The sequence below is a fragment of the Aegilops tauschii genome, chromosome 1 (assembly GCF_002575655.3).
Source record: "Aegilops tauschii subsp. strangulata cultivar AL8/78 chromosome 1, Aet v6.0, whole genome shotgun sequence".
NCBI lineage: Eukaryota > Viridiplantae > Streptophyta > Magnoliopsida > Poales > Poaceae > Aegilops > Aegilops tauschii.
Genome location: NC_053035.3, coordinates 312,364,205 through 312,436,293, shown reverse-complemented (window position 1 = coordinate 312,436,293; position 72,089 = coordinate 312,364,205). Strand labels below are relative to the sequence as shown.

The 72,089-nt window shown below is 45.3% G+C and overlaps 1 long non-coding RNA gene across 2 annotated transcripts; it reads right to left on the bottom strand.

Annotated features, from left to right (window-relative positions):
- Window positions 1-53,872: 53,872 nt before the first annotated feature.
- Window positions 53,873-56,250, bottom strand: LOC141021350 (uncharacterized). Of its 2 annotated transcripts, XR_012182328.1 has the most exons (3): window positions 55,885-56,250; window positions 54,701-54,772; window positions 53,873-54,541 (listed from the first exon to the last, which is right to left on the bottom strand). It is a non-coding gene; the product is annotated as an uncharacterized lncRNA (long non-coding RNA). The 2 variants fall into 2 exon arrangements; XR_012182327.1 differs by having other exon boundaries at window positions 53,873-54,772.
- Window positions 56,251-72,089: the final 15,839 nt, after the last annotated feature.

The window sequence follows — 72,089 nt, the reverse complement described above, 5'->3', positions numbered from 1 at the left end:
AAGTTGGTATAGCAAGTGTGGAAAAAGTGGTGGTAGGAGTTGCGAAATTGTCCCTAAGCAATTGACTACGTTACTAGACCGATAGCAAGTTTTATGTGGGAGAGGCCACTGCTAGCATGTCATCCCTGACTTGGAATTCTATGCACTTATGATTGGAAGTATTAGCAAGCATCCGCAACTACTAACGTTCATTAAGGTAAAACCCAACCATAGCATTAAGATATATTGGTCCCCCTTCAATCCTGTATGCATCAATTTCTATGCTAGGTTGAAGCTTCTATCACTCTTGCCCTCCAATACATAGTCCTATAACCATACAACTAACCCTATGGTGTGATCCACGCACGCGCTCATACGATGGGCACCAAAGGACAGAAACATAACCACAAGAAAATTAAACCAATCATAGCAATTCACCAATTACCGATCGGACAACGAAAATCTACTCAGACATCATAGGATGGCAACACATCATTGGATAATAATATGAAGCATAAAGCACCATGTTCAAGTAGAGGGTACAGCGGGTTGCGGGAGAGTGGACCGCTGTAGATAGATGGGGAAGGTGATGAAGATGTTGGTGAAGGTGACGGAGGTGTTGGGGTAGATCGCCGTCACACGATGATGGCCCCGGCGGCGTTCCGGCGCCACTGGGAGAGAGGGGGAGAGGGCCCCACTTCTTCTTCTTCCTTGACCTTCTCCCGAGATGGGAGAAGGGTTTCCCCTCTGGTCCATGGCCTCCATTGCGGCGGAGGGGCGGGAGCCCCTCCTGTTGGAAATATGCCCTAGAGGCAATAATAAAATGGTTATTATTATATTTCCTTGTTCATGATAATTGTCTATTATTCATGCTATAATTGTATTAACTGGAAACCGTAATACATGTGTGAATACATAGACCACAAGATGTCCCTAGTAAGCCTCTAGTTGACTAGCTCGTTGATCAATAGATGGTTATGGTTTCCTGACCATTGACATTGGATGTCATTGATAACGGGATCACATCATTAGGAGAATGATGTGATGGACAAGACCCAATCCTAAGCGTAGCACAAGATCGTGTAGTTCGTTTTGCTAGAGCTTTTCTAATGTCAAGTATCTTTTCCTTAGACCATGAGATTGTGCAACTCCCGGATACCGTAGGAGTGCTTTGGGTGTACGAAACGTCACAACGTAACTGGGTGGCTATAAAGGTGCACTACAGTTATCTCCGAAAGTGTCTGTTGGGTTGGCACAAATCGAGGCTGGGATTTGTCACTCCGTATGACTGAGAGGTATCTCTGGGCCCACTCGGTAATGCATCATCATAATGAGCTCAATGTGACTAATGAGTTAGCCACGGGATCATGCGTTATGGAACGAGTAAAGAGACTTGTCGGTAACGAGATTGAACGAGGTATTGGGATACCGACGACCGAATCTCGGGCAAGTAAGTTACCGATAGACAAAGGGAATTGTATACGGGATTGATTGAATCCCCGACATCGTGGTTCATCCGATGAGATCATCTTGGAACATGTGGGAGCCAATATGGGTATCCAGATCCCGCTATTGGTTATTGGCCGGAGAGGTGTCTCGGTCATGTCTGCATGGTTCCCGAACTCGTAGGGTCTACACACTTAAGGTTCGGTGACGCTAGAGTTGTTATGGGAAATAGTATGTGGTTACCGCAGGTTGTTCGGAGGATGAGATCCTGGACATGAAGAGGAGCTCTGGAATGGTCCGAAGGTGAAGATCGGTATATTGGACGAAGGGTATTGGAGTCGGAATTGTTCCGGGGGTACCAGGCTATGGCCATCATGTCCGAAAGGGGTTTCGGAGGCCCCGGCAAGCGTTGGGGGGCCTTATGGGCCAAGGGGAAGGGGCAAACCAGCCCACTAAGGGCCTGTGCGCCCCTCCCAACCCCTCTCACGTAACGTGGAGAGGTGGGGGCGCCTTCCCTAGGGCAGCCACCCCTCCCGGCTTGGGGGGCAAGTCTCCCAGGTGTGGGGGCGCCCAAACCCATCTAGGGTTTCCCCTGTGGCCGCCGCCCCTCCCCTAGGGCGCCTCCTCCACCCCCCTTCCCCCTATATATAGTGAGGGAGAGAGAGGGCAGCCGCACCCCTGGCCTGGCGCAGCCCTCTCCTCCTCCAACTCCTCCTCCTCCTCCGTAGTGCTTAGCGAAGCTCTGCCGGAGAACCACGAGCTCCATCGCCACCACGCCGTCGTGCTGCTGGAGTTCTCCCTCAACTTCTCCTCTCCCCTTGCTGGATCAAGAAGGAGGAGACGTCCCCGGGCTATACGTCTGTTGAACGCGGAGGCGCCGTCCGTTCGGCGCTAGATCGGATCTTCCGCGATTTGAATCGCCGCGAGTACGACTCCATCAACCGCGTTCTTGTAACGCTTCCGCTTAGCGATCTTCAAGGGTATGAAGATGCACTCCCTCTCTCTCCTTGCTAGCATCTCATAGATTGATCTTGGTGACCCGTAGGAAAATTTTGAATTATTGCTACGTTCCCCAACAGTGGCATCATGAGCTAGGTCTATGCGTAGATTCTATGCATGAGTAGAACACAAAGTAGTTGTGGGTGATGATTTGTTCAATTTGCTTACCGTTACTAGTCTTATCTTGATTCGGTGGCATTGTGGGATGAAGCGGCCCAGACCGACCTTACACGTACTCTTACGTGAGATAGGTTCCACCGAGTGACATGCACTTGATGCATAAGGTGGCTAGCGGGTGTCTGTCTCTCCCACTTTAGTCGGATCAGATTCAATGAAGAGGGTCCTTATGAAGGGTAAATAGCAATTGGCATATCACCGTTGTGGATTTTGCGTAGGTAAGAAACGTTCTTGCTAGAAACCCATAGCAGCCACGTAAAACATGCAACAACAATTAGAGGACGTCTAACTTGTTTTTGCAGGGTATGCTATGTGATGTGATATGGCCAAAAGGATGTGATGAATTATATATATGTGATGTATGAGATTGATCATGTTCTTGTAATAGGAATCACGACTTGCATGTCGATGATTATGACAACCGGCAGGAGCCATAGGAGTTGTCTTAATTTATTGTATGACCTGTGTGTCAATGAAAAACGCCATGTAATTACTTTACTTTATTGCTAATCGTTAGCCATAGTAGTAGAAGTAATAGTTGGCGAGACAACTTCATGAAGACACGATGATGGAGATCATGGTGTCATGCCGGTGACGAAGGTGATCATGCCGCGCCTCGAAGATGGAGATCAAAAGGCGCAAGATGATATTGGCCATATCATGTCACTTTATGATTTGCATGTGATGTTTGTCATGTTTACATCTTATTTGCTTAGAACGACGGTAGCATAAATAAGATGATCCCTCACTAAAATTTCAAGAGATGTGTTCCCCCTAACTGTGCACCGTTGTGAAGGTTCATTGTTTCGAAGCACCACGTGATGATCAGGTGTGATAGATTCTAACGTTCGCATACAACGGGTGTAAGCCAGATTTACACATGTGAAACACTTACATTGACTTGACGAGCCTAGCATGTACAGACATGGCCTCGGAACACAAGAGTCCGAAAGGTCGAACATGAGTCGTATAGTAGATACGATCAACATGGAGATGTTCACCGATGATGACTAGTCCATCTCACGTGATGATCGGACACGGCCTAGTTGACTCGGATCATGTATCACTTAGATGACTAGAGGGATGTCTATCTGAGTGGGAGTTCATTAAATAATTTGATTAGATGAACTTAATTATCATGAACATAGTCAAAAGGTCTTTGCAAATTATGTCGTAGCTTACGCTTTAGTTCTACCAAGATATGTTCCTAGAGAAAAATTTAGTTGAAAGTTGATAGTAGCAATTATGCGGACTGGGTCCGTAAACTGAGGATTGTCCACATTGCTGCACAGAAGGCTTATGTCCTTAATGCACCGCTCGGTGTGCTGAACCTCGAGCGTCGTTTGTGGATGTTGCGAACATCTGACCTACACGTTTTGATGACTACCTGATAGTTCAGTGCGTAATGTTAAACGGTTTAGAAGTGAGGCACCGAAGACAATTTTGAAACGTCGCGGAACATATGAGATGTTCAAAGGGCTGAAATTGGGATTTCACGCTCGTGCCCACGTCAAGAGGTATGAGACCTCTGACGAGTTTCTCAAGCCTGCAAACTAAGGGAGAAAAAGCTCAATCGTTGAGCATGTGCTCAGATTGTCTGAATACTACAATCACTTGAATCGAGTGGAAGTTAATCTTCCTTAAGAGATAGTGATGGTTCTCCAAAAGTCACTGCCACCAAGCTACTAGAACTTCGTGATGAACTATAACATATCAGGGATAGATATGATGATCCTTGAGCTATTCGCGATGTTTGACACCGCGAAAGTAGAAATCAAGTAGGAGCATCAATTGTTGATGGTTAGTAAAACCACTAGTTTCAAGAAGGGCAAGGGCAAGAAGGGATACTTCATGAAACTGCAAATCAGTTGCTGCTCTAGTGAAGAAACCCAAGGTAGAACCCAAACCCGAGACTAAGTGCTTCTGTAATGAGGGGAACGGTCACTGAAGCAGAACTACCCTAGATACTTGGTAGATGAGAAGGCAGGCAAGGTCGACAGAAGTATATTGGATATACATTATATTAATGTGTACTTTACTAGTACTCCTAGTAGCACCAGGGTATTAGATACCGGTTCGGTTGCTAAGTGGTGGTAACTCGAAATAAAAGGCTACGGAATAAACGGAGACTAGCTAAAGGTGAGATGACGATATGTGTTGGAAGTGTTTCCAAGGTTGATGTAATAAAAACCGTACGCTCCCTCTACCTAAATAATTGTTATTTGGTGTTTGCGTTGACGAGGAGCTCCGAAATGGTCCGGAGGTGAAGATCGGTATATTGGACGAAGGGTATTGGAGTCCGGAATTGTTCCGGGGGTACCAGGCTATGGCCAGCATGCCCGAAAGGGGTTTCTGAGGCCCCGGCAAGCGTTGGGGGCCTTATGGGCCAAGGGGAAGGGGCAAACCAGCCCACTAAGGGCCTGTGCGCCCCTCCCAACCCCTCTCACGTAACGTGGAGAGGTGGGGGCGCCTTCCCTAGGGCAGCCACCCCTCCCCGCTTGGGGGGCAAGTTTCCCAGGGGTGGGGGCGCCCAAACCCATCTAGGGTTTCCCCTGTGGCCGCCGCCCCTCCCCTAGGGCGCCTCCTCCACCCCTTCCCCCTATATATAGTGAGGGAGAGAGAGGGCAGCCGCACCCCTGGCCTGGCGCAGCCCTCTCCTCCTCCAACTCCTCCTCCTCCTCCGTAGTGCTTAGCGAAGCTCTGCCGGAGAACCACGAGCTCCAACGCCACCACGCCGTCGTGCTGCTGGAGTTCTCCCTCAACTTCTCCTCTCCCTTGCTGGATCAAGAAGGAGGAGACGTCCCCGGGCAGTATGTGTGTTGAACGCGGAGGCGCCGTCCGTTCGGCGCTAGATCGGATCTTCCGCGATTTGAATCGCCGCGAGTACGACTCCATCAACCGCGTTCTTGTAACGCTTCCGCTTAGCGATCTTCAAGGGTATGAAGATGCACTCCCTCTCTCTCGTTGCTAGCATCTCCTAGATTGATCTTGGTGACACGTAGGAAAATTTTGAATTGTTGCTACGTTCCCCAACACCTCCGAGATTGGATCTGTCTCTCTGTCTCTCTCTCTATTTCTATATTCCCGGAGATCCGTAACTCCGATTGGGCTGAAATTTGGACACGATTTTTATCCGGATATTGGCTTTCTTGCGGTGAAAGAAGGGCACCAACTGCCTTACGGGGTGGCCACAAGGGTCAGGGGCACGCCCACCCCCTGGGGCGCGCCCCCCTGCCTCGTGGCCCCCTCGGGCATCATCTCGCGTTGATTCTTCTTCCCAAAAATCACATATATTCCAAAAAAATCTCCGTCAGTTTTTATCCTGTTTGGACTCCGTTTGATATGGATTTTCTGCGAAACAAAAAACATGCAACAAACAGGAACTGGCACTGGGCACTGGATCAATATGTTAGTCCCAAAAATAGTATAAAAAGTTGCCAAAAGTATATGAAAGTTGTATAATATTTGCATGGAACAATCAAAAATTATGGATACGACGGAGACGTATCAAGATCCTTTGTATGGAAGGATGCATATGAACGAATTTTCTTTAAAGCTCAACTATAAGCAAAGATATAGCATCCGCAGGGCTATTAGTCTTATGGAGAATAGATCCACTCAAAGTGGGGGGTGCACCGGCACAAGTGCCAGTTTGGTCTGCCTGAATAACCCCTTTCCCAATAATAATTCCGCTACCAACGCGAATTTTTTTGCGTGCAAGATAGTAGATTCTTCATGAGGATTAGAATTGGCAAAGGCATCAAGGTTTCCCCAATTGTTACTACTATACTTTTCAACAATAAACTCCCCAGTCTCAGACATGGTGGCAACTAGCAAACGAGCAAGAGAAGAAGACGAACAGAAAAGGGGCGAAGAAAAGGCGAATCTATTCGAAAATCATTTTAGAAGTGGGGGAGAGGAAAACGAGAGGCGGATGGCGAATAATGTAATGCGAGGGATGAGAGTTTATGATGGGTACTTGGTATGTCTCGGCTTGGCGTAGATCTCCCCGGCAACGGCGCCAAAAATTCTTCCTGCTACCTCTTGAGCTTGTGTTGGTTTTTCCCTTGAAGAGGATAGGGTGATGCAACAAACTAGAGTAAGTATTTCCCTCAGCTTTTGAGAACCAAGGTATCAATCCAGTAGGAGACAAGGTGCAAGCCACTGAATACCTGCACAAACAAACACCAACTTGCACCCAACGCAATAAAGGGGTTGTCAATCCCTTCACGGTTATTTGCAACGTGAGGTCTGATAGAGATGGATAAATGGTAAAGTAATGTTTTTGGTATTTTTGGTTTATGGAACGGAAATTAAAAGATTGCAAAGAAAGTAAATAGGAAACTACAATTGTAGATCAGAAACTTATATGATGGAAAATAGACCCGGGGGACATAGGTTTCACTAGAGGCTTCCCTGAAGATAGAAATTATTACGGTGGGTGAACAAATTACTGCCGGGCAATTCATAGAAAAGCGCAAAGTTATGATGATATCTAAGGAAATGATCATGAACATAGGCATCACGTCCGTATCAAGTAGACCGAAACGATTCTGCATCTACTACTATTACTCCACACATCGACCGCTATCCAGCATGCATCTAGAGTATTAAGTTCATAAAGAACGGAGTAACGCCTTAAGAAGGATGACATGATGTAGAGGAATTAAGTCAAGCAATATGATGAAAACCCCATATTTTTATCCTCGATGGAAACAATACAATACGTGCCTTGCTGCCCCTACTGTCACTGGGAAAGGCCACCGCAAGATTGAACCCAAAGCTAAGCACTTCTCCCTTTTTAAGAAAAAACAATCTAGTGGCCAAACCAAATCGATAGTTTGAACGGACTTGCAAAGATATCAAATCATGCATATAAGAATTATGAGAAGATTCAAATAATATTCATAGATAAGTTGATCATAAATCCACAATTCATCGGATCTCGGCAAACACACCGCAAAAGAGTATTACATCGAATAGATCTCCAAGAACATCGAGGAGAACTTTGTATTGAGAATCAAAGAGAGAGAAGAACCATCTAGCTACTGGCTATGGACCCGTAGGTCTGTGGTAAACTACTCACGCTTCATCGGAGAGGCAATGGTGTTGATGTAGAAGCCCTCCGTGATCGAATCCCCCTCTGGCAGGACGCCGAAAAAGGCCCCTAGATGGGTTCTCACGGGTACAAAAGGTTGTGGCAGTGGAAAAGTGGTTTCGTGGTTCCCCTTGAAGTTTTTGGGATATTTGAGAATATATAGGAGGAAGATATAGGTCAGGGGGTCACCAAGGGGCCCACAAGGTCGGGGGGCGCGCCGTACCCCCTGGGCGCGCCCTCCGCCCTTGTGGCTGCCTCGTGGCTCTTCTGACTTGCACTCCAGGTTTCCTGGGTGTCTTCTGGTCCAAGAAAACTCATCGCGAAAGTTTTATTCCGTTTGGACTCCGTTTGGTATTCCTTTTCTGCGAAACTCTAAAACAAGGAAAAAAACAGGAAGTAGCACTGGGCTCTAGGTTAATAGGTTAGTCCCAAAAATCATATAAAATAGCATATTAATGTATATAAAACAATCAAAACAGATAATATAATAGCATGGAACAATAAAAAATTATAGATACGTTGGAGACGTATCAAGGCAGGTCACGGCGCGGTGCAGGGGTAGGTCGCGACGGCGAAGCAACGGGGACGAGTCACCGACTGGATAAGCTGTGGGCGATGGCGCCCCGGCGCTGGCAGGCGCGCTGGGGGATTCCAGCCGGCGACAGGGAGGTGCTGGGCGGTGGAGTAGGGGCTGATACGTCTCCAACGTATCTATAATTTTTGATTGCTCCATGCTATATTATCTTCTGTTTTGGACATTATTGGGCTTTATTATTCACTTTTATATTATTTTTGGAACTAACCTATTAACCGGAGCCCAGCCCAGAATTGCTGTTTTTTTGCCTATTTCAGAGTTTCGCAGAAAAAGAATATCAAACGGAGTCCAAACGGAATGAAACCTTCGGGAACGTGATTTGCGGAACGAACATGATCCAGAGGACTTGGACCCTACGTCAAGAAGCTACGACGAAGCCACAAGGTAGGGGGCGCACCTACCCCCCTGGGCGCGCCCTCCACCCTCATGGGCCCCACGTTGCTCCACCGACGTACTCCTTCCTCCTATATATACCTACGTACCCCCAAACGATCAGAGACGAAGCCAAAAACCTAATTCCACCGCCGCAACCTTCTGTACCCACGAGATCCCATCTTGGGGCCTGTTCCGGAGCTCCGCCGGAGGGGGCATCGATCTTGGAGGGCTTCTACATCAACACCATTGCCTCTCCGATGAAGTGTGAGTAGTTTACCTCAGACCTTCGGGTCCATATTAATTAGCTAGATGGCTTCTTCTCTCTTTTTGGATCTCAATACAATGTTCTCCCCCTCTCTCGTGGAGATCTATTCGATGTAATCTTCTTTTGCGGTGTGTTTGTTGAGACCGATGAATTGTGGGTTTATGATCAAGTTTATCTATGAACAATATTTGAATCTTCTGAATTCTTTTATGTATGATTGGTTATCCTTGCAAGTCTTTTCGAATTATCAGTTTGGTTTGGCCTACTAGATTGATCTTTCTTGCAATGGGAGAAGTGCTTAGCTTTGGGTTCAATCTTGCGGTGTCCTTTCCCAGTGACAGTAGGGGCAGCAAGGCACGTATTGTATTGTTGCCATCGAGGATAACAAGATGGTTTTTTTAATCATATTGCATGAATTTATCCCTCTACATCATGTCATCTTGCTTAAAGCGTTACTCTGTTCTTATGAACTTAATACTCTAGATGCATGCTGGATAGCGGTCGATGTGTGGAGTAATAGTAGTAGATGCAGGCAGGAGTCGGTCTACTTGTCTCGGACGTGATGCCTATATAGATGATCATACCTAGATATTCTCATAACTATGCTCAATTCTGTCAATTGCTCAATAGTAATTTGTTCACCCACCGTAAAATACTTATGCTCTTGAGAGAAGCCACTAGTGAAACCTATGGCCCCCGGGTCTATTTTCCAACATATTAATCTTCCAAAACTTAGTTATTTCCGTTGCTTTTATTTTACTTTGCATCTTTATCATAAAAATACCAAAAATATTATCTTATCATATCTATCAGATCTCACTCTCGTAAGTGACCGTGTAGGGATTGACAACCCCTTATCTCGTTGGTTGCGAGGATTTATTTGTTTGTGTAGGTGCGAGGGACTCGCGCGTAGCCTCCTACTGGATTGATACCTTGGTTCTCAAAAACTGAGGGAAAGACTTGCGCTACTTTGCTACATCACCCTTTCCTCTTCAAGGGAAACCAACGCAGTGCTCAAGAGGTAGCAAGAAGGATTTCTGGCGCCGGGGAGGTCTACGCAAAAGTCAACATACCAAGTACCCATCACAAACCCTTATCTCCCGCATTACATTATTTGCCATTTGCCTCTCATTTTCCTCTCCCCCACTTCACCCTTGCCGTTTTATTCTCCCTCTCTTTTCCGTTCACTTCTTTTCCGTCGCTTGTCGTTATGGCTAGCTCAGTCTTCATCCCTTCGTATCCCGACTTTGAAGTTCTCCACTTCAAGCAAAGACAAGGGGAAAATTTAAAAGATGCTTGGTTTAGGATGCTCGAATCTTATCGTAGTTGCAATTTAGACGGAGATTTTAAAATCTTGCTTCGCAATTTTTATGTTGGGCTAACCTTGCCCCATAGACAACTCCTCGATTTTGCTGCCAAGAGTAGTTTTATTGATATTGATCCTAGCTTCGCTTACGAAATTATAGAGGGGATAGTGGGAGTACTCCCCCTACAAAAAGGATCCTCCCCTACCCAAGAAGAAACTCAAATCCTAGAGAAATTATGTGAATTGCAAAAAATTGTTGAACCCCCTAAAAGTATTGGTGGGAATATCAACCGCATGAATAATTTGATTACGCTTTGCAATAAGCGGATGGATGTTTTGGATCAAAGGATCACCGAGCATAACTCCATTAAGAAATTTCCCACCAAAGATGTCAATACCTAGATCTATCCCTGCTACTATGCCTAGCTAGGGGCGTTAAACGATAGCGCTTGTTGGGAGGCAACCCAATTTTATTTTTAGTTTTTTTTTTGTATTTTGCTTCTGTTTAGGAATAAATTTTTGATCTTGCCTCTGGTTATATGTGTTTTTATGTTTTAATTAGTGTTTGTGCCAAGTTAAACCTATAGGATCTTCTTGGATGATAGTTATTTGATCTTGCTGTAATTTCCAGAAACTTTCTGTTCACGAAAATAATGGTTAAAAATCACAAGAACGTGATAAAATATTTATTCCAATTGCTTCTGATCAATAAAAAAATTGTCTAGGTCTTCCTATTTTGGCTGATTTTTTGGAGTTCCAGAAGTTTGCGTTAGTTACAGATTACTACAGACTGTTCTGTTTTTGACAGATTCTGTTTTTCGTGTGTTGTTTGCTTATTTTGATGAATCTATGGCTAGTAAAAGAGTTTATAAACCATAGAGAAGTTGGAATACAGTAGGTTTAACACCAATATAAATAAAGAATTAGTTCATTACAGTACCTTGAAGTGGTCTTTTGTTTTCTTTCACTAACGGAGCTCACGAGATTTTCTGCTGAGTTTTGTGTTGTGAAGTTTTCAAGTTTTGGGTAAAAGATTTGATTGATTATGGAACAAGGAGTGGCAAGAGCCTAATCTTTGGGATGCCCATGGCACCCCCCAGATAATCTAAGGACACCATAAAGCCAAAGCTTGGGGATGCCCCGGAAGGCATCCCATCTTTCGTCTACTTCCATCGGTAACTTTACTTGGAGCTATATTTTTATTCACCACATGATATGTGTTTTGCTTGGAGCGTCTTGTATGATTTGAGTCCTTGTCTGTTAGTTTACCACAATCATCCTTGCTTTACACACCTTTTGAGAGAGACACGCATGATTCGGAAATTATTAGAAAACTCTATGTGCTTCACTTATATCTTTTGAGCTATATAGTTTTGCTCTAGTGCTTCACTTATATCTTTTAGAGCACGGTGGTGTATTTGTTTTATAGAAACTATTGATCTCTCATGCTTCACTTATATTATTTTGAGAGCCTTAAAATAGCATGGCAATTTGCTTTAATTAATATCATGAGAAATTTGATGCTTGATAATTGTTTTGAGATATAAAGGTGGTAATATCATAGTTGTGCTAGTTGAGTAATTGTGGAATTGAAAAATACATGTGTTGGAGTTTGTGATTCCTGTAGCATGCACGTATGGTGAACCGTTATGTCACGAAGTCGGAGCATGAAGTATTTGTTGATTGTCTTCCTTTGTGTGGCGGTAGGGATCGCGCGATGGTTAACTCCTACCAACCCTTCCCCTAGGAGCATGCGTAGTAGTACTATGCTTCGAGGGCTAATAAATTTTTGCAATAAGTATATGAGTTCTTTATGACTAATGTGAGTCCATGGATTATACGCACACTCACCTTTCCGCAACTTTCTAGCCTCTTCGGTACCGCGCATTGCCCTTTCTCACCTTGAGAGTTGGTGCAAACTTCGCCGGTGCATCCAAACCCCGTGATATGATACGCTCTATCACACATAAGCCTCCTTATATCTTCCTCAAAACAGCCACCATACCTACCTATCATGGCATTTCCATGGCCATTTCGAGATATATTGCCGTGCAACTTTCCACCGCTTCATTTATCATGACATACTCCATCATTGTCATATTGCTTTGCATGATCATGTAGTTGACATTGTATTTGTGGCAAAGCCACCGTTCATAATTCTTTCATACATGTCGCTCTTGATTCATTGCATATCCCGGTACACCGCCGGAGGCATTCATATAGAGTCATATTTTGTTCTAAGTATTGAGTTGTAATTCATGAGTTGTAAGTAAATAAAAGTGTGATGATCATCATTATTAGAGCATTGTCCCAAGTGAGGAAAGGATGATGGAGACTATGATTCCCCCACAAGTCGGAATGAGACTCTGGACTAAATAAAAAAATGAGAGAAAAAGAGAGAAGGGACAATGTTACTATCCTTTTACCACACTTGTGCTTCAAAGTAGTACCGTGATCTTCATAATAGAGAGTATCTCATTTTTTCACTTTCATATACTAGTGGGAAATTTCATTACAGAACATGGATTGTATATTCCAATGATGGGCTTCCTCAAATGCCCGAGGTCTTCGTGAGCAAGCAAGTTGGATGCACACCCACTTAGTTTCTTTTTGAGCTTTCATACACCTATAGCTCTAGTGCATCCGTTGCATGGCAATCCCTACTCCTCGCATTAACATCAATTGATGGGCATCTCCACAGCCCGTTGATTAGCCTCGTTGATGTGAGACTTTCTCCTTTTTTTGTCTTCCCACATAACCCTTACCATTATACCTTATTCCACCATAGTGCTATATCCATGGCTTGCGCTCTTGTATTGCGTAAGAGTTGAAAAGGCTGAAGCGCGTTAAAAGTATGAACCAATTGCTTGGCTAAAACCGAGGTCGTACATGATATGAATATTTTGTGTGGGGAAGATGGAGCATAGCCAGACTATATGATTTTGTAGGGATAACTTGCTTTGGCTATGTTATTTTGATAAGACATAATTGCTTAGTTAGTATGCTTGAAATATTATTGTTTTTATGTCAACATTAAACTTTTATCTTGAATCATACCAAATCTGAACATTCATGCCACAATAAGAAGAATTACGTTGAATTTATGCCAAGTAGCATTCCACATCAAAAATTCTGTTTTTATCATTTACCTACTCGAGGACGAGTAGGAATTAAGCTTGGGGATGCTTAATACGTCTCCAACGTATCTATAATTTTTGATTGCTCCATGCTATATTATCTTCTGTTTTGGACATTATTGGGCTTTATTATTCACTTTTATATTGTTTTTGGGACTAACCTATTAACCGGAGGCCCAGCCCAGAATTGCTGTTTTTGCCTATTTCAGAGTTTCGCAGAAAAAGAATATCAAACGGAGTCCAAACGGAATGAAACCTTCGGGAACGTGATTTTCGGAACGAACATGATCCAGACGACTTGGACCCTACGTCAAGAAAGCTACCAGGAAGCCATGAGGTAGGGGGCGCGCCTACCCCCCTGGGCGCGCCCTCCACCCTCGTGGGCCCCACGTTGCTCCACCGACGTACTCCTTCCTCCTATATATACCTACGTACCCCCAAACGATCAGAGAGGGAGCCAAAAACCTAATTCCACCGCCGCAACCTTCTGTACCCACGAGATCCCATCTTGGGGCCTGTTCCGGAGCTCCGCCGGAGGGGGCATCAATCATGGAGGGCTTCTACATCAACACCATAGACTCTCCGATGAAGTGTGAGTAGTTTACCTCAGACCTTCGGGTCCATAGTAATTAGCTAGATGGCTTCTTCTCTCTTTTTGGATCTCAATACAATGTTCTCCCCCTCTCTCGTGGAGATCTATTCGATGTAATCTTCTTTTGCGGTGTGTTTGTTGAGACCGATGAATTGTGGGTTCATGATCAAGTTTATCTATGAACAATATTTGAGTCTTCTGAATTCTTTTATGTATGATATGTTATCTTTGCAAGTCTCTTCGAATTATCAGTTTGGTTTGGCCTACTAGATTGATCTTTCTTGCAATGGGAGAAGTGCTTAGCTGTGGGTTCAATCTTGCGGTGTCCTTTCCCAGTGACAGTAGGGGCAGCAAGGCACGTATTGTATTGTTGCCACTGAGGATACCAAGATGGGGTTTTTTATCATATTGCATGAATTTATCCCTCTACATCTTGTCATCTTGCTTAAAGCGTTACTCTGTTCTTATGAACTTAATACTCTAGATGCTTGCTGGATAGCGGTCGATGTGTGGAGTAATAGTAGTAGATGCAGGCAGGAGTCGGTCTACTTGTCTCGGACGTGATGCCTATATACATGATCATACCTAGATATTCTCATAACTATGCTCAATTCTGTCAATTGCTCAACAGTAATTTGTTCACCCACCGTAAAATACTTATGCTCTTGAGAGAAGCCACTAGTGAAACCTATGGCCCCCGGGTCTATTTTCCATCTTATTAATCTTCCAACACTTAGTTATTTCCGGTCCTTTTATTTTACTTTGCATCTTTATCATAAAAATACCAAAAATATTATCTTATCATATCTATCAGATCTCACTCTCGTAAGTGACCGTGTAGGGATTGACAACCCCTTATCGCGTTGGTTGCGAGGATTTATTTGTTTGTGTAGGTGCGAGGGACTCGCGCGTAGCCTCCTACTGGATTGATACCTTGGTTCTCAAAAACTGAGGGAAATACTTATGCTACTTTGCTGCATCACCCTTTCCTCTTCAAGGGAAAACCAACGCAGTGCTCAAGAGGTAGCAGGGGCCGGCGACCGAGAGGTGCTGGGTGACGGGGTGGGGGCCGGCGACGGAAGGGGGCGCGTCGGGACGCGGGGGCGGCGGCCCTCCAGGAGGAGGTGGGGGCGGCGGCCTCATGCCAGAAGGTGTGGCGACGGCGGCCTCGCGCCAGAAGGTGCGGCGGCGGCGATGGTTGGGGGTGAGGCGGGGCGTCGCTATTTGGGGCCGGGATGGGGGCGGTGGCGCCAGCTGGGGGCGGGGCGGTGGAAGCCAATGGAGAGGGGGGGCAGTGGGCTGGAAGCAGGTGGTGGGGAACCGGCAGCGATGCACGGGAGGAGAGGAGTCGGGAGGTGAAGGAAGGGGAGAGATCGTGAGTGGTGGCCCATTTTTTTGCCAGCAATTCGTGAGGTCGGGAGGACCTCTGCGCGTCCTATATAGGATGATCGTGATCGAAATAACTATTCTAATCCTGGGATTAGAATAGTGATGTCATATATATATATAGTACTACTATTCATCACCCAGGGTGCAGAATATGTTATTCTTCACCCGAGGTAATCTTACGATCGTTTCATATACAAATTACATTTTGTATACTTTCATATTGATTTTACTACGTAAAATTTGGCATAAGAAAACAAAAATATAGGTTTTAATTGTAGAAAATTTGCATTTTATGTATGTTTTACACTATATTTTTACGTTTGTAATTTTAGATAACATAAAATATTTGTTACGGCAATTATAATTTTTCTTACATTCTCTTTTTACGTATGAAGTAAGAGCAAATTTACGAAACGTAAAAATACGGTGTATTGATGTTAAAATAGAGAAGGGGTGAAGAATAACTATTCCTCACCCAGGGTGACGAATAGCGCAATTATATATATATATAAACTTCCTGATCACGGGATTAGAATATTATTCTGATCACAACATGAACTTCCTGAGTTACACGTCTGAATTATTCTGCTTAGTCATGTTCTATATGATGTAAGTGTAATCTAGAAACAGTTTTTAGCAACTAAATGCCTGCTTTAAATAGGAATCTCGCTCGTTGGCGGATTTTGCTCTCGGGTCGTGATGAACTTGCGTTTTTTTTCAATTTTACTGCCTGAGTTGTTCGACCTGAACTTCCCCCGATTATAGGTCGAACTTCCGCCAAGATTGCCCAAATGGGGCTTGCGATATACCGTTCGAAAGCTATGGACACGAGTATCATGACCCAAGTTAAATTTTTGGCAAAATGTGAGCGGTTTAAGAGCAGATTTGAAAATCGTTTTTCTCACACAAAAAACGTGAATCATATTTTCAATCGCATTTCTAAACCGTTTATCAAAATGAGGTAAATAATATGGCGTTGGAAAGCTACTGCGAAACCGCTCCTTCCACAGGTTGAAAGTTGTCTCTAATACTCTGTGGTTAAAGAGTTATTTGGAAAATTGTAAAATTTCGCAAACCGAACAGCCGAGTTTGTATTTTCGATGCCATTTCTAAACGGCTAATCCAATTGAGGCAAATGATATGGCATTGGAAAGCTTATGAAAATTCGCTACTTTTTCATGTTGAAAGTTTTTTATAATTTTGAACAGTTTAAAAGTAATTTAGAAAACGGTACAAGTTCCACCGAGTTCGTATTTTCGACATAATTTTTTAACTGTATGTCCAAATGCAGCAAATGATATGGCGTTGGAAAGCTTGAGGAAATGCGAAACTTTTTGGTATATATTATTTCTCCTAATTCCTTACTGTTTGAGTCAGTTTTGAAAATGGCTAAAAGTGTATTTTCGCCGTAATTTGTACAAACTTTATTGGAATGGGGCAAATAGTATACCGTTGAAAAGCTACGGAAAATGCAAAACTTTTTCATGTTGATGGTTTTCTCTGATTCTTATCCATTTTCATGTAATTTCGAAAACGGCGAGATCATTTGTTCTGCCTCTATCGCGAAACAGATTCTTCAAAAATGCACTGCGTGAAGAACTTGAACTTCTTGGCATGTCTACTTGAACTTCACACTATTTTTTACGTGCTTTTTTTTCTCGTAGCTCTCCATCCACTGATCGAAATTGATCAAGTGATATGCTGATGGAAAGCTCCTGTACACACGCAACTTTTCTGTGTTGATCATTTTTTTCATACTCGTGATGGTTTTAAAAGCTTTTCATGTGAAATTCATTCAGTGTAGTAGTTGAACTTCCTGCTGTTTTCACGTTGAACTTCTGTGACATATTTTCGTTTGCAATTTTCTCATCCATTTGTCGGTGTCACACAAATGATATTTCTTTTGTACAAACCTCTCTCACAATATTTTTTTAACTTTCTCCGACCGAGGACTTGAACTTATAACAACAAAAAATTTGGACCTTGCCTTTTAATTCATTTTTCTCATATTAAACACACGCCATGTAGTACATGAAATTTTTCCATTTTTATAATTTGAATTTTTTATTTTATTTTTGAAATCAAATTGCTCCCAAATAATAACCGAACTTCTTAGCGTATTGAGAGAATTATTTTAAAATGCAAAAAAACAATTTCTTTTTTGTGTTTTCGAACATGGAAATACAAGGTGAACCTCTCTCGCAAGAATTTTTGAACTTCCCCGAAAAGAGCACTTGAACTTCTTTCAACAAACCTTTTAAGATTTTATATTTCTATACGTTTATTTTCACCTGAAATGCATTCCTTGCAGTACTTGAACTTCTGATTGTTTACACTATGAACTTCTGTCGCATTTTCGTGTATACGTTGCATTTTTTGCCATTTTAAAACATGTAATTAGAGGTCAGACGTCCAGCAATATAAATTCTAAACCGTGCACGGAGGTGCATGTGAACTTCTTGCAACAAATCTAAGTTTTTATAAACGTCGAACTTCTCAGTTATTTTAATTTCAATTTCTTAGTCATATTCATAGAAAGGAAATATGTTTTTAAATAAGCATCAAACATTTTTTTAAATTGAACTTCATAGTTTTATTTTTTCTTAGAAACTGTAATAATTTGAGTTTCCCTTATATTGAACTACTCCTCTAATTTTATTTGAACTTCGTCATTTTTATTCTTTAGTAATAAGGAAAAACTGAGTTTTTTTATAAATATCGAACTTCTCTATTTTGTAATTTCACCTTCTTGGTTTATTTATTTTTACTATCAAACTATCCTAGTTTTGTAATAAATATTGGACCTCCTCCACATTTTTTAAAATATAGATTTATTTGTAAAAACATAGACACAAACGGGAGAGAGAATTATGTGAGCATAAAGTCGGTAGCAATTTCAAACTTTCCCTCGTCGAGCACTTCAAACTTCTAGCAAGAAATGTTTTTCATTTTATGAGTTGGTTTTAAAAAGGCCAAAATGGCATTGGTTTTTGTTTTCCAAACATGTAAATTCTAAGTTTTAATAAACTCCAAACTTTCTTGTTATTTTAATTTGTGCCTCACGTTGGTTTTATTTTCTATTAGCGATTAGAATCCGAGTGTTTAATAAACATTGAACCGCTCCATTACTTTAATTTGAACTTCTAGGTTTCTTTTAGAAACTGGGAAATCCATTTTCTAATTAAATTTTCTAAACTACTTTTGTCATTTTAATTTGAGCTTCAGTTGTGGATATTTTGATGGGGTGTTCCTTTTTTTATTCGAACTTGTTGCAATGAACATTTTTAGGTTTCATTTTATTACTTTTTCGTCATCTGAACTTGTGGTGTTGGCACACACCCACACACAAAACACTTTTTTGACATGCGAATTTTGCATACAAACATTTCTTTTATAAGATATTTTGAATTTCTGTTTTTTGTATGTATGAACTTTCGACTTATTCAAGAAATAAAGGAAAAACATACCCATAGCACGAGCAGACCAAACACACGCACACATGACCACCAGACGCACGCAAACATTCTGGGTTTCCCTAGTTGAACTTATGATTTTTTTAGATTTTTTAAATTTTGCCAAAATAATCATTTTGCTTTTACATTTGTTGCTTTTGTGAGGCATGGGTGCTGCCATTATCGGTGGTTGGGCGCGGGGCAGCGGCGACGGCGATGCCATTAGGCGCGGTGATGCAACATCGTCACAAGTTGGCTGGGGGTGGATAGTGCAGGAGGTGGGGTTCATCGAACTTCCTGGGTTTCCCAGGTTGAATTTACAAAACGTAAATTGAATTTTTAATCCAAACTCACTATTTTGTTTTACAAGTTGTATATTTTTATAGTTGGAAATATATCGAGCAAAGATGAATATTTATGTTCAGAGGGAAGCAAATGTCCCTTAGTATTTGTGCTAGAGGAAATAATTTTCTTTTTCTTTTGGGGCATAAACACAAGCAGCTTTAGAGAGCATACTTTTTTGTTGTTACGGGATAAGATTTTTGAACTTATGCTATTGGCGTATTTTAAAACCCAAGGAGATTGCCCGCGCCCTGGATCCCACAACATAGATCCACCGCACGAGTTGCTCGTCGTCGGCTGGTGAAGGAGATGTGGCTGGTGAGGTGTTAGTTTTCTGAACTCTGTGGTTTTTTATTTCTGGATTTCCAGGGTAGTAATATATGAACTTCTCAAGATGAGAAATTTTTTTGTCAAATATCTAAGGCATAAAACATGCACAAAAAGGTGAAGAGGAGAATTTGTAAAACATGTGTGCAAAAACTGTGGAAATTTGGGAATCGTCTGAGCATAACGATCAGCAACAAAAACAGGGTGCACACTTGACAACAAATATTCTAAAACGACCTAGCCACATCGGGCCCTTTTCTATATAAGAAAAAGCACTAACTAGTGGCCCACACATTTCTCTCACCTTTATCCATTCGGTGTTGGTACTCCTTATCTTCTCGCCACCACTTCACTCATTTCTTTCCCCACTTGCTCGCTCTTTCCTGCAACCAAATCCCTACAGAGCACCATTGTTTTGCTTGAAGATATTATATGGAGCATGGGGTGGTGTCGGGACCCCGATTCTAAGTCACACCGATCTAGCAGGTAACACCTCATATCACTTTGCGGCCTCACGCACGGTATTCCCACGGGTGTCGCCTGACCATGGCCCGTGACCGTTTGCGCCTTTTGGCTCACGTATATGACAACGTCGCTAGCATCCATATGACAAAGAACCCGGGCCGACATGGCTAGTCGTGAACCCAAAGCGGCACTAACGTATGGGGACAGGCATACATGAATCAACATCGAGCGTGTCGGTCAGCAGCGTGTGAATCCGGGCTGTAGCACTGGGCTAACAGGACTCCGGGAACCCGGGCTGTAGCAGGCTAGGCAGGACTCCGGATGTCATCGCGTGACATTTCCCCGAAGGGACAGACACAGGAACGAAATGAAACACATGCCGGCCAGTCAAGTGTCCAGAGCAGTAGTGCTTGGCTAGCAGGACTCCGGTGAACCGGGCTGTAGCGGACTACTATGGCTCAAGGAAGCACAAGACTACATTTCCCCATAAGAGAGGCTACCAAGGTTAAACAACTAGGTTGTCGGATCCCACACATACCAAGCATCTCAATCATACACACAATATGCCCGATATGTGCAAATACAACATGGCATCACAACAAGACTCTACGACTCAGAGTATTTATTCATTAGGCTCCGAAGAGCCAGATATTACAAACATGGGTCTCATGACCCAACATTCAGAGCATACAAGCAACGGAAGCTTTACATGTCTGGGTACAGACAACTACAAAAGAAAAAGGCGAGAAGCCTGACTATCTACAAGACCCTCCCAAGGGTTCAAGATCGTAGCTGAGGTACAAGCTACCCGTCGATGTCCAAGCGGAACTACTAGTAAGACCGAAGTCTCCGCTGCAAAACATAAATAAAGCAACATGAGTACAAAGGTACTCAGCAAGACTTACATCAGATCCTATCATACATGCATTTGTATCAAGAAGGTAGTGTGGGGTTTAGTTGCAGCAAGCCAGCTTTGACTCAGTGGCTATCCTGTTCTACGACTACGAGAAACTTCTTTGAGGTAAGAAGGCGCACACGAGTCCACTAATCACCACCTCAATACACCACTATGGATTCATTCCCGTCTCACTACGAGAAGCCATCCATAGCACTCACACTTATCTTGAGCATTTTAGAGTATCCACTTCAAGTTGTCTATGTACCACGTAAGCATCCAAGAAGTCCATAACCGAGGACACGGCTATTCGAATAGGTCATGATAACCCTGCAGGGGTGTACTGCGTCACACACGCTCTCGCCACTTACCGCCATGTACACGTCATGTACCTCGGCAACCTTCAAGCAGAAGCCTGGCGAGGGTGTCGGCCACGACCTGACTAACCACGCAAGACTCTAGTCCAGGTTTATCGCCTATTCGGGTTCCATCCGCAAGGAGATCCGGCCGGGGTGTCGCTCACGGCCCCAAACGATGTGTGCAGGGTTCCCGAGCCCACCATCCGGGTGCCACTCGGTACACCGGGCCACGTGTGCCTAGTCTGTCCCAAGCCCACCCTGCCGGGTGCCACTCGGTAGAAAAATAGCACTACCTACAAACACCAGAAACTATTTGCAACTCCTGGACAGAGATCAAGGCGGTTAATAAGTCGAGAGAGCTTGGAGCGCCCGGAGCCCAATGTGTGGTAGTAGCTAGTCATTGGACAACTTACACAGAACTCGGTTCTTAAGGACGGTCCCAATGAGACAACCCACCATGTACTCCTACATGGCCTCTCACCGCTACCTTTACCAAATCGTGTTCACACGCTTAACTCTCGGCACCAGAACATATCGTAACACTCCAATTCATTCCCAGTGAATCAGACCTGACACAACTCTAAGCAATAGCAGGCATGGCATGGTAGGAACACAACATGGCTCAATCAACTCCTACACATGCTAGTGGGTTTCAACTATTTACTGTGGCAATGACAGGTCATGCAGAGGAATGGGTTCAACTACCGCAGCATAAAGTAGCAGTTGAATCGTTGTTGTCCTAATGCAGTAAAAGAGAGCAGGAGCGAGAGAGTAGGATTGTATCGGAATGAACAAGGGGGTTTGCTTGCCTGGTAGATCAACAGGGTGGCACTGCTCCTCAGACAGGTACTCTGGAACACTCTCCTGAGCAGGACCTATCGAGAAGGAACGGTGTCGACAATTAAAACACAATCATATGCAACAATATGATGCATGAATACGGCATGAATATGTGATGTATTTTGAGCCAATGCATTTAGCATTCAACTTGGAAGAGATCCATTTGAACCAAAGGTTCAAATGCAACTCTAATTTAAGTCCTTATATATGCCATTTATATGTTTTCACTCATACAGTAGGTATAAGTTGGTTTGTCATGCATGAAACTAGTACAGATGGATAGATTTCATTTTTTTGATAATTTTTCATATATAAATTATCTAAATCTGAGCTACGGTTGAATTTCTATGAATTTTAGAAGTTTTGAACATTTTCTAGAATTTCCTGATTTAATTTAAATCCAGAAAAAGGGTTTATTGCGTCAGCACTGCGTCATCATGACGTCAGCGGGTTAGCGGCGCTGACCAAGTCAAACCTGACGTGTGGGGTCCACACGTCAGTGACTTAGTGTTAACCGGAGGGGTTTTCTAGTTAATCTAAATTATTTAGCGGTGCTGGGGCCCATTGTCAGTGTCAGTGGGGGTAGATTAGAGGGTGATTAGCCTTAAGCTAATCACCTGACAAGTCGGGCCCACATGGCAGGCCGGAGAGGTCGCCGCCGGCGACCTCTGGACGCGGCGGCGTCCGCGATATAGGCCACGGGGGCGGCAGCTGAGGGCACCGGGGCGTATCCCGGGCTCGTCCGCATCTAGGGGAGGCGACGGAAGGACGCGGGGTTGCCGGAGCTCGCCGGAATCAAGCTCGGGGCGGCGACCAGAGCACGGGTTCGAGCGGGATGCGGCTACGAGGCACGGCAGGGGCTGCGGAGGTTCACTACGGCTTCCTGGCGTCACCAGGAGCACGGTGACGCGCTCGGGAGCGGCTAGTTTGGCTTCTGGTCACGGTGGCACCATGGTCGGCGGCGAGGCGCTACGGCCGCAGCAAGGAGCAGTGCTGGAGCACGCAAAAGCAAGGGGGAGAAGAGGGGTTCAAGTCAGTGGCTCACGGTGAGGCCGGCGAGCAGATCAGCAGCTCGGGGGAGGCCCTGCAGGCGACGAGCGGCCGGTGGAGATCCGCGGCGGCCGGAGACGAAGATGGCGATGGCGACGGCTCCACAGGGCGCTCCGGCTTGCGTGGCTCGGCGGAGAGCTTCAGAGCGAGGGGCGGAGCTCCTGGGCGTGCCGGAGAGGCGAGGGGGTGGCGGTGGCTACGGCAACGGTGGCCGGTGGCGACGGCAGCGCTAGGCCGTGAGAGAGAGAGCGAGGGGGAAGAGAGAATGGGCACGGGAGAGAGCGAGAGAGGTGCGGGGCGGCGCGTGGCGTCGTTCGGGCGATCCAGGCGACGAGGGGAGAAGCAGGAGGTGGCGCGCATGCGCGTGCCCCTGTCCTCCTGGCGCGAGGAAGGGGACGACTAGCACGGCCAGCTGGCTGGGCCGGCCTGCTGGCCGCTGGGCCAGGCCAGGTAAGTTTCTCCCTTTTTGTTTATTTTCTATTTTTCTGACATTTGTTCTGATTTAGTAGAATACTAAATCATTTTATTTTCTTATGCCAATTTTTGTAGGGGCTAGTGGTATTATTCCAGAACTCCTCAACAAATGGCATAATTTTTGGACAATATTTTATATATATAACAATATATATCCAAAGCAAATAATTACTGCATTAATTCCAAATGCCCAAAATAAATACTTATGAGCTCCTGAAAATATTGGTTTGATTTTTATCTCTGTCCAATATTTCCAGAGAGTAACATGAACATTTTCTTGGACCTTTTTGGAGCAATTTTTATCTGGGTCATTTCCAGAAATGATTCTGAGGGTTTCACAAATCCCCATTTCAAATTTAAATGAAATTTAGACATGATGCACACATGACTAGCTAGTCTAGGTCATACCAGAACTAGGGACGTGACAACTCGCCCCCACTTGAAAGAATCTCGTCCCGAGATTCAGGGGTCGATGGAAAGAAGGTGGGGTACTCCAGTCGAAGACGATCTTCTCGCTCCCAAGTAGCTTCTCTCTCGGAATGATGAGACCACTGAACCTTGAGAAACTTGATGTTCTGACGTCGGGTGACACGCTCTGCTTGATCAAGAATGCGAATAGGGTACTCTCGATATGTGAGGTTATCTTGGAGGTCAAGCGTTTCGTGGTCCACTCCGCGGATGGGATCGGAGAAGCAACGCCTGAGTTGAGAGACGTGGAAGACGTCATGGACTCGAGAAAGATGTGGGGGTAATTCTAACTGGTAGGCAACCTCTCCTCGTTTAGCGAGAATGCGAAAAGGACCAATGTAACGAGGAGCCAACTTGCCCTTGATACCGAAACGATGGGTACCCTTTAGAGGAGTAACCCGAAGGTAAGCCTTGTCGCCAACTCCATAAGCCACTTCCTTATGACGACGGTCATACTGGCTCTTTTGACGGGACTGGGCTGTTTTCAAATTCTCACGAATGATGCGAACTTGCTCTTCTGCTTCCTGGATCATGTCCGGTCCAAAGAATTGTCTTTCACCGGTTTCTGACCAGTTCAAAGGTGTTCGACATCTTCGTCCATACAGAATCTCGAAAGGAGCTTTCTTAAGACTGGATTGATAGCTATTGTTATAAGCAAACTCGGCGAAAGGTAGGCATTTCTCCCAATCCATACCGAATGAGATAACGCAAGCTCTAAGCATGTCCTCGAGAATTTGGTTGACCCTTTCCACCTGACCACTTGATTGAGGGTGGAAAGCGGTACCGAAGGATAGATGGGTGCCCATGGAAGTTTGGAAACTCTCCCAGAAATGAGAAGTGAAGAGACTACCACGGTCTGAATTGATCTCTAGTGGAACACAATGAAGTGACACTATTCGAGAAATATATAAGTCAGCGAGCTGACTAGCAGTGATACTCTCTCGAACAGGTAGGAAGTGAGCCACTTTGGAAAGACGATCAATGACTACGAAGATAGCGTTATTCCCTTTCTTGGTCCTGGGAAAGCCGGTGATGAAGTCCATACCAACTTTATCCCATTTCCACTCAGGAATGGCTAAAGGTTGAAGGGTGCCAGCAGGCCTTTGATGTTCTGTCTTAACGTGACGACAAACGTCACAGTTAGCAACGAACTGAGCGATTTCTCTCTTCATCCTAGTCCACCAGAACCTCTGACGTAGGTCCTGATACATCTTAGTACTACCGGGATGAATCGTGAGAGGAGATTCATGTGCCTCCTTAAGGGTCAATTGTCGCAGATGTTGATTCTTGGGAACCACCAAGCGATTCTCAAGGAAAACAACACTTTGATCATCTATAGAGAAACTTCCACCAACTCCCTTATTAATGTTTCTCTTGATCCGGGAAATTCCCGTATCCTGCTTCTGAGCAGAGATGATCTGATCCACAAGAGTAGGTTTCGCCACCAAGGTAGAAAGGAATCCGTGAGGAACAATGTGAAGATTAAGCTTACAGAATTCCTCATGGAGAAGTGGTTGGCCCTGCTGCAACATAAGATTGTTGCAATAGAACTTACGACTTAGCGCATCAGCCATGACATTGCCCTTGCCTGGGGTGTAGGTAATCCCTAAGTCGTAATCTGAGATCAACTCCAACCAACGTCTTTGCCTAAGGTTCAAATCTGGTTGGGTGAAAATATACTTGAGACTCTGGTGATCGGTGTAAATCTCGCAACGTTTACCGAGAAGGTAATGTCGCCATGTCTTAAGTGCATAGACTACGGCTGCAAGCTCTAGATCATGTGTAGGATAATTCTCCTCATGTGGATGCAACTGTCGAGATGCATAGGCAATCACATGACGATCCTGCATAAGAATGCAGCCTAGTCCCTGTCGTGAGGCGTCGCAGTAGATAACAAAGTCTTTAGTGAAATCCGGTGGCACAAGTATGGGGGCAGAAGTCAGGCGTCTTTTCAGTTCCTAAAAACTGTATTCACACTGTGGGGACCACTCAAACTTTCTATCTTTCTTGAGAAGTTTCATGAGGGGTTTGGCTACTTTGGAGAAGTTTTCAACAAAGCGGCGACAATAACTGGCTAGACCAAGGAAACTCCTAACTTGTTTAACTGTTTCAGGTGGAGTCCAATCAAGAACGGCCTGAACTCTCTCAGGATTGACAACAATGCCCTTACCAGAGATCACGTGGCCTAGGTAGGTCACTTCTGGCAACCAAAATTCGCACTTGGAGAACTTGGCATAAAGGCGGTGCTCTCTGAGTTTTTCTAACACAAGTCTAAGATGTTCGGCATGCTCTTCCTCGTTCTTTGAGTAGATAAGGATATCATCGAGGTAAACCACGACGAACTTGTCTAAGTACTCCATGAAGATCGAGTTGATCAAGCGGGATAATGTGGCTGGAGCATTGGTTAGACCAAAGGACATGACGGTGTACTCGTACTGGCCATAACGAGTGACAAAAGCCGTCTTAGGAATGTCCCCGTTTCTAATCTTGATTTGGTGGTAGCCTAACCTCAAATCCATCTTGGAAAAGACTGAGGATCCCGCGAGATGATCATACAGGTCGTTGATCCTGGGGAGCGGATACTTGTTCTTTATCGTGACCAAATTAACAGGACGATAATCTACAACCATCCGGTCCGTACCATCCTTCTTCTTGACGAAGAGGACGGGGCAAGCCCAGGGAGAAGAACTAGGACGGATGAAACCCTTTTGCAAGGACTCATCAAGTTGTTTCTTAAGCTCAACTAGTTCTAAAGGTGCCATCTTGTAAGGTCTCCTAGAGATTGGGGCGGTTCCTGGGATAAGATCTATGACAAACTCTACATCTCTGTCAGGTGGAATACCTGGCAGTTCCTATGGAAAGACATCTGGAAAGTCACGGACTACCGGGATATCTTCAAGGTCTGGAAGAGGACTGGCATTAAGAGAATAGAGTTGACGCTTTGCAACTCTGGTGAAGACAGTGACTAACTTACCAGATGGGTGTGTGAGTTGAACAGACCTGGTGTAACAATCAATCTTGGCATGATGAGCTGTCCTCCAGTCCATACCCAAATTGATGTTAATATCTGTAGACTTGAGGGCTATAAGTGAGGCAAGGAATACAAGTCTGTCAACAAGGATTTCATTACCAAGGCTTATTCTGGTAGTTTGCCATCTAGACCCTAGAGTTTGGATTTCAAGTGGAGTTGGCATATCACAAAATGACATGTCGTGCAAACGAGCATAGCCTTCAGAGATGAAGGAGTGAGATGCTCCGGTATCGAATAAAACCGAAGCTGGATGGCAATTGACAAGGAGTGTACCAAGAACGACATCCGGATCATCATGAGCGTCTTTAGCTGAGGCGTGATGCACACGTCCACGCTCAGTGGGAGCTGACTTGACACTGATCATCTTGCGTGATGGCTTACCACTGCCAACAGACTTCTCAGGCAGGGGTGGGGCATAGTTAGTTTGAGAGCAGTCACGTGCATAGTGTCCTGGCTTTCCGCATGTGAAGCAAGTCCCTGAAGTTGGATGTGGACCTTCGTTGACAAGCGGTCTACCAATAGGCCTAGGTGGAGCATACTGCTGGACTGGGTGAGGCGCCACATAAGATGGCCTCGGTGCATATCCAGGTGGAAGAGCGGAGTTCGGAACCCAAATCCGGCGCTTATGAGAACTAGAACCAGAGGAAGAAACCAAATCACGGGTGTGCTTACGAGACCCCTCGTAGGTGAGCTGAGCTGTCTCCGCATTAATGGCCTTGTTCACAAGAGCCTGGAATGTATTGCAATGGTGCAAGTGGAGATCACGACGCAACTTGGGGTTGAGACCCTTCCGGAACCTAGCCTGCTTCTTAGCGTCCGTGGACACTTCTTCTGTAGCATAGCGGGCGAGGTTCTCAAACTCTCTACTGTAAGCATCAACAGCCATCTTACCCTAGGTGAAACTACAAACTCTTCTCTCTTGCGGTCAATGAGAGCCTGAGGAATGTGATGCTCGCGAAAAGCCTCAGTGAAATCTCTCCAGGTCGGTATCTGGCCAACTGGAAGCATAGCCTCATAGTTCTGCCACCAAAGACTAGCAGGACCTTCCAGGTGATATGCAGCATAAGTGACCTTGTCACCTTCAGCTACGTTCGCAGAACGCAGCTTGTGTGTGATACTACGGAGCCAGTCATCTGCATCGAGTGGCTCAATAGAATGATGGAAGGTAGGTGGTTTAAGCCCAATGAAATCATAGATGGTCGCTGACTCTTTGCACTGGGGTGCGGTGTTCTCCTCGATACGTGCTAACAAGCGGTTAGACTCATGCTTGTTCCTCTCCATCTCTAACATCAACTCTGCCAACGAAGGCTGGTCGGGAGGATCCTCCTCATCCCTACCACCTCCGTGGTTCAGGCAACGAGCAACAGAACTTCGGTTAACTGACGACATCCTGAGAAGCGGAACCAAGGACGAGGTCAACAACAACTATAGGATGCAACATGTAGCATAAGAAAAATTACTATCTCTCAAGCTCCTAGGACAATTCCGGCGGCATAATGGCAGTAAAATGCTCAAAATGAGACATTCTGCAAAGGACGGGGTAGCACCATACTCAACATCATCACTCAAGGTTCTGAGATATTACTAAACAGGCTACACCGGAGGTACTCGAACTGGAATATGACTCTAATCAACCAATCCTAAGAGACTACGGAGTAGTAACACGTGATCCTGATAGACAGAAGAGAAAGCCTAGTTCCTTAACCCCGTAGGAAAGATAGGATGACTCAGATCAGAAGGGCATGAGGTAAAGAAGTAAAAAGAGCCTTACGTTCCCTTCCACAATCAATTCCCTTATATAACTAAAGAATTTCTAGACTCAACTTCGACCAGGTTGGCTTGGAAATCCTACAGGCAGTCAGGCTCTGATACCAAAGCTGTCGGGACCCCGATTCTAAGTCACACCGATCTAGCATGTAACACCTCATATCACTTTCCGGCCTCACGCACGGTATTCCCACGGGTGTCGCCTTACCATGGCCCGGGACCGTTTGCGCCTTTTGGCTCACGTATATGACAACGTCACTAGCATCCATATGACAAAGAACCCGGGCCGACATGGCTAGTCGTGAACCCAAAGCGGCACTAACGTATGGGGACAGGCATACATGAATCAACATCGAGCGTGTCGGTCAGCAGCGTGTGAATCCGGGCTGTAGCACTGGGCTAACAGGACTCCGGGAACCCGGGCTGTAGCAGGCTAGGCAGGACTCCGGATGTCATCGCGTGACATTTCCCCGAAGGGACAGACACAGGAACGAAATGAAACACATGCCGGCCAGTCAAGTGTCCAGAGCAGTAGTGCTTGGCTAGCAGGACTCCGGTGAACCGGGCTGTAGCGGACTACTATGGCTCAAGGAAGCACAAGACTACATTTCCCCATAACAGAGGCTACCAAGGTTAAACAACTAGGTTGTCGGATCCCACACATACCAAGCATCTCAATCATACACACAATATGCCCGATATGTGCAAATACAACATGGCATCACAACAAGACTCTACGACTCAGAGTATTTATTCATTAGGCTCCGAAGAGCCAGATATTACAAACATGGGTCTCATGACCCAACATTCAGAGCATACAAGCAACGGAAGCTTTACATGTCTGGGTACAGACAACTACAAAAGAAAAAGGCGAGAAGCCTGACTATCTACAAGACCCTCCCAAGGGTTCAAGATCGTAGCTGAGGTACAAGCTACCCGTCGATGTCCAAGCGGAACTACTAGTAAGACCGAAGTCTCCGCTGCAAAACATAAATAAAGCAACATGAGTACAAAGGTACTCAGCAAGACTTACATCAGATCCTATCATACATGCATTTGTATCAAGAAGGTAGTGTGGGGTTTAGTTGCAGCAAGCCAGCTTTGACTCAGTGGCTATCCTGTTCTACGACTACGAGAAACTTCTTTGAGGTAAGAAGGCGCACACGAGTCCACTAATCACCACCTCAATACACCACTATGGATTCATTCCCGTCTCACTACGAGAAGCCATCCATAGCACTCACACTTATCTTGAGCATTTTAGAGTATCCACTTCAAGTTGTCTATGTACCACGTAAGCATCCAAGAAGTCCATAACCGAGGACACGGCTATTCGAATAGGTCATGATAACCCTGCAGGGGTGTACTGCGTCACACACGCTCTCGCCACTTACCGCCATGTACACGTCATGTACCTCGGCAACCTTCAAGCAGAAGCCTGGCGAGGGTGTCGGCCACGACCTGACTAACCACGCAAGACTCTAGTCCAGGTTTATCGCCTATTCGGGTTCCATCCGCAAGGAGATCCGGCCGGGGTGTCGCTCACGGCCCCAAACGATGTGTGCAGGGTTCCCGAGCCCACCATCCGGGTGCCACTCGGTACACCGGGCCACGTGTGCCTAGTCTGTCCCAAGCCCACCCTGCCGGGTGCCACTCGGTAGAAAAATAGCACTACCTACAAACACCAGAAACTATTTGCAACTCCTGGACAGAGATCAAGGCGGTTAATAAGTCGAGAGAGCTTGGAGCGCCCGGAGCCCAATGTGTGGTAGTAGCTAGTCATTGGACAACTTACACAGAACTCGGTTCTTAAGGACGGTCCCAATGAGACAACCCACCATGTACTCCTACATGGCCTCTCACCGCTACCTTTACCAAATCGTGTTCACACGCTTAACTCTCGGCACCAGAACATATCGTAACACTCCAATTCATTCCCAGTGAATCAGACCTGACACAACTCTAAGCAATAGTAGGCATGGCATGGTAGGAACACAACATGGCTCAATCAACTCCTACACATGCTAGTGGGTTTCAACTATTTACTGTGGCAATGACAGGTCATGCAGAGGAATGGGTTCAACTACCGCAGCATAAAGTAGCAGTTGAATCGTTGTTGTCCTAATGCAGTAAAAGAGAGCAGGAGCGAGAGAGTAGGATTGTATCGGAATGAACAAGGGGGTTTGCTTGCCTGGTAGATCAACAGGGTGGCACTGCTCCTCAGACAGGTACTCTGGAACACTCTCCTGAGTAGGACCTATCGAGAAGGAACGGTGTCGACAATTAAAACACAATCATATGCAACAATATGATGCATGAATACGGCATGAATATGTGATGTATTTTGAGCCAATGCATTTAGCATTCAACTTGGAAGAGATCCATTTGAACCAAAGGTTCAAATGCAACTCTAATTTAAGTCCTTATATATGCCATTTATATGTTTTCACTCATACAGTAGGTATAAGTAGGTTTGTCATGCATGAAATTAGTACAGATGGATAGATTGCATTTTTCTGATAACTTTTCATATATAAATTATCTAAATATGAGCTACGGTTGAATTTCTATGAATTTTAGAAGTTTTGAACATTTTCTGGAATTTCCTGATTTAATTTAAATCCAGAAAAATGGTTTATTGCGTCAGCACTGCGTCATCATGACATCAGCGGGTTAGCGGCGCTGACCAAGTCAAACCTGACGTGTGGGGTCCACACGTCAGTGACTCAGTGTTAACCGGAGGGGTTTTCTAGTTAATCTAAATTATTTAGCGGTGCTGGGGCCCATTGTCAGTGTCAGTGGGGGTAGATTAGAGGGTGATTAGCCTTAAGCTAATCACCTGACAAGTCGGGCCCACATGGCAGGCCGGGGAGGTCGCCGCCGGCGACCTCTGGACGCGGCGGCGTCCGCGATATAGGCCATGGGGGCGGCAGCTGAGGGCGCCGGGGCGTAGCCCGGGCTCGTCCGCATCCAGGGGAGGCGACGGAAGGACGCGGGGTTGCCGGAGCTCACCGGAATCAAGCTCGGGGCGGCGACCAGAGCACGGGTTCGAGCGGGATGCGGCTACGAGGCACGGCAGGGGCCGCGGAGGTTCACTACGGCTTCCTGGCGTCACCAGGAGCACGGTGGCGCGCTCGGGAGCGGCTAGTTTGGCTTCTGGTCACGGTGGCTCCATGGACGGCGGCGAGGCGCTAAGGCCGTAGCAAGGAGCGGTGCTGGAGCACGCAAAAGCAAGGGGGAGAAGAGGGGTTCGAGTCAGTGGCTCACGGTGAGGCCGGCGAGCAGATTAGCAGCTCGGGGGAGGCCCTGCAGGCGACGAGCGGCCGGTGGAGATCCGCGGCGGCCGGAGACGAAGATGGCGATGGCGACGGCTCCACGGGGCGCTCCCGCTTGCGTGGCTCGGCGGAGAGCTTCAGAGCGAGGAGGCGGAGCTCCTGGGCGTGCTGGAGAGGCGAGGGGGTGGCGGTGGCTCAGGCAACGGTGGCCGGTGGCGACGGCAGCGCTCGGCCGTGAGAGAGAGAGCAAGGGGGAAGAGAGAATGGGCACGGGAGAGAGCGAGAGAGGTGCGGGGCGGCGCGTGGCGTCGTTCGGGCGATCCAGGCGACGAGGGGAGAAGCAGGAGGTGGCGCGCATGCGCGTGCCCCTGTCCTCCTGGCGCGAGGAAGGGGACGACTAGCACGGCCAGCTGGCTGGGCCGGCCTGCTGGCCGCTGGGCCAGGCCAGGTAAGTTTCTCCCTTTTTGTTTATTTTCTATTTTTCTGACATTTGTTCTGATTTAGTAGAATACTAAATCATTTTATTTTCTTATGCCAATTTTTGTAGGGGCTAGTGGTATTATTCCAGAACTCCTCAACAAATGGCATAATTTTTGGACAATATTTTATATATATAACAATATATATCCAAAGCAAATAATTACTGCATTAATTCCAAATGCCCAAAATAAATACTTATGAGCTCCTGAAAATATTGGTTTGATTTTTATCTCTGTCCAATATTTCCAGAGAGTAACATGAACATTTTCTTGGACCTTTTTGGAGCAATTTTTATCTGGGTCATTTCCAGAAATGATTCTGAGGGTTTCACAAATCCCCATTTCAAATTTAAATGAAATTTAGACATGATGCACACATGACTAGCTAGTCTAGGTCATACCAGAACTAGGGACGTGACAGGTGGGGACCGTTTTTATTTTGGTTTCTTGAGATTGACAGCACCCCCACAAAAAAAAGATTGACAACAGTTCCTGCAGCAAGTTGGCACAGTAGCTACACATGCAGGGAGGCAGCTGCATTCTGCCGAGGCACGAGTCAGCGGCTGCCGTTGGTGGACTTCCCAAGCGCTCGAGCTGAACTGCTCCAGCTCCTCGAGCAATAGACCATGCTCGCCTCCATGGGGACGGCCGACGCGCCCAGGGTATGGCGTTGTCAACGTGGAGACCGGTTGGCGCCAGTCAGGTTAACTTCTGGGAAAGGTAGATGTCCGGTAACCACTATGGGAGAGGCGCTCGGGGAGCTTCGAATGGACGGCGAAACATGCATTAAATCTCTGAACCTTAATCCCCATTAGATCTAAACTTCATTACCCCTAAAAACCTGTTGTGTGATCTACCGCCGCAAAATAGGACGAGCTGCAAAACCGGACATCATGCCGAAGGTGGGAATCGTGCGCGTCAGCCTTGGGAATGGAGCAGAGAGAGGAGGGGCACGGTTTTGTCTGAGAGGGTGGATCCAGAAGCGAGGCGCGGGGGCATGCGTTGCCGGAGCAGTGCCCGGGGGCGCTCGTTGCCAGGCTGGCTGGATCCCGGAGCCGCTCGCAGGTGGCTGCGTCACCGGAGCGATGCGTAGGGGCACTCGTCACTAGCGTCGAGAAGATATGGTGTGGTGCGGTGCCTCGTCGGAGCGGGGCGCATCACGGCTAGGAGAGGGTGGGGCGCTTCCCCGGAGCAAGAACAAGTTGCCGGGTGGAGACAGGTGGAAGGGGTCGCCTTTCGACGCACCCAGCAAGCGATGAACGCGGCGGCGGGATCCTGCGCGGCGGCTAGATCCGCGCGACGGCGGTAGGAGGCCGGACTCCTGTCTTGGGTGAGGTGGAGTGGGGCGGCGGTGGCGGCGCGTGGGGAGTTCGCCGCGGCGGCGTGGGATCTGGGAAGGTCGTGGTCGGGGTGGGAGCTAGCCAGGGGTCCTGGTGGGTGGGCAGTTCGTGGTGGGTTTTTTCTTTTTTGAGCTATCGGTGCGGCAAGTTTAGGAACAACTCGTCGCGGCCTATATAGGGAGCACCGTGATCCAAATAACAATTCTAATCCTGGGCTTAGAATAGTGTTGTCCTATATATATATTATTCTGATCACAACCTGAACTTCCTGAGTTACACAACCTGAACTTCTCTCTGTACGAACCCGACCTTCGGACTATCTTCCCAACCATGTCTCCCCACGCGAATTATTTTGGTAAGTCGTGTCCTATGTCATGTAAGTGTAATCTGCAAACGGGTTTTAGCAACTAAATGCCCGTTTTAAATAGGAATCTCGCTCATTGTCGGATTTTGCTCTCTAGTCGTAATGAACATGCGTCTGTTGCAATTTTACTGCCTGAGTTGTTCGACCTAAACTTCCCCCAGTGCTAGGTTGAACTTCTGTAAACATTCCTCAAATGGGGCTTATGATATACCGTTGGAAAGCTATGGACATGAGTATCATGACCAAAGTTAAATTTTTGGCAAAATGTAAGCGGTTTAAGAGCAGTTTTGAAATCCGTTTTTTCTTCACACACAAAATGTGAATCGTATTTTCGATCGCATTTCTAAACCGTTTATCAGAATCAGGCAAATAATATGGTGTTGGAAAGCTGCTGCAAAATCGCTCCTTCCCCATGTCGATGGTTTTCTCTAACTCCCTATAGTTAAAGAGTAATTTGGAAAATCGTAAAAATTTGCAAACCGAACAGCCGAGTTCATATTTTTGGTGCCATTTCGAAATGGCTAATCCAATTGAGGCAAATAATATGGTGTTGGAAAGCTTATGAAAATGTGCTACTCTTTCATGTTGAAAGTTTTTTCTAATTTTGAACGGTTTAAGAGTAATTTAGAAAACGGTACAAGTTCCATCGATTTCGTATTTTTGAGTTAATTTTTTAACCGTACGTCCAAATGCAACAAATAATATGACATTGTAAAGCTTGAAAAAATTCGAAACTTTTGGTATATATTGTTTCTCCAAATTCTTTACGGTTTGAAGTCAATTTTGAAAAGGGCTAAAAACATATTTTTGCCGTAATTTCTACAAACTATATCAGAATGGGCCAAAAAATATACTGTTGAAAAGCTACAGAAAATGTGAAACGTTTTCATGTTGTTGGTTTTCTCTAATTCCTAGCCGGTTTCAAGTAATTTCGAAAACGGCGAGATTATTCGTTCTGCCTTTATCGCGAAACACATTCTTCAAAAATGCACCGCGTGAAGAACTTGAATTTCTCGGCATGTCTACTTGAACTTCACTCTGTTTTTCACATGCTCTTTTTTCTTGTAGCTCTACATCCACTCACCGGAATTGAGAAAGTGATATACCGATGGAAAGCTGCTATAAACACGCAACTTTCCCGTGTTGATCATTTTTTCATACTCACGGCGATTTTAAAAGTTTTTCATCTGAAATTCATTTAGTGTAGTAGATGAACTTCCTGCTATTTTCATGTTGAACTTTTGTGACGTATTTTCGTTTGCAATTTTCTCATCCATTCATGTGTGTTACACAAATGATATTCTTTCTATACAAACCTCTCTGACAATAATAAATTATAACTTTCTCCGACCGAGGACTTGAACTTACACACATGATATTCCTGTCATTGTGAAGTAAATTAGAAAATGACGAGATCATGATTTCTGCCTTCATCGCAAATGGAAATGCACTGCGTGAAGTAGTTGAACTTCTCAGGAATGTCTGTTTGAACTTCACTCTGTTTTTGACATGCTGTTTTTTGTCCGTAACTCCGGAACCACTTACCGGAATCGAGCAAATATATGATATAGCGATGGAAAGCTTTTGACAACACGCAACTTTCCCGTGTTGATGAGTTTTCATGCTCGCGACGATTCAAAAGAATTTTTTGAATACGTAAAAACGTGTTTTAAACGGTATACTTGAAAATTTTAAACCGTTCATCGGAATGTAGCACATAATATACCATTGGACAAATTATGAATAGAAGTAAGTTTTACATGTAGACAGGTGTTACAAATTCGTTGTTGTTTGCGAGCAGTTTTTATAATGACAAAACAACATTGTTTTTTGCTTTTTTCTTCAATATGTAAATGAACGACGGGCGTCTCGCACATGAGTTTTGAACTATGCTAGGAGGAGCACGTGAACTTCTTGCAACAAACCTTTTAAGCTTTTTGTTTTCTATTCATATATTTCTAACCTGAAACACATTCCATGTAGTAGTTGAACTTCCCGCTGTTTTCACCTTGAACTTCTGTCGCGTATTTTTGTTCGACCTCTCTGACAAGAATTTTTTTATTTTCTTGGGCTGAGCACTTAACTTCTAGCAACAAAACTTTTAGCCTTTGCTTTTCAGTTCTGTTTTAATACAAAATGCACATCGTGTAGTACGTGAACTTCTGGCAGTTATCAATCTAAACTTATCTCGGTTACTTGAAAATATCTGAGTTTCTTCTATATGTAGTACACTTGAACTTCAGAATTTCTGAAACATCGCTCGCTTCAAAATTCCTAGTTATGTAATAAATACGAACTGCTCGCTTATTTAAATTTGAACTTCTAGATCTTTTAAAAAAACAGGGGCAAATCCATGTCTACAAACTTTTTGAACTGCTCGGTTTTTTAATTTGACCTTCTTTGTTTCGGAATAAACAGTTTGACCTTCTATGTCTTTAAAAATGCCCAAAATATGGAAATCCATTTTTTATTAATTTTTTGAACTGCTCTGTTATTTTCATTTGATCTTCTAGATTTTATTTTTAAAACGTGAAAACTATGTTTTGTTTACAAACATTGAACTACTTTGGTATTTTTTAACTTTTAATTTTTGTTTTAAAAAATGAAGGGGAAAGTGCATGGGATTTATTTTTATACAAACATATGTGTGTTTCTTTTGTGTTCTCATTTTTTTAACTCTCCATGTTATTGAATTTGAACTTCCATAGGTCTCATTCTTTTACGAAATTGTCCAAGTGCACACTCTATTTTTCTAACATGAACCCTCACCCACCTATCCACCCCGATGAATTTGGTTTTTTGTCTATTTTAGTGTCATCATATAACACATATACAAACGAGTAGTCATTTGACAAAATCTAGCTGCTTGCGACAAACTTTTTTTATCATTTTTTTTCATTCTCCTGATTTTCATTTTCTTTCCATTCGAACTAATGGACTTTCGGTGGACGAACATGTACAATTTTTGCATTGGTTTGCACGTCAAACCTCATCATCTTTAGAAATTGAACAACTCCTTTCTTTTTGTTTTCTTTCAACATTAGTTTGCACGTCGAACCCGGTCATCTTTAGAAATTAAACTTCTCCTTTCTTTTTGTTTTCTTTCAACATTGGTTTGCACGTCGAACCGCGTCATCTTTAGAAATTGAACTTCTCCTTTTTGTGTTCTTTCAATAAAAAAACATGGTTGTAAAGGTAATAGGGATTTCTTCTGCAATCCTTTTGTACGGGGAACCATCCTCGCATCGAAAGAACTTCCTAATTTTGACACAATAGTCACCGCACAACAAGAAACACAGCTGGTCCTCGCCGCCATCGTGCTACCAGGAAGAGCTTGGAGGCTTGATGGCGAGTGGTGCTTCTCGCGCAGTGGGACAGTAGGTGGTTGAGGTCAGCGTTGCCCCGGCGACGGTGATGCAGGCTGGCCGGCGCCCAGCGTCGGGGCTAGTTCGCCGGAGGGAAGCGTCGTCCGCTGCACAGGAGATGCCCATGCAGGTGTAGTCCCGAGGGGCTGGGCCAAGGCGGCAGGGGTAGTTGGCCGGCAGGTCACGCAGGGATCTGGCCGCATCTTGACCACCCGCGGGTCACCTTGATCCAAGCGGCAGCCGGTAGGAGGCGCGTGTCCTGATGTGGCGCACGGGGCTGGGGAGAGATGAAGTGGGGTGGAGGGGGGACCTACGGGGTGGTGTGGCGGGGAGGACGGCGTAGGTTGCGGAGAGGGGTCGCATGGGCTGGCCGACAACCAGTCAACGTGGCGCCGGATCCCATGGGTTGTTGTTGGGGGATCTGCAGCGGCCCGGCCGATGGAGGCACTAGTCTTCGGGTTGGTTGGGGATCTAGAGACGAAGGCATGGTAGGCGGCGGCGCTAGGCGAGAAGGCCGCTGGCGGCATTGCGGTAGAAGGCCGGCCGCGCTGGGTGGGGTGGGGTGGCCGGCAATGATTCGGGTCGGTGGCTTCCCTGGGCGGCAGCGCGGGTCGATGGGTCTCCTGGGGCAGCGGCGGGTGGGTCGGGAAGATCGGGGGATCGAGGGGTGCAGGGAACGGGGGATGGTTGGTTGGGCCTTTATTTTTGTCTTTGCTTCTTCGGGATCTCAGGAACATCCGCATCGGACCCTATATAGCGATGTTGTGATCAGAATAACTATTCTTATCCCAGGATCAGAATAATGCTACCAGATATATATATATATAGGACAAAATTTTCCTACTACCGGGTGTAGTTACTCCCACTTTTGTTTAATACGTTCTAGGTAGTATCTATCATATCGGAGAGTATGTACGTGTAATATGTAGTATATAAGAATGTTTAGGTAGTATATATACTACTTTTTTGGTAGTATGTATCATATTTTGTGCATACTCTATTTCGCGTACAAATATGTACGTATTTCACAAATAGTATAAAACCATGAGCTGACTTGCAATTTTTTCATATAACTCACTTTGGAGTATCTTAGATGTACTATATGAACATACTAAAAATAATAAAGTAGAGTATATACTATCACATGGTAGTATATGAGAAATGGGTGTAGATACACCCGGTAGTAGGATGAATTTTCCCTATATATATATATATATATAGTTCCCAGCATCATCCACATATTGCTAATTCTTCAAGTCAATTTTCTCATCTATGTGGATATGATCAGACCCGCTCCCCTCTATGCTAAACTCAACCCACTCTATTCACAAATTCTTCATATGCGTTCTACTTGACACCATTCAAAGTCTTCAATGTGTCCTTTACAGATGAAGAAATTGCCAACACATTTTAAAAAACATTCAAATCATTTTTGGTGGTCGCCACAGTAACTTAATCCAGCACCACTCGCGTGGATAAGGATGCCAAAATTGCATGGATCCGAATCACGAGGGGCTTATCCGTCCAAAATCTTCGGATAGCTTGGTTTTCACCGCGGCTATAAATATGCTTGACCTCATCAACCTAATTTCACTTTGGTCTCTCTCCCCTGTCTCTCTCACTCCCGAACCCTAGCGCCGCCACTGCAATTCATCACCGCCGAAGAAGAAAAGCTTCACTGCCTTGACTTCTTCATCGACGTACTTGTGCTGGCCACGAATTTCTTCACCTCCTCCGTAGCTATCTTACATCGCCAAGTTACGGCACAGGAGATCTAAACTAACGATTTCCTTCGCTTCGTTGTCCAGTTCATCGAGTTCAACCTTGGGGTAATTAAAAGTTCATTTTACTACCCAGTTTGATCTCTTCACTACCTAAAAATCTTCAAGTGTTGTTTTCACCTCACTTTCCAATTCTTAAACACGTCCTTTGGGCCAGTCTTCATTATTTCAACTAAGTTATGCTTCACTGTTAGATTCCTCAAATGTGCAATTGCCTCAATTTGTACAACTCTAGAACCGAAGTAAAAAACACTTAGTGAATTTCTTCAGGATGGTAAGGGTCATTTTCCTCAACTGGATTATTTTGAAAAACATCCGAGAACACACGTGACTGTTCCCAATTTCCTCGCAACTATACTCTATTCATAGTACACATGTTTTCTGACGAATCTCTTGGTTCTCATCAAATTAATTCATTTGCAGCGTTGCTTGAGGAAAACCTTCAAACATCTTCGGAATCACCAAGAGTTCAAAAACCTCAAAAAATGGCTGATGGTAAAAGGCCTCTGAAGGGGGGAAAAAGAAAGGAGGAGCAGACAGCTTTTGAGATCACATAGGACATTTACTCAGGGTACTGCATGCCAGATGCAGCCATTCATGGCAAAGAAACCTAGGAGCAGCGCAAAACGCGCATGCAAAGGATCAAAGTAGATGGGCATATGAATGGAGGGAATATAGATACATGACACCAAAGTACATGAAGGATTTTGCTATGAATCCTCCAAGCAATAGGCTACCTCTAGCTGAAGGCCAGACTGCTGATCCCACAAGCGTGGGAAGGGGTGAAGAATTGCCCAAAGAATGGGCTATGCGTCAGGCCAAGCTGGCAAAGAAAGCCGTTGATGAATTCAGCAGGACCTAAAAGGCCTCAGCTGAAGCAGATGCCAGTGCCAGTGCACCAAAGAAGGCCATGCCAAATAAGGCTGCACGCAAACCAAAGCCTTCAGAACAGAAGCCTTTAGCGGCAAATCCCTCAGTGGCCAAACCAGCTTCTTCAAAGGCATTAGTTTCTAAGGCAGCACAATCAACAGCGCCTCCGCCTGCCACAAGTTCTTCAGTGGATGCAGCTAGAACTTCAACGTCGGTCGTGCTCGCATCTTGCCAGTGCACCGGAGGCTTTCCAATAGCCACCATTGCTGCACCAGGTTCCTCAGCTAGTTGGCATATCTCTTCAACAATGCCCAAGCTAAAGACCAAGTCCACTGCAGGCTGTGGCATGAGGCCAAACCCAAAAAGAAAGGCCAAGCTGACGAACATGGGATGGCCGACGAAGATGAGCTTGCTGAGTTCCTCAGAAGGAAACAAGAATAGGCAGCCATCACCAAGAATTAGACCCTCTGTTGTTGATGTCTACTACGCAACTTTATTCTTGTAGACACGTGTTGGGCCTCCAAGCGCAGAGTTTTGTAGGACAGTAGCAATTTTCCCTCAAGTGGATGACCTAAGGTTTATCAATCCGTGGGAGGTGTAGGATGAAGATGTCTCTCTCAAACGACCCTGCAATCAAATACAAGAAAGCTCTTGTGTCCCCAACACACCCAATACAATGGCAATTTGTACAGGTGCACTAGTTCAGCGAAGAGATGGTGATACAAGTGTAATATGGATGGTAGAAATGTATTTTTATAATCTGAATAAATAAAAACAATAAGGTAGCAAATAGTAAACGGGCACTAAAATGGTATTGCAATGCTTGAAAATGAGGCCTATGGTCTGTACTTTCGCTAGTGCAATCTCTCAACAATGCTAATATAATTGGATCATATAACCGTCCCTCACGTGCAACGGACAATCACTCCAAAGTTCCTATCTAGCGGAGAATATAAGACGAAATTGTTTCTAGGGTACGAAACCACCTCAAAGCTATTCTTTCCGATCGATCTAACAAAGAGGTCGTACTAAAATAACACCAAAGCAAATTCAGATTTATAATATTCAATCCAACACAAAGAACTTCAAAGAGTGCCCCAAGATTTCTACCGGAGAATCAAAGACAAGAACGTGCATCAACCCCTATGCGTAGATTACCCCAATGTCACCTCAGGAATCCGCGAGTTGAGTGCCAAAACATATATCAACTGGATCAATATGATACCCCATTGTCACCACGAGTATTCATATGCAAGACATATATCAAGTGCTCTCAAATCCATAAAAGTATTCAATCCGATAACAACGAAATCTCAAAGGGGAAAACTCAATTCATCACAACAAGATAGAGAGGGGAAAACACCATATGATCCGACTATATTAAGAAAGCCCGTGATACATCAAGATCGTGACATCTCAAGAACACGAGAGAGAGAGAGAGAGAGAGAGATTAAACACATAGCTACTGGTACAAACCCTCAGCCCCGAGGGTGGACTACGCCCTCTTCACCATGGTGGCCGCCGGGATGATGAAGGTGGCCACCGGTGATGATTCCCCCCCTCCGGCAAGGTGCCGGAACGGGGTCTAGATTGGTTTTCGGTGGCTACACAGGCCTGTGGCGGCAGAACTTCTCATAGGGTTATTTCTGATGGTTTCTCTATTTATAGGATTTTTTGGCGTCGGTTTCACGCGAAGATGGGCCTCGAGGTGAGCACAACCCACCAGGGCACAGACAAGGGCCCAGGCGCACCCCGGTGTCTTGTGCCCTACTCCTTCGCCTTCTGGTCCTTCCAGGAAGCTTTGGGGGTCTCTTTTGTTCCAAAAAAATCGTCAAAAAGTCTCATTTGGAGAACTTTCATTTCTGCACAAAGAACAACACCACGGTAGTTCTGCTAAAAACAGCGTCAGTCCGGGTTAGTTCCATGCAAATCATACCAAAACCATATAAAACTGTTGTAAACATGGCATGAATACTTCATAAATTATAGATACGTTGGAGACGTATCAGCATCCCCAAGCTTAATTCCTACTCGTCCTCGAGTAGGTAAATGATAAAAGAAATAATATATGAAGTGTGAAGGCTAGCAAAGTGCACAAGTTTGATCAATGACAATTTCAATCACTTCTCCTAGCATCGTAGCAGCAATTATTTCTCATAAAATTTCTCATGTTAAAGTAGCAACCAATTCACATGTTAAGGTTCAAACAATGAATTCTCTTGAAACTCAACAACCTATGTTCTCAGTCACCAAGCAATTGTAATTCAACTTATTCAACAGAGTTTAAGTAAGAGCTCCACATACTCAACCATCATATATTCTTCTACGATTGCTAACACTCACCGCATACACATGAGCAAAATATTTCAACCGCACACATAGAAAGATAGGGGCTTATAATTTCGCCTCCCCACGTATTCACCTCAAGGGTGATGTCAACAATAATAACTCATGCTACCCATATCTAACTGGATATATGTGCCTAGATCTTTCCTCACCACATGATGCTTGCCAAAAGAGAAAAATAAAAAGGAATGGAGAGAAAAACTTTGACTCTTTGCATAAAAGTAAATACTGAAAAGTAAAAGATGGGCCCTTCGCAGAGGGAAGCAGAGGTTGCCATGCGCTTATTTGTTTGTATGCTCAACCCCTTAGTGCAAAAGAACGTCACGTTATATTGCCCCTTGTGATGGCAACCTTTATTATGCAGTATGTCGCTTTTATTCTTCACCATCACAAGTTCGTACAACACTCAATTTTCTCTTACACTTAATGATCTCACACTTTTAGAAGCAATTTTTATTGCCTTATTGCACCGATGACAACTTACTTGAGGGATCTTTATCAATCCCTAGGTAGGTATGGTGGGCTCTTGAAAATAAGATTTGGGTTTGAGGGTTTTTGGATGCACAAGAAATATCTCTACTTGGTGCGGAATTTTTGGCTAGCAAAGATGGGGCAAGCACCACATGTTGAAGGATCTATGACAATATAACTTATATGTGAATATGAACAAACATAAACCATTACGTTGTCTTTCTTGACAAAATCAACAATTTTGGCATATAAAATTTTGATGGGGGCTCACAATCACAAAAGATTTCCAAGATAGTGTATTTGCATGTGAAAGTTCTCTTCCGTATACTGACTATTCGTGAATTGCTTGTATGACCAATATTGTGATTGTCAAGCCTAAAAAGATTTCACTTTCTAAACCCAATGTGAAGCTACCACTAGGCATGATATGATTTCAACTTCATGACATTCAATTTATTCAACAATTTACTCATAGGATATAAGTGAAGCACAAGAGTAAATGACAAGCTGCTCCAAAAAGATATAAGTGAAGATCATGAGCATAATATTTCTTTCTCTCAAATTAATTTAAGTGAAGCAAGAGAGAATTTCTTCAAAAATACTAAAGCACATCGTGCTCAAAAAGATATAAGTGAAGCACTAGAGCAATTCCATAGAAAAGAGCTTCGTTGACGGGATGTGAATGCCGCTTACCTAGCCTCCTGGGCAACTATTTGAGGACTCTACACTACAAAAAAATACACTTCCGTGATGATACGTGTTTGTCATAGGAGGTCACTTTTTTGTCATGCATGTACATCCATGACAAATTTATGACAGAATCAAGATAGTCATACTTGTGCTGTCGTAGAAGTGTTCCATGACATTACCAAAATTATCATCACGGAAGTGTCCACTTCCATGACGATAAATCGCGCGTCACAGAAGTGCTTTCGTCAAGGGTGACCGACACGTGGCATCCACCGTAACGGAACGCCGTTGAGCTATCGGGTCCGGTTTTGGATCCGATAACACGTTAACAGCCCCGACAAATGGGGATTTTCCACGTGTAAAATCATCATTGGCTGGAGAAAACACGTGTCGGCTCACCGTTGGGACAGATGTCATCCACTCATTGGACCCAAAGCGCCTATAATACGTTGACACGTGGTACGGCCCAACAGAGGCCCATATAGGTTAAAAAGGCCGGCCCAGTCAAAGGCCCGTAGTACTTACTCAGGTACTAGTGGGCCAGCCCAATAACGGCCTGCTTAATAAAGGCCCATATACGGCCCGAAGCCAGATCTGGCCGGTTAATTGTTCGCCGGATATTTGGGCATATTTACGGCCCGAAGCCAGATCTGGCCCGTTAATTGTTCGCTGAATATTTGGGCCCAATTACAGCCTAGTGACTTTCGGCCTGTTAGAGGCCCGATGTAGACATGGGCCCATTTCAGTCCGGTGTGACATTTGGCCTGGGAATGGCCCATGCTGCCCATGGGCCATATATGGTCCGACAGGACATCAGGCCCACTAACGGCCCGTGATAAAGGTGGCAACAGTTAAGCCCAACGTGACTTTGGGCCTGTTAAAGGCCTGTCGCATAATTCGGCCCGTTAATGTCTGTACTAAGCTTTCGGCCTCTTAAAGGCCCATGATATCAGTGGGCCAACTAAGGCCCGAGATATGTTTCGGCCTGGTAAGTGCCCGTGATATAACTGGGCCCTAAAAGGCCCCGTCTACATTTCCGCCTGCTGAAGGCCCGTCGACGACTAGTGAAAATTAAGACCCAATATGCATTTCGGCCTGCTAAAGGTCCATGGTTTCATCAGGGCCGTAACAGGCCAGTACAATATTCAGCCTGTTAATGGCCCAACGCTACCTGGGCCAAACTAAGCGATGGGTCCAAAAAAGGCCCAACTAAAATATAGGCCGGTGTAAGTTGTGGGCCTCGCACAAAGTGTGAAGGCCCCAATGATTTGGGCCCAAGAAAGATGCAGGCCGACCCAATTATGGCCCGCTAAACACCAGGCCCGTTAGAGGCGAATGTTTCAGCCCGGTCGACTACATCTGATTTTTTTTCAGATAGCAAATGATGGCAGTAACTAGTAAGAATTAAGAACAAACCTGCTTTATACAATAAAGAAATTACAGCATAGTAACTAAGAATAAACCTACACTATACAATAAAGGATTTATGGTATATTACATCCACTGGGCATCGAAGTTCGCCACCAGTGATCATAACGCGCAACGAAGAAGCAGATTACGAAAACTGGGCACCATTGCAGCGTAACAAAATAATACTGAACCGAGACCACTTCCAAGACAGTTCAAGAAAGGTTAGCCTTGCGCGGGAACTGCTGCGCAAGCTGCTGAGCAAGGCTGTGAGACCGACCTAGCATGTCGGTCATAGCTTCCAGGTGTAGCTGTTTAGCGATGAGGTTCTTATTGGTGTTCTCCGCAATCTTTCTTGGAGATAGTACTTCAAGTCGAAGTTGAGTTGCAGAATGCCTTTCTGCTAGAACTTGGGACTGCAGAAGTCGAACTGATTCAGACAATGAATTCTGTGAGCTTGTCTGACTGCTAGTCTCGAGTAACTTGAACACTGCATCAAGACAAGACTTTGGGGTTAACTCGCTATCTTCAAGATGTTTTGCCTTCTTTGCTGCAATATATGTTGGGTTTGTCTCACAGCCTTCAGCAGACTTGTGCATGCCATCAGGCATATCACCCTGAAACAAAGCAGAGAGATGACAGGTTCTGCACATGTATAAACAAAGATGATAACTGTGCTGTCAATTCCATCCAATTTCAAATTAGAAAATAAAGAGTAAGTTCAAAATATCAATAGCATAATTTGGCATTGTTCATAATGCGGGGAGCTTCACCACACTACTGGATTACCATGTCAACATAACAAGCATAGATGAAGGGCAAAGAAAATCATTATATCTATTTTGGTTAATGTGCATGGTATGTTGTTCATATCATCAGCCACATCAGTAAGATAAAACAGGAGATGACAAGGTGCAAACGTGGGCTGCTTCACCACACACTGGATTATAGATCCACAAAGACAAGCATACATATAGGGAGTATTGAGTAATGTGCATGGTATGAATAAGGAATTTGGTTTTACAAGTAGAACTTAGAACTTACGGTTCTTGCGAACATGCATTTTGGTAGAAACAGCAAACTAAACAGCAGTAAACGATAGGGAGTATGAGCAAATTAAACAGCAGTTGAGGATAAAGGCTTTAGAAGGACTGACTTACATTAACAAATAACACCGACTTTATAATGCCCTTCTCCATGTCAAGGGAAGGATAACTCAAGAATTTCAGCACAGAATCTTCTTCATAAGCATTGCCTGTACTCTACATTTTGTAGAGAGTAATTATAGATATGATAATACTAGAAGGGATAGAGGATAATGAAGATAAGATGCAGATTGATGCTACATAATCAACTACCTATCCCTGGAAGTACAAGCATTACAGGACAGAATGTACTGACAAGAGCAATGGGCTACACTTCTGCACTGGCATTGTCTGTGTATTCTACTTTTTGGTAAGATTAAATATAGATCTGATCTTTTTTTAGTAAATGGTGGGCGAGGGGGATAAGATGCAGAATGCTACACAATGAACCAATTCCTCTTCCCATAATACAAGAGTGTTTTGAACACTGGTGTACTGTACAAAATGTTCTTATATTATGGGACGGAGGGAGTAGCTGGTAATGTAAGTACAGTGATAGACGATGTTCAGTCCTTACAAGAGGACTGCAGAGCTAAACCTCTTCAAAAGCATTGGGTTGATTCTAAATTTATGTAAGAGTCCATACGGATCTTATAATGTCCACCAAATGGACGATAACGAGGCTAACATGTGCAGTGATGCTACATAATCAAACAGCTATGAAAGTAAGTATGGTCATACAGGGCAAGAGGTACTCACAACAGCAATGCAGTGTGCAGTATAGTTGCGAGATTCTATGGTCCCTTGATAATGAATGTTCTTCTGCTAACAGTTTTCGTACAAGTGAGACATTAAGGCAAATGCAGAAATGTAGTTCAAATTGTGATGTGATATCATAGATAGTACCTTACGCTGCAGCCGAGACCAATGTGTAACAAGATTATTCCAGTCACCGTCGGATAAATGTAGCACCGGAGACTTTACAGAAATTTTGTTTAGAGGCTTGCCATTGAAGTGCGCTTGCCTCAGGTAGGAACGATACTTCATCAACGAGTGCTTGAAAAGTGCAACCAACCATTGCTCGTCTTCACAATCCAGTTTGGTCCTCGCCTATTTAAAAGAATGAAATCTTGTGTCTTCTGTCAGCAGAAACATATGCAGCAATGACCATGAATAACATTAGTACATTACTTACGCGTAAGTTGCGGAGGAAGACTGGAAATTGTTCTGTGTTTGCGGTATAATCTTTCCATGAAGGAAAGATGCGCACAAAGTTCCTGACAACAATATAAGCTTTGTCTTCTAAACTGGGAAGAAATGGAACAGGGGTCCTATTTGCTGCAATTGGGGCTCTCTCTGGTTCGAAAAGGGATTTGGCAACTGGATTTGGTGTACTCTTTGATGGAATGGGGGTTTTGCGTCGTAGAGCTGGTGCTATGTCAACTGGCATAATCATAATGTTTGCTGCAGTTGGGGTCTGCTGAGTTGGGGCATCAGAAATGACCAGTGTAGTAGGGCTAGAGTCTGCTAGAGTTGGGGTGTTTTGTGGGTCAGGTGATATTGCAACTACACCTAATGGGCTATTTGATTTATCAGGTGCCACTACCTTTTCCAAATACTTTGCTTGTGCTCCTCCACGATCAGCAATCGCCCTCTTCCTTTTGAACGTCTGATACACAAGAACAACATTTGAATGGATAAATATGGTATGATGACTGATGGAATATGTACTGAAAATGGATAGGCAGGGCGTATTCACATACATGATGTGTAAACTAAGCTAATGGCAGTTCAACAAAGTAGAAGCAATGCAAAGCATCAGTTGCAAGATATGTGCGACAAATATAACCTTGGAAAGTTAGAGCAAGCACCTTGATGGGTGAATAAGATAGGGCATCTTCCTCTGACTCCTCCACTAGGGAGCTACATTGACGTAGGTCTCCCTCTAGCTCAGAATCACTGTTACGATCATATTCTGAGCATGAATCTGTAGGTGGAGAGCATTTGCATTGCATTGCATCCAGACTTGATTTCAGTCCCTTAATGCCAAGTTTGACAGCCATGGCATTGTTCTGCTTTATTCTTTTCATGTGCGCAAGCTCATAATCTTCATGATGCTGTTCAGAATCTGAGATTCATGAAAACATAAAAAGTAGTCAGATTATCTATGGAATGCATTGCGGATTCAACTCGAAGAGTGTCTCCCTATAAAACCCCTGCATATGCAAAGTTCACCCCCAACCGTGCTGACCAGACCACACACAGAAATACAAACCCCTTATGTCTCTATAACAGGCAGATACACACATTTCAAAACTGAAGTAGGAACATTAGAATCATATGAAATTCATATTTGAACAAATAAACTAAGGAATTATGAGTGGCATAATGTTTAGCTTCAAGGGTGGAGTGTTGGTAGTGCGACACAAAGCAAGTAGGCAGATTGTATTCCATGTAAAAGATCGAAGCCTATGTAAAAGCTGGAAATGACATTTTCTTTCTATACAATGCAGTGTTCGTTGCCCACACATGATGGAAGAGATCACATAGAGAAATACTATTCACTCATGTCTACCGTTGCAGTATTTAGAAATAGGGTGGTCCACCCTAAAAGAATATTGACAACAAATATGACAAGGCAAGCATAGATGTAGTGAATGAATCATTTACTTGTGAGCTTACTAGGACAAGTATGCAGAATTGTAACTGCAGTAAGAGACTGTCCAAAATCTGAATCAAGAAGTTTGTCTAGCACTTATTGTTTGCAACTAATCAACGTGAATAATTGGATATTATATCGAATGAGTAAGAAACACAAGTAAAATTGTCAACAAACCTGGCTTGCAGTAGTAATCTGGGTCAATGTCACTATGACCAACAATCCAAAATGACTAGTGTCTGTTCCTAGGGCCGGAATTTTGAAAACCCTGTGAACTTTACATGTACTAAAGATTACCGAAATACATCTGAACCATTAAGTGTAGGTAGCACTGAGCACACAACAAACCCTAATGACAGTCCTGCCTAATGAGTAATGAATCAATTAGAAAATGGGTGATGAGGAGTGGTTGCTGAGTGTTGAGGACTTATCTCAGGATAAATCAGGTTGGCTTAGTGGGTGCTGCACGCCTGAGCCCTGAACGGACTGGGAAGGTAGGCACAGCGGCGGGCAGCGGTGACGCTGTTGGGCGAGCGGCTCCTGACCTTCTGTTAGTCCGGTGTCTCCTCCTAGAGTCATGCCGTCCGGGGACGTCAAGTCGCCGGTGAGGCAGGCGGCTAGGGGCGAGTAGAGATCAGAAGCGCGCAGCAGAACAGAGGGGAATCGGGGCCTGGAACGACCCAAAATCCCAGGGTGGGCCGGCCCACCGTGGGCACCCTGTAGAGATACACACCCAAGCGGCGAACATGCATTTTCGAACTAATTTAGGAACATTTAGCTGACCAATTAAACGAATATGTTTTAATAATATCAGATTCGTATTTGAACATCTAAGCTTGTTTAGCTTGATGGGTCGAGCAGTGCTATTATGACACGAAGCACGTATTCTGATCGTATAGTGATCATAAAAGGGGGAAACCGGAGAAATGATATTTAGCAGCCATTGTTTGCTTCGAACTAAGAACTAAATTCTAAGAGCTAAAAAGAAAGTAGAGTAACCAAGTTAAGATCTATTTTCTGGTTGAGATCAAAAAGTTGAGGAGATACGAAGTACCACCTCTCTTGCGGCGTCGTGTAGGCATCGGGGGTGCGATGGCTGTCGGTGGCGTTGAAGCAGATCTGCGACAGTAGATGGGTGCATTGGGGGATAAGTCCCGTTGCGGTGGAAGAGAAGGTCGTGTGAGCGGCCCCGGCAAAGAGGACGATGGCGCCGATGAAGCGACACGTGATGCAAGGCTCTTGGTCCGTCACCGTGGATGAGAAACGTCCATCTCTAGCAGTGGACAACGCGGTCTTGGTAGGCGCTCCAGCATGGTGGAGGACGGTGGCGATGGATGTGGTGGAGGAGGCAGCGATGGATGTGGTGGAGGTCGGCGGCGATGGATGGGGTGGCGGACAAAGGCTGGTGTGGGGATGGTGTTCTAGCGCGGACGGTGTATGAATGGGAAAATGGAGGGAGAGGTACGGGGAACCATGTTTTTGGGACGCGCTTGTCTGAAATATGGGAAAGTTACGAACTTAGCCCCCGTTTAAAATTTGGACGTCTCGTCGGTTGGGGATATGACGGTAATCTCGCATCTCGCCAATATTTGCCCAGAGCGATTTCGGTTGAGGAGAGGGTGGTTGGCGCCCATGGTTGGCGCCCACGGTGTATGAACGGGGCTGACAGGTAGGGCGGTTGTGTCACGTCTGAGTGAAGTTACAAACCTGCCCCTATTGAAAATATTTGCCTACATCGATTTCGGCCGAGTCGAGTTTGTTTTGCCGCCCACCGTGTATGAATGGGGAAATGGAGGGAGAAACAGAGGTCTTTCAGACGAACTTGAATCAAATGTGTTTTGCCGCCCATGTTTGGCGCCCACCGTGTCGGAATGGGCTCAGAGGCGGTCGTGTCACGTCTAATTGAAGTTACAATCCTACCCCTATTTAGAGCAGTGGAAATCGGGCCGATGGATTGTCCGTGTAATGGGTAGACAGTAATTTCCATCTCCCAAACACTTGGCTTCGGGCAGCCGACGTGGGAGTGGACATTTTGCCGCTTCTTTCAAATTTTGGGACAATAAGAATCCACGTTTACCCTGGCAACTAAATTCGAATCCATTTTGTATTCCTATACGAATCTTTATAAATCATTCTATGTGTTTTTATATATCTTCAAAAGGACGACAAAGATGTATTCCACTGTCATATATGAATATGGTTTACAAATGCCGATACTCAAATTCAGAAGCTAGAATACAGTTTAAGGTGAATTCGAATATTTGGAACACTTCATATCCAACTCAAATGTCACACGCAGCATAATGTGTACTCCCATTTAGATATGTACACAAGCGATGTATCAAGATTCAAATAACGAGTCAATCAACCAAGAATGTACAGAACTAACAGACATATAAACACTTATAGAGTATATGGATCAATAATATCAACTAACATACATAAGCCAGGCCGCTGTACTTTTCTTTGCTACAACAACATCCTTTTTTTAGCCAATCTACTACAGCATCTTGGCCCTTTCCGATGCGTGCCACTTATGGTCCATCTATACTACTATTATTGCTGAATGCACATTCAGCCCGATTGACATATTTGTAGGTCTGGCACAGCAATCAAAATGAAATGTCTCCGAGTCTTATCAATTAATACAGACTTGTGCTCAAATAAAATTACAAACCAAAAAATAAAAAACAATTATTACATGATCTCTAAAACAAATGGTTTGATTGATTACATGAACAAACAACACAAAGGTTATTCAACGATGGAAAGAACATTTCACCTATGATTTACCAAGTGGGAATTTAATTTCCTTTTTTCCTTCAGGACCTTAACAATGTGGTGAGTCTCGGCTTGCTTCGTTTTGAAATCCACCAAATATTTAATGGTTGTCTTGAGTACTGCTACTGATTGTGTTGTTTGCTTCCTCAACATGTCAACTTCATATCTAAGTGCAGAAGTAGAATCTCTTTCTACCACTAGTTTAGCCTCTAGAGCATCAGCAGTTGGCAATTCATAATGCACGATTGGGCCGGTGCCACTACTGTGGGATGATACAACGTCCATGGGGACCTCGCTCTTTGATCTTGGGCTAACCTATTTTGCCATTAACGTTCCGATTGAATTCAGAAAAGTTGAAGTTAGCAAAACATCTCAACTAGGAGTTATAACAGCAAACCAGTTAAACAAACAAGGAATTAAAGAGTTTCAATTCGATGTTGAAAAGTAGTTATTAACATCATTGTAACCCGTTGTTGCAGCAGCAAAGCAGTTAAACAAGCAAGTAGCTATTTAAGTTCAGGCAAACAGGTAATTCTTAACAGTAAGTATCAAACACATAGATAGGCGCAGTCTATAATAGGATTAACAGGTTGTGGCTTTATGTAATCAGTAGCAAACTAAATTAAGCCAAGCAACGTAATTGAACAATTTTGCAATAAGTGGCTAACTAAAATTCTGAGAAGCAGGTCACTGAACTTACGCTAGTTCTTTGTACAGGCACACTACAACTTCTTTTTCGCTTACAAGGTTGTACGAAGGAGTCCATAGCATCAATTGCTTGGATACGTAGTCCCAATACTTCTTTCTTCCCACACTGCATTGGTAAGTCGAATGGTTAATCTGGTAAGATGGTGCGGCCTTGATATGTTATATGAGGACGTGTAGTCAGACTAGTTGTAGCCACACACTTCACACTGGCTTTTACTGTATATTTCATGCAATTACTTTTGGCATATCAAGATCTAAGCAATCTACAATAGGATGAAAAGACTGGCATCCTTCACATTATTGGCGAACTCAGTTCATAGAAACAAGCAATTCAACCATTCTGTGGGTAAATCAAAAGCGCCACTGGAATATTTTCACTACCCCTATCATACACACAAAAAGGGGCGACGCCACCATAGGGGCTGGTATGGGCGGCCGCCTCGGGTGCCTCGAAAGTGTGCACCTAGTTTGAGTCGTCCAGGTTGGCCCAGGCTAGTTTTGTTCGTCCCAACGCACGAGTAGGCAATGTAAAAAATGAAGAAAAATGTTTCAATTTGGATAGGCCAATAACATAAGTGCAGGGCATGCCCTATAGCAAGCTCGCGGCCCAAACGAGTGCCTCCCATATCGATCGACAGCAGGAAAAATCCCAATTCATCCGCTCCAGCCTCCAGTCTGGTTCGCTCCTAACCTAGCCGCTGAGCGGACAGACCGACACAGCACTTCCTCACGCCCTCGTTGGAGGGCGGTCGCCGGGCTTCAAGCGAACGGAAGGACAAGAAGATAAAGATCCAACCCCGGGTGTAGCCTGCGTGGAAGGCAGCGGCGGCAGCACGGGCATGGCATCGAGCTTGCGCAAACGGACAGTCGCAGCTTGCAAGAGTAGCATGCGCAACGAGTAGGTACATCACATCCTTGATTATATCTAATTCAACTCTTCAATTTATGGCCAATAGTTAAACCTGACGGTGTTGTAAAACTGCTTGGATGTAGGGAATCTATGAGAAAATGAAACCAATATCTACTTATTTTACAACTCCCCCAATCAATACTGAACTGACTGAATCTGATGAATCTAATAAAGTTTCCGGTGCAAACATCCAAGCTCATGTTGTTCTTGAGCCTGAATTGTATAATGAACAAACTGGTAATGAAGGATTTTATGCAAACATTTTGCATGCTCTTGGTGATGAACATATAGTGTCTAATGAGGCATCTAATGCAAGCATTTTGCAAGCTCCCATTGAAGGATTTAGTGTCTAATGATGATCTGCTATGTTGAGAGAGACATAGAGATTTGCAGGCATTGATGACAAGCAAATTATAGTGCATTTTCATGCCTTGTGTGACGCCCTCGATTCAATCGTACACTAATCATACACGCAAATGTGTACGATCAAGATCCAAGACTCATGGGAAGATATCACAACGCAACTCTAGACACAAATTAAAATAATACAAGCTTTATATTACAAGCCAGGGGCCTCGAGGGCTCGAATACACAAGAGTCAGCGGAAGCAACAATATCTGAGTACAGACATGAGTTAGACAAGTATGCCTTAAGAAGGCCAGCACAAAAGCAACATTGATCGAAAAGGCAAGGCCTCCTACCTGGGAGCCTCTTAACTACTCCTGGTCGTTGGCGGTCCCCACGTAGTAGTAGGCATCGACGGTGCCAACTGGCTCCGGGGCTCCGCCATCTGGTTGCATCAACCGGAAAGAAGAAGAAAGGGGGAAAAGGGGGGAAGCAAAGCAACCGTGAGTACTCATCCAAAGTACTCGCAAGCAAGGATCTACACTACATATGGATCGGTATCAATGAAAAGGGGTTATATCTGTGGACTGGACTGCAGAATGCCAGAAGAGAAGGGGAAAGTTTAGCCTATCGAAGACTAGCATCTTCTGGAAACCACCATCTTGCTGATGAGGCCTCACCCTTGGCACTCGATAGTAACCCAGTAGAGTCGAGCAACTAAGGGGAAAGTGATGTGTGGTGCTGGGGCCTGGTCTTCGATCCCGTTGATCGGGTCTTCGATGATGAAGCAGAGGCAACAAGGACAAGGTGGGGGTCACTGATGGATCATTAAGCAACCTATACTAAACAGTTTAGGATAAGCAGGTAGGTAACAATAAGCAGGTTACAAAAGCAGGCTATGCATCAGAATAGGAACAATCAATTACAATAGCAAAATCTAGTGCAAGCATGAGAGAATGGAATGGGCGATATCGGGATGATCAAAGGGGGGCTTGCCTGGTTGCTCTGGCAAGGAGGGGCCGTCATCGACGTAGTCGATCACAGCGGCATCAGCAGCAGTCTCGGGGTCTACCGAAGAGAAGAAGAGGGGGAAGAAATAGTAAATACAGAGCAAACAAGGCATCACAAGGTATAACATGGCAAAACGCAGCGCTCGACGTGTTCTAACGTGGCACTACTCAATACAGGTGAAGGGGGAAAACATCCGAAAATGTTTTCCCGGTGTTAGGAATTTTCGGACAGACGAACCGGAGGGGGGAAGTTGCAGGTTCGTTATGCTAGGGGTATGTGGCAGATGAACGGACCCCGTATTTGGATTCGTCCCGTCGTTCTGGGCAACTTTCATGTACAAAGTATTTTCATCCGAGTTACAGTTTATTTACTATGAATTTTCAAAGTTTTAAAACATTTTCTAAATTTCTGGATTATTATTAATTCGGAAAAAATGACTAAAAGGCTAGATACACCCAGAAGTGTACCCAGCCAGTGGCTGTGTGAGGCTGACCGGTGGGCCATTGACTGAGTTGACCAAGTCAACATTTAACTGGTCAAAGAGTGAATAGTGTAGGCGGGTCCCACGTGTCATTGACTAGAGTTAGATTAAAAGTTACTTTAGCTGTTGGGTCCCACTGTCATTAGGCCATTCTGCTAATTAGCATTAAACTAATCCCTATCCTAATCTAAACAGGCCGGCCAGAGGCACAACGGTGCCCATGGCTGGGCACGCACATGCATGGGCGCATGGCAGCCATGGCCAGGAGGGCTCACATGGGTGGAGGCCAGGAGCAACAACAGCTTAGGAGCAGCAGCTGCAGTTAGCAGCGGCACAAGCAGCGCAGCAACGGCGACAGTAGCGGCGGCTAAGGAACATCAGCAACCAACTAGGAGCAGCAGCAGTCGTAACCTCGTAAGTAGCACACGCACGAGCAGCAAGCATCAGTAGGTGGCAGCATAGAGCAGTAGCAGTAGCGGCAGGACCGTGGGAGGCTGCGGGGAAGCGCCTGGGCGCGGCCGGGGAGCAGCGCTCGCGGCCAGGCCATGGCCATAGGCGAGTCAGGGCGCGCGGGACGCGGACGCGACCGGGCGGAGCTGCAGCCATGGCGACCACGGACGAGTACGGGAGCAGCGGTAAACGGCACAGATCGAAAGGGGAAAGCGAGGGAATCGGTAGAGGGGCTCACTGTGGTCCAGATGAGCAGGCCAGCGAGGTCGGGCATGGAGAGGAGCAGCCGAATCGGGCGGGGGGTGCGTTGGCCGTGGAGGAAGAAGAAGGTGTAGGGGATGTTGAGGCGGCTCCCCAGCTTCGATCCAGAGGCGATGAAGATGAAGAAGTCTACGCCAGAGCTGCTGGACACCTTGGCGGAGCGCGAGGACGACGGTGGCCGCGGGATCGAGTGGTGCACGACGACGGCGGCGTCGGGTGGGATACAGAGGGAAAGAACGAGTGAGGGAGAGGGAGTGAGTGGGTGCTAGGGTTCGTCCGATGGGGTCTGGGATGCTCTTAACCCGCAAGGAGGGTCGCCGGATGACGGACGCGTGCGCTAGCCGCGCCATGGACGGCGCACAGGCGTACAACGCGCTCTTGTGAGCAGTAGGAAGGGGATATAGAGGGGGTTGTTGGGCTGGGCCAAGGTATGTGCATGTGCTAATCCTAAGCGCATCGTGCCATTTTCCTATTTTACATTTCTGTAACAAAAACTGCTACTATTTCCTATTTAGTTTAGATAGCAAGTGGTTTTTGTTTAATATGAAACTTGTCACACAAATACAGGGAAACACAAAAGGTTTCAAACCGTTTGAGATTGTTTATCTATTTTTAGAAATTGAAAAGGTTAACTAATTGGTTGTTGGTCCATTGTTATAATTCCCAGGGGCATTTTAAACATCTCCAAAATTGTTTGTTAATGCAAGACAATTGTGTGGTGAATATTTTCAACCTCATGAACATTTTTAATTTACCATTTGAATAAATAAAATTTGACTTGTAATCTAAATTTGAATTTGACTTTGATTTTAATCAAGTGACAATTGCCTTAGTAAGTTGGTGGTGACATGGCATCATTAGGGTGCGGTTACTGTAGCTTGAACCTCGGGGCGTTACAAATCTCCTCCACTACAAGAAATCTCATCCCGAGGTTCAAGAGGTGGAGTAAGGGGGAAAGTTCGGGTTACTAAATACTAACATGTCTTCTCATTCTTGGTTGCTCTTCTCAAAGAAGTTAATCCCTTTCGTTGATGTCTTTAGTTCTCTGCTTCAGGGCACCGTGACGAAGTTGTCATTCTTCCTTCAGGACCTCCATCGTACTTACGGAAAAGATAAGGGGGAAAACTCAAGAAGGATGGATCTCAACACATGTTAGGTACCTGGGGTAATCTCGGAGAACGAGGCATAGAGGCATCTCTCGAGTTGAAATTTAAGAAAGTCATCGAGAGCAAAGTAAGAAGGTGCAATAAGAAGTTTCAAGCGTGCAGGCAATCGTTCGATGCCTAATCAGAAGGTGAAAGGGTTTCAGAACAACAAAAATAAGATTGTGTTTGATACCAGAGTAGATCATCTCTAGGAAGGTGGCTCGTGATTAGCATATGAAGCCAAGTCTGAGGAATAACTTTGGAAACAGGGGTGTACAGTTGAGTCAGGTTTCGACCTGTGGAACTGTGGGTTATGGGCCCACCATGTGGGTTAAAAGTAGGAAGGGCGATGATTGCAAGGCATGTCAGAGCATAGACTGTCAGTTATGTTGGCAACAACGTTGGTACCAAGGGAGAGGGACGAAGAGAACCATTTTCCTGCTCGTTGAACGAGGCGGACCAATAGGCAAAGTTCTCATCCATCGGTGGCTACCGGAATGCCACCATCAATAGTAACAGGGGTATTCTGACCAAGTTGTACATCGAGGTGTTTACATAAGCAGTGAAATATTACCGCTTATATCATCTAGATCACCAGAAAGGTTAAACAAAACCATGGAAAGGAAAATGTGATTAGTATATTAATCACAACAAAAGAAAGGAAAAGGTGATTATACCCGAGTATCAGGAGTATATCCTTCCCAAGGAAAGGCAGAGCATGATATACATAATAGGACTCCAAGTGTGTAACCATTTAGGGTAAAGGGCGAGGAAACTCATGATGTTACCCATACAATGGTGTTTGGATAATTGATCAAGAGACATTTAGCATTGCGCCTCCAATGTTCTTAATGATGTTCGGAGTAACACAGTCATACTTTTGGATAACATTGACATGGTCATCAGGTAAAGGCCGGACCTTGGGAACACAAAGGATCCATCGGGAATTACTTGAACACCTCATTCAATTTTATCAGGGAAGATGAGGAAGTGGCCGATGGTTTCAGCAAAAATCCATCGACATGTCAAAAAGGATGTATTCCAAAATGATAACACAAATCATCGAGGGGCAAGGATGGTATTTCTCATCATGAATTCGATTGATATCCTGGAAGAGCTCAGAATGTTGATGATGATCACGACAATTTGTCGAGAGGTTTCATGAAGATGTAATCGATCGACGATGACATCAAGTCAAAGGAATGATGAAGCGAAAGGTTATTGGTACAACACAAACTCGAAATCAAGATTGTTGTACAAGGCAAAATGATATGACGATGAAGATCGACGTAAGCTTAGCTCATCGTCGAAAATTATGCTTTGGGAAGACGGACCAGGTAGCATAGTCAAAATTTAGCACGATAATGGTATAGCCGATCAGGCTAGGAATGACTAGAAGGATTATTAAACTCGTAAGCAATGAAAATTACTTAAGAGTTATTGAATCGGAGTGCGAAATTGATTCACTATCGGTGTCCTCGAGTGACTATTAACTAAGAACCCGGGGGAAATCTGAAATCAGTGGGAAGCAATACTAGAAGAAGACTCATAGGAAGCAACACAGTTCTTTGATATTCTCGAGGTACCGGAGGGTAATACTCGAAGGAAGATCAAAATAGAGGTTGCGGAGATGCATTGATCTGCAGAAGACAAGTGCTTTAACTTATCCGAGAAATAGAATTAAAGGGGAACGCTCATGGTCAGAACCACGGTTGCAAAGGACCAAACATACATACGATATGAACTTACAATAAGGGGATTATTATATCACAAGAAGCTTCCATGATAAGTTCCACATTAGGTCCATGGGCATGAACACAAAGTTCAAGGTCGACTCCCACTTCTCCAATGCAAAACCTTTCATTCACTTCTCACTTTCCACGAAGTTTTAGTGTTGAAATTTTATCTGGCATAACACCAGTAGAGTATGACCTGTAGAAGTTTCTGGGTTCACACAGATTAGAAAAGGCATAGGTTCAACCCATCGGGGCATCTTAGGAACATATACCACGAACTTCAATACTACTTAACACCAGCTCGAAAGTAGGGCATGGTTCACAAAAAGAGAGGATAATGTTTACCAGAGGCATTATGTGTCAGGGGAAAACTCACGAGAATTTAGAATGTGAAAGACACTGTCGGATAATAATCCAACAAAGGATTTGGCAGTCCACAAAGGATCTGATGTGATTATAGGTACTCAACCAGAGGAAGAAAGAATGCAAAGGCATAGGATTATAGATATATCTGGATAACTTCAAAGCTTAAATACAAAGGGATTACAATTTTTGAATCAGAAGATCAGAAGCAGAGGCTCTGATCAAAAGATAATTGAGTTGAATCGATATAGATCGACAATCAATCAAGGTTTCATTTGCCAAGAACAAGCCCATGTTCGGAGTGACGTTTGAGCCGGAAGGATGAATGCTAGGATCTGATTGAGGATTTCGAGCATTTGCAACAATTTGGATGAAGGGACTCAAAATGATAGAGACATAGGATGTCAACGGAGATTACTAGAAATATGGAATTAACCATAATGCCGGCACGCAAGACTTTCCAAAGCAATTGGTTGCAAAGGATTCTCGGAAGGTCGGATAGCATTTCGGGATATTTTGTGAAACACATGAATAACTAGGAATGAACAAATCCTCGATAAGTGTGAGGAATTATTCAGACATGTATTCATGCGGAAAAGGAGCTGCAAGGCAGCAAGCGCAAAGGATTCTCGGAAAATCGCAAAGTATTTCAGGGTATCTTGTAAAAACAAGAGCAAGTGGAATTGAAGGTATGGACGGCAAGTGTATGTAGCTATCCATAAGGATTCATCGTTTGTAGGGAATTGCAACGGCGAAGGGCACAAGGGTCTCAGGAAAACATCGAAGAGTATTTTCGGAATCTTCTGGTGTACCAAGCGATCATCTGTAAAAGGGGCTCTCCGGGAGGAATTAGTTACGAGAACCTAGAGTTAGAGTTAGAAAAATCATTTAACCCGAGTAGAAGAGAAATCCGAGTCCAGATTAAAGGTCTAGGAGTAAAAGATCCTAATACCACCCAATGGCGACATGGGCCCGTAAGGCACACAACCAGTTAGTAAAAGGTTTTTCAATGACTAGACTCAACTTCGACCAAGGAGTTGGAAAGGGGGCTACCTACAGGCAGTCGGCTCTGATACCGTGACGCCCTCGATTCAATCGTACACTAATCATACACGCAAATGTGTACGATCAAGATCCAAGACTCACAGGAAGATATCACAACACAACTCTAGACACAAATTAAAATAATACAAGCTTTATATTACAAGCGAGGGGCCTCGAGGGCTCAAATACATAAGCTCGAATACACAAGAGTCAGCGAAAACAACAATATCTGAGTACAGACATGAGTTAGACAAGTATGCCTTAAGAAGGTCAGCACAAAAGAAACATTGATCGAAAAGGCAAGGCCTCCTGCCTGGGAGCCACCTAACTACTCCTGGTCGTCGGCGGTCCCCACGTAGTAGTAGGCATCGACGGTGGCAACTGGCTCCTGGGCTCCGCCATCTGGTTGCATCAACCAGAAAGAAGAAGAAAGGAGGAAAATGGGGGAAGCAAAGCAACTGTGAGTACTCATCCAAAGTACTCGCAAGCAAGGATCTACACTACATATGCATCGGTATCAATGAAAAGGGGTTGTATGTGTGGACTGGACTGCAGAATGCCAGAAGAGAAGGGGAAAGCCTAGCCTATCGAAGACTAGCATCTTCTGGAAACCACCATCTTGCAGCAACAGGAGGGAGTAGAGTAGCATAAAGTAAAGTAGTAGAAGTGTTATCAACCTCGGCCAGAGATCCTTTCTCGACTCCCTGCGAGAAAGCAATCCCAGAGCCATACTATCCACTTACCACCTCATATCCAAGTCTCATCTCAAGTATCCAGTTCTATTTGTATCGATCAGGATACAACTCCAAGTGTCCGTTACCGTAGGACAGGCTATCGATAGATGTTTTCTTCCCTGCAGGGGTGCACCAACTTACCCACCACGCTCGATTAACTCCGGTCGGACACACTTTCCTGGGTCATGCCCGGCCTCGGCCAAACAATACGCCGATCCCTGACCTAGGCTTAATAGAGAGGCCAGCACGCCGGACTAAACCTATGCCCCCAGGGGTCATGGGCCATCCCCCCGGGAACTCCTGCACGTTGCGAGGGCAGCCGGTGAGCAGACCTAGCTACCTCCTTAAAAAAGGCAGGTGCTTACCAGTACAACCCGGCGCTCGCCGCTCAGTCGCTGACGTCTATTAAGCTTCGGCTGATGCATACGACACAGAACGCCCATACTATGCCCACGTGATGGTTAGTACTATCAGGCCAGAGGCCCCTCGGATCAAATATCCAAATCGTAGTGGATTAGGAGCACGCGGTAACAAGTAGAGACTCACGAAAGATGTGACCCCGTTGCCCCGTCTCGAGGACTTGCGGCAAGGGCTAGGAATGCCCGGCCATGCCTCGTAATTATCTCGCGGGCACCCTCCAGGTCAACCCGTCTCCACATCACTTGCGGGTACCCCTCAGGGTCGACCCACCTTTCCAAGTAACAGTTGTAAAGTCCAAGTATCCGTGTGTTCAAACATCAAGGGGAAAACCCGAGGAATCACCCCCGGTGAATTCCACTCGATGTAATCATCAAGGTGAACGTAAGAGGAAACCACCCTCGAGGTTCACACTTGAGGGGTTGCACGACAGAGCCGTATCGGAAGTGGTTAAGGAGGAAATCACCCTCGATGACCACGACCGAATCGCTACACTACAGGTTAACATCAGAAGTGCTGATGAGGCCTCACCCTCGGCACTCGATAGTAACCCAGTAGTGTCGAGCAACTAAGGGGAAAGTGATGTGCGGTGCCGGGGCCTGGTCTTCGATCCCGTTGATCGGGTCTTCGATGATGAAGCAGGGGCAACAAGGACAAGGTGGGGGTCACTGATGGATCACTAACCAACCTATACTAAGCAGTTTAGGATAAGCAGGTAGGTAACAATAAGCAGGTTACAAAAACAGGCTATGCATCATAATAGGAACAATCAATTACAGTAGCAAAATCTAGTGCAAGCATGAGAGAATGGAATGGGCGATATCGGGATGATCAAAGGGGGGCTTGCCAGGTTGCTCTGGCAAGGAGGGGTCATCGTCGACGTAGTCGATCACAGCGGCATCAGCAGCGGTCTCGGGGTCTACCGAAGAGAAGAAGAGGGGGAAGAAAAAGTAAATACAGAGCAAACAAGGCATTACAAGGTATAACATGGCAAAACGCAGCGCTAGAAGTGTTCTAACATGGCACTACTCGATACAAGTGAAGGGGGAAAACATCCGAGAATGTTTTCCCGGTGTTAGGAATTTTCGGACAAACGAACCGGAGGGGGGAAGTTGCAGATTCGCTATGCTAGGGTTATGTGGCAGACGAACGGACCGTGTATTCGGATTCGTCCCGTCGTTCTGAGCAACTTCCATGTACAAAGTATTTTCATCCGAGTTACGGTTTATTTACTATGAATTTTCAAAGTTTTAAAACATTTTCCAAATTTCTGGATTATTATTAATTCGGAAAAAATGACTAAAAGGCTAGATACACCCAGAAGTGTACCCAGGCAGTGGCTGTGTGAGGCTGAGAGGTAGGCCATTGACTGAGTTGACCAAGTCAACATTTGACTGGTCAAAGGTGAATAGTGTAGGCGGGTCCCGCGTGTCATTGACTAGAGTTAGATTAAAAGTTACTTTAGCTGTTGGGTCCCACTGTCATTAGGCCATTCTGCTAATTAGCATTAAACTAATCCCTATCCTAATCTAAACAGGCCGGCCAGAGGCACAACGGTGCCCATGGCTGGGCACGCACATGCATGGGCGCATGGCAGCCATGGCCAGGATGGCTCACACGGGTGGAGGCCAGGAGCAACAACAGCTTAGGAGCAGCAGCTGCAGTTAGCAGCGGCACAAGCAGCGCAGCAACGGCGACAGTAGCGGCGGCTAAGGAACATCAGCAAACAACTAGGAGCAACAGCAGTCGTAACCTCGTAAGTAGCACGCGCACGAGTAGCAAGCAGCAGTAGGTGGCAGCATAGAGCAGTAGCAGTAGTGACAGGACCGCGGGCGGCTGCGGGGAAGCGCCTGGGCGCGGCCGGGGAGCAGCGCTCGCGGCCAGGCCACGACCATAGGCGAGGCAGGGCGTGCGGGACGCGGACGCGACCGGGCGGAGCTACAGCCATGGCGACCACGGACGAGTACGGGAGCAGCGGTAAATGGCATAGATCGAAAGGGGAAAGCGAGGGAATCGGTAGAGGGGCTCACTGTGGTCCAGATGAGCAGGCCAGCGAGGTCGGGCATGGAGAGGAGCAGCCGAATCGGGCGGGGCGTGCGTTGGCCGTGGAGGAAGAAGAAGGTGTAGGGGACGTTGAGGCGGCTCCCCAGCTTCGATCCAGAGGCGATGAAGATGAAGAAGTCCACGCCAGAGCTGCTGGACACGTTGGCGGAGCGCGGGGACGACGATGGCCGCGGGATTGAGCGGTGCACGACGACGACGGCGTCAGGCGAGATATAGAGGGAAAGAACGAGTGAGGGAGAGGGAGTGAGTGGGTGCTAGGGTTCGTCCGATGGGGTCTGGGATGCTCTTAACCCGCGAGGAGGGTCGCCGGATGATGGACGCGTGCGCTAGCCGCGCCATGGACGGCGCACAGGCGTCCAACGCGCTCCTGTGAGCAGTAGGAAGGGGATACAGAAGGGGTTGTTGGGCTGGGCCAAGGTCTGTGCATTTGTTAAGCCTATGCGCATCGTGCCATTTTCCTATTTTACATTTCTTTAACAAAAATTTCTACTGTTTCCTATTTAGTTTAGATAGCAATTGGTTTTTGTTTAATACGAAACTTGTCACACAAATACAGGGAAACACCCTGGGGCTGCACAAAAGGTTTCAAACCATTTGGGATTGTTTATCTATTTTTAGAAATTGAAAAGGTTAACTAATTGGTTGTTGGTCCATTGTTATAATTCCCAGGGGCATTTTAAACATCTCAAAATTGTTTGTTAATGCAAGACAATTGTGTGGTGAATATTTTCAACCTCATGAACATTTTTAATTTACCATTTGAATAAATAAAATTTGACTTGTATTTTAAATTTGGATTTGACTTTGATTTTAATCAAGTGACAATTGCCTTAGTAAGTTGGTGGTGACATGGCATCATTAGGGTGCGGTTACTGTAGCTTGAACCTCGGGGCGTTACAGCTTGAGGAAACGTCGAGGCCATCTACCAGAAAGTCCCCGTATCATGACAACGTAGCATAAATACTTTTCTAATCTATTGTTTGAAACTATTGGCGTACTTGTGTAAGATAGATATATTGATATGCAGTTTGCGCACTAGTTATAGGTGCAATTACACTTTGATATTTTCAGCCAGAGAACGAATCATTCAAGCAGGTACAGACCATGTTTGTAGTCCTTGTACACCATGTTGCATTTTGTGTTTTTTGGTGCTTGCATCATTTAGTGTTTATAATCTGAACTACTTTGGATCATTAGCTGGTTTTCAAAGTGCATATAGCTTCACATTTCTCAAGTTATTTTGATTTCCGGAGTGCAAGTGCCTTCGTATTTTTTAAGTTAAATGTTCGCCCCTGGTAACTTGAATTCGTGGATCCGCCACTGCACACAAATCATACACGAATGCCAGTACGAATTAAATGAAACGCAGGGACTTACGCTAGCTCGTTGTACAGGCTCACTGCAGCTCTGCTTGGGCTTGGGATGTTCCATGTACAAGTCCATGTTACCACTTGCTTGGATGTGCAGGCCTTGTGCTCCTTGCATCCCCCTCTGCATTTTTGACACCGCGAATGGCTGATCAAATAAGAGGAATCGACCTTGCTGTTGTACCGGAGGACAGATACTTACAAGGTTATACGGGTGTGCAGGATGTGTACCAGATCCCGTAGCACCGTCATGCTTCGCTAAAAAATGGATTTGCTTGTATCAGATGATATCTCCAGAAGAAATAAGAGTTAAAGTCATAGTTGGATAGGCGTGTAAGCTAAGAGAGTAGTGAAAGGATATCCAAACATCGTCGGAACGGTGCACAAGGGAGTGATGTGTGGATACCTAGTTCGGGCCGGCGTTTGGGCATGCTCGCCTAGCTAGAGTGTGGGTCACTTCAGAGCCATTGAGGGTGATGCGTTGGCGTTGGCTGGCCGCGCACGGATGCAGATCTTGAGTGGCAGCGAAGCGCTGTGATGCGGTGGACGAGACCGTTGGTGAAGCCCCAGCGGCCTCGGGGGGCGGAGGCGCGACGATGTGCTCAGTGAAGTAGCCCCGGTGAGCTGGGAGACGGCGTCAGTGAAGCGCACTTGATGTGGTGGAAGTCGGTGTCTGTGAGGCACATCGGTTGCGGCGGCCGACGTTGTCGGTGGACCACCCGGTGCGGTGGACAAGGGCGTAGATGAGGTAGCTCCGGTGCGGTGGTGAAGCGCGACCGTCGTCTTCATCATCGTCGTCTGGCACAGAGGTGGGGAAAGAGACGAGATGAGGGGCGATTCGTACTTTGCTTGGGTTGGCGGCGAATTAGGGATTTGAGCAATTTGGGCGCGGAAGGGAACGGTGGAGAAGGGAGATTTTGCAGGGCTGGAATTGGGGCCGCCAGATATTTCAATCCGAGACGTGGAAGCGTGAACTTATTTTGTCGTCGTCCTTTTTTTGGGGGGGAGGGGGGAGGTAGGGAGGGGGTGGGTGGCTGGGTGCAAAGCGTCCGTCCGACACACGCGACTACCACGACACGACCCTGGTCTGCCTGGTGCGCCTACATTCGAGAATGCAAACGAATCTTCTTTCATTTGCAAACGAGTCTGTATGTATTACCAAGCCCGTGTTTTCCTTGCAATAATTAGTCATTCGAAACGAGATACTATAAATTAATTCATGAGGAGTTATTTGAAAAAACAAATTGAAACGGTATCCACGCTAACGTGGATTAGAGTGTGTGTCACATAATTAGTTATTTGAATTAAAGTGTGTGTCACATAGCGATCTCCAATTCTAACGTGGATTTCGCATTTCACTGTATCCACACTACTTTTTAAATACAAATTCATATGTATATGATGAACACCATGGTAGTGAGAAAACTTTTGGACGGATTCAAACATATGACCTACAAAATAGCACAACAAATCGAGTCAATGTCAACTTTTCGAAACCTAGTATGGCACGAATTCGAAATAATTACCCATATGCATGGTCCTCAGTTCAAATCTTACAATGTACACCGAATTGAAACATCGATATTAAGTCTCGTACTATCTACATTCAAATGTTGTTTATTCCCCCCCCCCCCCCCCCGCACACACGCTACATACTTCCGGCATCGGTCAATCTTCCTCTCCTAACCACCTTAGGAAGCTATCGGTTTCCAACACACATCCATTCTTTCTCTCCATGTTTCGATCTCTAACTCTCTCAACTACAGAACCCCCTTTTTCCACTCTGTTACGAAATGTATTTACCTCACACACCCGCCATTGCACCCCATGCCGAGCTCTCTCTCTCTTTCCCTCTCCCTCTCACCCTCTCGCGCTAAATACATGCATTGCCTATCTAGCCCCCCAACCTCTCGTGCGCACGCACGCACGTTGTCTATCTAGGTCACTCCCTCGAGACTGTCTCACTCTTTCGTCCGCATGGCGGGCCACACTCGCTCAATCTCGCTCTCTTTATCTGAGTCTCGTTTAACCTTGTTTTCTTTCACACACAAATGATATATCTCCCTGTTCGGGCCTCGATCGACACACTCTATACTCTCTCACGCAGATTGTCTATCTAGGTCAGCCCATTGAAGCCACCCCCACTCTTTCGACCTCATGGCGGGCCATGCTTGCTCTCTCCCTCTCTCTCTCCCTCTCTCTCTCTCTTTGTATGTCTCGAGTGACCTCGCTCTTTCTCGGAAAAAACGATATATCACCATGTTTGAGCCCAGTTCGACTTATTCACATTGTATACTCTCTCATGCACATTGTCTATCTAGGTCACTCTCTCCAACCTGTCTCACTCTTTCGATCGCACGACGACCCTATGTGATCGATTGACCTTGCTTCCTCCCACGCACAAAATATATCTACACGTCTGTGACTGGATCATCTCTCAAGCTCTATCTTACAGCCCTCACCCTTGCCAAAAGCTCGATCGGACAATATCTCTCTAGAGCATATATATTTGTTCAATGAATGTCGGACCACACTCACTTTGACTCTCTATATATATGTCTCTCGATTGACCTCGCTTTCTCACACCGTATCTTCCACACATTGAAGCTACCTCTCCATCCCTCGCAAAGCCGGAGCTATTTACATTGCGAGGGGCACACCAACCTTGGATTAATTTGTGTAGGCATTTATTCCGGTCGATTTAGATTATATTTTCGTAGCATTCGGCCCACAACTACTCGGAACACCGTTGCAACCCCCGCAACTCCCCTAGTTGATTTCCCTCTGGCTCGGTCATCGCTCTCTCGCACGTCCTTTCTCGCCTTCAATGTAGCACCATGGTATTATTGCAAAAAACTCTGTTGTTCTCTTTAATTATTATAAATAAGCTACAAAACTACACACCGATAGTCCACTTAGAATGGAACAAATTTCGACCCACAAATTAAAGTGCTGCAAACTACACACCGAGGGGCCCACATGTCATGAAACAAATTTGGACCCATATACAAATTAAAAAATAAAGGACGAGGATCGAACATGCGACCAGGGCCTTCAAGCCGCACGTCAATAGGCAACATACGTAGAACAACAATGTTTGTTGTACCTCCCTTTGTTCACATAATGTTTTTATATTACCACAGCCTATTTAATTGATAACATGTAATATTATTTTTAGTACTATTCGCCTTCACTTACTGGTGGGTTCCATGTGTGCTCTCTCTCTCTCCTCCCCTTCTGCGCTTAGACGCACGGGCAAACACGAATAACTCGCGGCCGATGTTGTCGTTGACCATATCTGGACACGTTCACAAGTTACGGCACCAGTTTCACGTCCTAGCAGCACTAGTCAGTGTGTACGTGCAATGCACGTTAATTTGGAAGTATATTAAGTGCATGCGGATATTAAGTAGGATATTTTTTGCGTGTTATTATGTGATTAGCACTATTTTTGGCATGAAATTAACTGCACGCTAAAAGTGTTGAGCGCTCGACATTGAAGCAGTCTAGGTCGTTGGATGACAAGGAATACATGTGGCTTGATGACGTTTTATATTTAATTTGATACGGCTCTAGCAGAACATTCAATCGATCAAACCATAGATTTCGTTCAGTCTGACACCGACTTTAAATTATACGACGATCGATCTAAAATAAACGGAAATGATAAACGTTTGGATTTTAAGCATGGCAATCCGAATGTTTTTCATGGCAACTTTATATTACGCGGCGGCGGCGGGGGCGTCTTGCGGTGGGAAGCGGCTCCTCTGCCGTGCTCTGTGTGTTGTCGGGCCACTGACCGACGGTGACGGCGGCTCCTTGCGCCGTTGTTGGCGTACTCCTGGACGTTGGCCTAGCTTCATGGAAGGCCAAAATGTTCTGGACTTCGGAGCGAGTCAACTGGCGGGAGGAGGCGACTGGCGTCGGTGCAAGGAAGCGGTCGACGGCGGCCATCCATGCCGCTGAGGGGGGGCACTGGCACCCGCGCGGGGACAGGCGCTGCCAACGGCGCGGCGGAGACATTCATGTGCACGGGCACCGGCACAGGCGCGCACGTCAATGCACGCGTAGGCGCATGCGTGGGTAGGTGCACGGGCGTCGGCACGAGCGTGTGCGTTAGTGCACGCGCAGGCGCATGCGCTGGCAGGTGCACGGGCGCGTGAAAGTCGGCGGGGACCTCATGGAACCCCGTGGCATCAAGCTCGGCGACAATGTGTGGCTCCCAGCCCATCATTGCCATGGGAATGGGCGCTGGCGCAGTCGGGGCGACGGGAGCGGGGACATGCGCGGTGTCTTCTCGCAAGGCCAGTTCAAGCTCGTCCCAAAGTGCCTTATGTTCTTGAGACTCCCGCTGGGTGTCTTCCTCCGGAAACTGGAAGACTAAGGGCAGACCATCGTGATGCGGCATGGTGTACGTTTAGGTCAGGCTGGTTGGAGATAGACGACAGGAGAATCGGAGATGAAGAGAGAAGATTGTAGCGATACCGAGTAGTGCGGGGTTGATTTTAAACTGCGGCGCCGGCGAACATTAAAAGTGGGAGCAGTTGGGACGAAGGTGGGCGGCGGAGCCTGGTCAAAGGGCTCGCCTCCTGGTGAGCCTGCACAGCGGTCTACTTGCACGCCTCCCTGTCAGCCGGCGCAGCGGTCTGCTCGCACGCCTCCCGTCGACTCACACGCTTGCTCGGACGGCACCTGCCGATGAGAAGCGGGACTCGTGGCGGCACGTAAACGCCCACGGTTTCAATAGTGAAAGGGTTCGCCTTAACGTGACAGGTCTTTGTTCCAAAATACCTTGGCTCTTCATTTGTGCAACTTGTCATAAGCAGCTTGTCTCAAACTGAAGAAAAAAATTATGAAGTAATATTTGTGCCATATCACGTGACCATGCTCAGTTTCAAGAATTTATGGTCACTTTTGGATTTTCTGAAATTTAAGATCCAGGATTCGAAACAATATCATAACCTGCATCATGCAATAAATTTTCAAGCCATACATCTGTCCTGTTGTATTTCTTAAGAAAGGATTTGGTCAAATGTTTTGCTTAGTTAGACTTCAGACAAGTTATATATGCAGAGCAAAAGGATAATCCCTCCGTACCAGTGCATTTCCTGATATATTAAATCAAGTACTAGGCAAGAACAAACGGGCTCAATTATGTGCTCATTCTGGTGTAGTAGTAGTAGTACTAGGCAATGCAGTTGACGGGTGACCTTGGCGAGCGGCGACCGAGGGAATTGAACCGTGCTCGGCACGGTAGGTAACGTTGTCTAGTTACTAAAGCATCCCTCCGTTGTTCATCGGTAGTCATTATGGACCGGGGACATGAGGGGAATTTCCTAGGGTTGGAATTCTGGCCGCCAGATATTTCGACTCGAAACACGGAGGCTCGACTGGTTGGGGTTGCCTAGTGTGTGTACCATGCACGCCACCAGAAGGACACGAGCCCAGTTTTTTTATTTTTTAGGATCAACACGAGCCAAGGTCTGGCTGGTACGCCGTTGGGTCCTACCATTCGAGAATATGAAAGTAACCTTTTAAATTGCCGAACAAATCTATGTGTATTACAATGCTCATATTTTCCTTGCAAATACTAATCTCAACGTGGTAATTGATTTATGATGAGTTGTTGAATTAGAGTGAGTTTGTGATATAGTGATCTCAACGTGGATTTCACATTTCATGGTATCCCTGGTAAGTTTTTCAATGCAAATTCAAATTTAAAAGATGAAAAATATGGAGGTGAGAAAACTTTGTATGTATCAAGCATATGACCACACACACACACATACACACACACACAGAGACACCCACACACGAACACAACAACAATCCAATAAGTATAGTGCATCTATTTTTCCAAACCATGCATGTATGACACGAATTCAAAAATACTCCTTCTGTTCCTAAATATTAGTCTTTTAGAGATTTCAACAAGCGACTACATACGGAGCAAAATGAGTGAATCTACAATCTAAAATATGTCTATATACATCCGTATGTGCCAGTCCAGTTGAAATCTCTAAAAAGAATAATATTTAGGAACGAAGGGAGTAAAATGTAAGACATGCATGGTCCTCAATTCAATATTTAAAACGAACATGAAACTGAAACATGAATATTAAGTCTAGTACTACAGTACATGCAAATGTTGTGTTTAATTAGGCGAAGCTATGATTGTCGGGGGTCACCCCCTCAACCTTAGATAAAATTGTGAAGCTCTGTTTAGGGTTGTTTAGATTATATTTGTCCCCACCCTGCCAACCACCGATTGGTTGTGCACCCCCACCCCTCCTCCCCGGGAGAATATCATGTGCCCCCATACCTTAGATATGCCGATACGAGTTGCTTGGAGCTTGTAGATCTGAGATATAGCAGCTCACATGATGTCTTAATATTTTTACAGGAAACTTTGATGATTTTGAGAATTGCACACATTTTGTACAAAAACTACTCAGATGCCCTTGGATCCCATATCCAATGACCTCGAAGCTCGTATCACCGTAGCATCTAAGATGAAGGAGGACATCATATTCTCCTGTATATAAGAATATCATGTGCTACCACACCTTAGATGCTTTGGTGATACAAGCTCTTCGGAGCCGTTGGATTTGTGACCCAACACCTCCTCGGTAGTTCGAATGGTTTTTTTTTGCAGAAAAGCCCCCAAAGAGTTCGGCCACTACTTACAAGCACAAGGACTGCTCAGATGCCATTGGATCTCAGATCAAACAACCTCGAAACTCATATCACCGTAGCATCCAAGCTGCGAGAGCACCTTATGTTTTCTTGCACGGGAGAATATGAGGTGCTCCCGCACCGTAGATTCTATGGTGATACGAGTTCACGGAGATATAACGGCCCACAGTAGGAGGTTTGAATGTTTTTGCAATATACGGCTGAGGGAGTTTGCGAATTGCGCTGAAAGTAAAAGTACTACGCATGTGCCATCTGATCACTGATCATACGACCTAGATGCTCATATCACCGTAGGGGGTAATTAAGCTATGGGGAGCACCTAATATGAGCAACGGGCAGCCGTTGGATCCAAGATGCAGCGGCACACACTAGGCCTGAATGTTTTATTTGCAAAAAAAAACCATGGGAGAGTTTGGAAATTGCGCATAACTACAAAGACTACTCCCAAGCCATTGGATCTCACTTCCAACGGTGTAAAAACTCGTATCACCATAGCATCTAAGCTGCGGGGTGGATGTGATATTCTATGCCGCTGTCATTTTTGTTCATAAACTTGCAAAATACGTGTAACTTGTGTCGTTACTTGTCTAACCGCGCAAAGTGTTTGTTCAAGAAA